General features: G+C 46.9%; 1 protein-coding gene and 1 long non-coding RNA gene across 2 annotated transcripts; one reads left to right on the top strand and one right to left on the bottom strand.

The window, feature by feature from the left end:
* Positions 1-8,268: 8,268 nt before the first annotated feature.
* Positions 8,269-11,128, bottom strand: LOC135269715 (uncharacterized). The gene is made up of 3 exons (XR_010337984.1): positions 10,879-11,128; positions 10,318-10,453; positions 8,269-8,556 (listed from the first exon to the last, which is right to left on the bottom strand). It is a non-coding gene; the product is annotated as an uncharacterized LOC135269715 (long non-coding RNA).
* A 20,844-nt stretch (positions 11,129-31,972) lies between these two features.
* On the top strand, positions 31,973-34,316 carry RHOB (ras homolog family member B). Its single transcript, XM_012453353.2, has one exon. It carries the CDS (start codon positions 32,354-32,356, stop codon positions 32,942-32,944), a length of 591 nt encoding a protein of 196 aa, XP_012308776.1. The 5' UTR covers positions 31,973-32,353; the 3' UTR covers positions 32,945-34,316.
* The last annotated feature ends 37,226 nt before the right edge of the window (positions 34,317-71,542 follow it).

Here is a 71,542-nt window from a genome sequence, read left to right on the forward strand (position 1 = left end):
CAGGGTCTCACAAACCTATTGTGGCACCCAGGTCTTGGGGTGCAGGTTTGTTTTCTGAAGCACAGTTGGATGTAGATTGCCCATGGAATCAGGATATCTGACCTTCAGGAGCTCCTTGGCAGCTCAGGTCCAGAGGGGCAAGTTATGGTTGTGATTCTACCCCTGGGAGGAAGGACATAGCACTGGCCTGACTCCAGGGAAGAAGAGTTGCTCTGGCGGTGTGGCCTTGGGGAGTATAGTAGGGATGCAATTCAGGAACCAGAGTCAGTGAGCTCAGTGACAACCCAGGTTCCAGAGGATGAAGCACCATGTAGTAGTGACTCTAGACCCTGAGGTGGTGGGGCTAGGCAGTATCCCAGACTTTGTGAGGCCAGGGGCAGTGGCAGCAAGTACTCCAGAATGGTAAAGCGCAGCTATCATTTGGGCTCTGGACGGACAGGAAACAACACACAGATGACTCCACTCCTCAGGGAGAGGACCATCTCAGTAGCTCAGATTCTAAGGAGCTAGTCTCGCTCCAGGAAAACAGAGTACTAAAGTTGTTTGACCTGTAGAACAGGGTGTCTGCTCAGCCACTGCTGTTTCCCTGGGATGTGGGCTACCACATCAGCTCGGCCCTGGGACATGCAACTGTTCCACTTGCCAAAGGCACCTATTCTCCAGAGGACTATGTGTCATTTCAGCTCAAGCCTGGGGTGATGGGTGCATAACTGTTCTGGGACGCCTAGGCACTGTTTCCCTGAGATGCAGGGCATCGCTTCAGCTTAGGTACTGGGGTGTGTGACCACTCCAGGTGGCTAGGGCACCATTTCCTGGGATACTGGGCACTGCTTTAACTTAGGTACTCGGGAGATGTGACTTCTCTAAGTAGCTCACGTACTGTTTTCCCAGGAGGAAGGTTACCACTTCAATTCTGGCCCAAGGAACTGGATGGACAGGTAGTGGAGCAGCTCCACCTTTGCTTAGCTTCTCTGGGAAGGGTATAACAGTTGCTTGCAGCTCAGCATGGGGCTGTTGGGTCAGTGGCCAGGGATAGTTCATTGATGGCTTAGCCACAGGGATAAAAGGAAGCCTTGGGTATTACCCACCCCTGCCTGCAGCATAACATTCCAGCTGTAGTCCCTGTTCCAATATGACATATTGCAGTAGCTGCATGGGCCACACGGGGGCGAGCACAGTATCGGCTCCTTCTCTGGGAGGAAGCACAGCTGTGTGAACTCCAGGCAGCTCCTTGAGCTTGTAGTGCCTGTGAGGACTGCAAGGGACTCCAGTGGTGAGGTCTGTAGGTGTCCAAGGTGGTGATGAGGGTTGCTGGGATCCTCATGCTTAACTCCTCACCATAGAAAGAAGTTCCTCCTGGTTTCCAGCTGACTCCAGGTGGGAGATGAGATGGTGGAGGTTTGGCATTTCCTTCCATTCTTTATGTGGCCATCTCAAGTTTCTGAGCTCACCAGGGTTTCTATTACTACTCTGATGTACGCCAGCACTCTCTTAGTTGTTTCCACTAACATGTAGTTGTTTATTCACTGTTCTAGCCGTCTTCATGAAGGGGACAAGTGCTGGGGGATACTAGTCGGCCATCTTGCTCTGGACTCTTCTTTTTTAGCTGGTAGGATTTCAGAATTACTAGCACTGGTATATATGATTGTAAGCCCTTGTTTAATTAAATCTTCCACAATTGGTGAGAGCCCTTGAAATGCTTTGGGTTTTAGTGACTATTGGAGTAACTTAGGCAAAGGTTTAGAATAATCTTTTGGATTTTTGTAGGTTTCACATTTTCAATCTTTCCTGCGTCAGTTGAGGAAGAGGCCCATAAACACTCCGGTGTTTTAGAAAAATCATGAGCATTACAGTCCTGATGTTTTATCTTATCAATTTCTGCCCATAAAGAGCATAACAATCTTTGTGCAGAAGAATCAGGAAACCTTAAGATTATTTCTCTTTCTGACAAGAATGTATCTGTTCTTTTAGCTTTGGAGAATGTTCCATGTGCTGATGAATAGAATGTATATTCTGCAGTTGTTGGGTAGAATGTTCTGTAAATATCTGTTAAGTCCATTTGTTGTAGGGTATAATATAAGTCCATTGTTTCTTTGTTGACTTTCTGTCTTGATGACCCGTCTAGTGCTGTCAGTGCAGTATTAAAGTCCCTCACTATTATTGTGTTGCCGTGTATATCATTTCTTAGGTCTAGTACTAATTGTTTTATAAATTTGGGAGCTTCAGTGTTTGGTGCGTGTGCATGTATGTTTAGAATTGTGACATTTTCCTTTTGGACTAGTCCTTTTATCATTATATAATATATCTCTTTGTCTTTTTAAACTGCTGTTGCTTTAAAGTTTCTTTTGTCTGATCTAAGAATAGCTACTCCTGCTCATTTTTGGTATCCATTTGCACGGAACATCTTTTTCTACCCCTTTACCTTAAGTTTATGTGAGTCCTTATGTGTTAGGTGAGTTTCTCGAAGACAGCAGAAACTTGGTTGGTGAATTCTTATCCATTCTACCATTCTGTATTTTATAAGTGGAGCATTTAGGCCATTTACATTCAATGCTAGTGTTAAGATGTGAGGTACTATCCTATTCATTATGCTATTTGTTGCCTGAATACTTTGGTTTTTTTCATTGTGTTGTTATATAGGTCTGTGAGATTTATGTTTTAAGGAGGTTCTATTGTGGTGTATTTTGAGACTGTGTTTCAAAATTTAGAGCTTCTTTTAGTAGTTCTTGTGCTGGCTTGGTAGTGGCAAATTTTCTCAGCATTTGTTTATCTGGAAAAGACTGTATCTTTCCTTCATTTATGTGCTTAGTTTCACTGTATGCCAAATTCTTGGCTGATAATTGTTTTGTTCAAGGAGGCTAAAAATAGGACCCCAATGCCTTCTAGCTTGTAGGGTTTCTGCTGAGAAATCTGCTATTTATCTGATAGATTTTCCTTTATAGGCTACCCGATACTTTTGCCTCACAGCTCTTAAGATTCTTTCCTTCATCTTGAATTTAGATAATCTGATGACTATGTACCTAGGGGATGATCTTTTTTTTTTTTGACGACAGAGTTTCGCTCTTTCACCCAGGTTGGAGTGATGTGATCTTGGCTCACTGCAATCTCTGTCCCCTGAGTTGAAGCAATTCTCCTGCCTCAGCTTCCTGAGTAGCTGGGATTATAGGTGCCTGCCACCACGTCCAGCTAATTTTTGTATTTTTAGTAGAGATGGGGTTTTGCTATGTTGGCCAGGCTGATCTCAAACTCCTGACCTCAGGTGATCCACCTGCCTTGGCCTCCCAAAGTGCTAGGATTACAGGCATAAGCCACCGTGCCCAGCCAGGTGATGATCTTTTTGTGATAAATTTTACAGGTGTTCTTTGAGCTTCTTGTATTTGGATGTCTAGATTTCTAGCAAGGTCAAGACATTATTCCCTCAAATATGTTTTCCAAACTTTTAGATTTCTCTTCTTCCTTGGGAACACCAATTATTCTTAGGTTTGGACATTTAACATAGTCCAAAACTTCTTGGAGGCTTTGTTCATTTTTTAAAATTATTTTGTGTGTGTGTGTGTGTGTGTGTGTGTTTGATGGATTGGGTTAATTTGAAAGCCTTGTCTTTGAGCTCTGAAGTTCTTTCTTCTGCTTGTTTGATTATATTGCTGAGACTTTCCAGTGTGTTTTGCATTTCTCTAAGTGTGTCAATGGTTTTTCAGAAGTTGTGATTGTTTTTTATTTATGCTATTTCATTGAAGAATCTTTCTTTCATATTCTGTATCATGTTTTTGATTTAAGTTGGATTTCACCTTTCTCTGATGCCTTCTTGATTAGCTTAATAATTGACATTCCGAATTCTTTTTCTGGCAATTCAGATATTTCACCTTGGTTTGGATCCATTGCTGATGAGCTGGTATGATCTTTTGGGGGTGCTAAAGAACCTTGTTTTGCCATATTACCAGAATTGTTTTTCTGATTCCTTCTCATTTGGGTAGACTATGTCAGAGGGCAGATCTGAGATTCAAGGGCTGCTGCTCAGATTCTTTTGTCCCACAGAGTGCGCCCTTGATGTGGCATTCTCCCTCTCTCCCTAGGAATGGGGCCTCCTGAGAGCTGAATTGCAGTGATTGCTTTTGATCTTCTGGGTTTAGCCACCCAGCAGTGCTACCAGGCTCTGAGCTGGTACTGGGGAGTGTCTGTAGAGTCCTGTGATGTGATCCTTCAGGTCTCTCAGCCATAGATACCAGCACCTGCTCCAGTGGAGGTAGCATGGGTGAAGTAGACTCTGTGAAAGTCCTTTGTTGTGTTTTTGTTTAGTGCACTGATTTTGTGTTGGTTGGCCTCCAGTCAGGAGGTGGCGCTGTCAAGAACACATCAGCTGCAGTCTTATAAAAAGGCTGCAAACTTGCCCTGGAGACGCTTGGTTAAATATTTAGGTTTCTCAGGCAGTGGGGAGGACCATAGAGTTCCCAAAGAGAATATGACCTTTGTCTTCTGCTACCAGCATGGGTAGAGAAAGACCACCAGGTGGGGGCAGGGATAGGCATGTCTGAGTTCAGACTTTTCTGGGGTGGGGCTTGCTGTGACTGCTGTGGGAGATGGGGGTGCGGTTCCCAGTCCAGTGGAGTTATATTCCCAGGGGCATTATAGCTGCCTCTGCTGAGTCATACAGGTTGCCAGGGAAGTGGGGGAAAGCCAGCAATCACAGACCTCACCCCACTGCCATGCAGCCTACAATCCTAAAGGCCAGTCTCACTTTCACTGTGGCCCTCCAACAGCATGGAGTCTATTTTTAGGCAGCTGTTGACCAGGGCTGAAAACTTGTCCTAGACCATGAGTTTCCCCATTGAGAAAGCAAGCAGACTCAAAGTTTTTTGGGAGTCTCAGGGACCCTGCAGCATGATCCAGTTCCTTCAAAGCGTCTGTGGATTCTTTGGGCTTTCATGGTATGTTCCTGCAGTAGTTCTTGGGGAAAAAGTTCAAGGTGTGAGTCTCCACACACTGCTCTGTCCGTGTGCATAGTACAAAAGTATGTTTTTTTCTGACAATGGCCCCAAAGTCAATTGAATGAGTTCAAACATAGGAACCTCTTGAACTTCATTCAAAACCCCCACCAAAAAAATAACATTTTCCTCTGAGGGATTTGTTGATTTATTAAAGTGGCTTTATGCTATATAAGGAGGCTTTGGTATCTACCAGGATTGTATAAGATTTCCTTTATTCTAACTCTTGTTTCTCTATGTTTATTTAGAGGTATTATGGGCAGCACTTTACCAAGGAAAATCCCTTAGAGCGTGGTCAATTATCACGAATTAAAAATCTGTTACGCGCCCTCTAGTGGTGACACTGCAGCCTAAAGGAAAGAGGCTTACTGGTAGACGGACAGAAAAATGGAGAATCTCTTTTCCAGTGATTCTTTTCTAGTCATTTGCAAAAAAGGCAAATACTTTGGGATAATTTCTTGTTTTAGGGCCTGTTGGTTGAAGAGGCTTCACAGGTTGCAGCTTTTTGAAGGCTGAAAGGACATAGGCTTGGCAACCTTTGGGTTTTCTCTTCCTGTAGAGTCCTTTCAAAACATTCAGCTGCAGCCACTAATTCAGTCATATCTGTCACTTCCCATCTAGGTTTGTGCTTTTTAATTAAACTGCCAAGTTCAAGACAAAGTCCATTTATAAATAGAGCGGTTAATGCTGTTTCAGTCTCTGTAGGAAATGCTTCTTGCTATATGTTGAGCCCAGAATGTTTCTGAAATAGTGTTTCTAAGTGAGTTCTATAATCTGAAACTGGTTCATCTTTTTTTTTTTTTTTTTGTCTGCAGGATCGCATTATGGATCAATCAATTTTTGATGGATGTGACTGGTTCATCATGCAAACCAGCAGACAAAAATGTGTAAAAAATCTTAGACATTGTATCTAGAAGGGGTTCAGCATTCTTTCATGCTCCTTTTGGCCCTTCCCATGAGGCGGTCTTGGAGGTGTCTTTAATATCCTTCTCACGTGTCTTCCATTCTGTGGCTGGCATCCATTTGCCAGGACCCAATATCATGTGAATAAATTGGTAAAGGTCAAGGAGTTCTGGATCCTATGCTCCTAGGAAGATTCTAAATTCCTCAGTAAATTTTTGAGGATTTCTCCTTGCATCAAGGAACTCCTTTACAATGGCTCTAAGGTCAATTTTAGATTGAATGAAAGTGGTTACAGCAGGAAGGCCTGGCTGGTCGGAGGTCTTACAAAGTAAGACATCTGTTTGCTTCTCTTTTGTCATCATCTTCAGGATGAAAGGGTAATTTAGCAAGGTTAGTGGACTCAGAATATTTAGGTAGAGATGGAGAAAGAGAATAAATAGTTGTGGTTAGTTCAGTAAAAGCATAGTCCTCCTTATTTTTTTTCAAAATATCTTACCAGTGGGAATTTAAAAAAATAATTGGATTAGAGCTGCACACCACTACAGTCGGCTAATTTTGTTTATTTTTTTTGTAGAGATGAGGTCTCATAATGTTGCCCAGGTTGGTCTTGAACTCCTGGACTCAAGTGATCTTCTCACCTTGACCTCCCAAAGTGCTGGGATTACAGGCATGTGTCACCATGCTCGGCCTTAGACCTCTTTCATGATGTCTTTAGTCTGCTGTTTAAGATTTTCACTTGCTTTTTTCAAAGAATCTTTTAGGAATGCAATTTTTGATTTGTTTAGTCTTTTAGATGCCCCCACGTACTAATTAAAGGATATATACTATTGTTTTTGTGTGGGATTCTGATTCCTTTTTTTCTCATATGACTTGCAAATAAATAATTTTAACCAAATTGAAACTTCCCCATTATGACCATCTTAATTCTAAGTTGTCTCAGTGAGGTTAACCCATTTTTCTGAAAATGTGCGTGTTCCGGGCCCATAATTTTATACATAAAAGTAGCTGGCATCCCAGAAGGTGGAGTCCCAGACTGTTTGAATTGAGATTCATTACCAAAAAGGTACCTACCTGAGGCCCTCAGCTTCTAACTGAATCCAATCCAGTTGATTATTGAATCCAATCCAGTCCTGGACCCAGTAGAGTCCAAAGATTGCTCAAACAAACTTGAAGAGCTCAGAACACAAATTCTTGGATCTTGGAGTCTGAGAGAAAATTCAGCCACGATCTCCAGTTACAAACAAGAGATCAGTGAGCACAGCTGGTTCTGCGGGTATCTGGTCTGGTCCCCTGGTGTTCCTGGGGGTTGCTGAAGTTTTACTTTGTATTCTCACTTCTGACAAATCTGTTAATAGAAAAACTTTAGACATATTAAATTTAACAGAGTTTAATTGAGAAAAAAAAAGAAAGAAAAGAAAAAGAAAAAAAAAGCAACCACAATGATTTCTGAATTTGATAGCCCCCAGAATCAGAAGAGATTCAGAGACTCCAGGGCTGCTACATGATCAGATAAGATTTATGGACAGAAAAAGGAAGGTGACATACAGAAATTGTGAGCTACAGAAACAGCTGGGTTAGTTACAGTTCAGCATTTGCCTTATTGGAAGAAGGCTGAACAGCTGACTGCCTGCGATTGGCTGAGACTCAGCTATTGTTACAGAAGCGTACAGCTGAGTTGAGTTTTGTTTGTTTAGATACTAAGTTACCTTATTGTTCATAAGTAAGAACTCAAGTGTGTGGGTACAGAGGCTTTCTCAGGCCAAATTTACTTTGTTTTAACAGAAGTGACAAGCAACCAGCCTCATCTTCACTAGGGCTGGGCATGTCCTGGGCCCTCCTGCGGCCCTAGGAATTGCCTGAGGGACAGACGAAGAGGACAAAGTCGCTGACAGACCCGAGTTACTGCCTTGGTCCTGGTGACCCTGCTCCAGGCAGTCCATCTCCCGTCTGGGATCCACTGATCCTGGAGCCACTCCTAGTGATTCATCATCTCCCAGGGGGGGCCTCTGGAGTACAAGCCTCAAACAGGGAGACAAACCGGGGGAGACTCCATGCACCTCCACAGCAGCCAGCCAGTTCTAAAGTCAGCGTCCCTGGCTTCCAGCTCCAACACCGGGCACTCCCCCATGGCTCCCCTGCCTGGGAATCTGGTGGCAGCTGACTGGGCAGCCCAGGGGTGCCTGTGGGGTGTGGGGAGGAAAGGCTGCAGGGGAAGCTTGGCTGCATCATGGAGGCTCGGTAGGCATTCAGGCTTACTCTAAAGGCGAGAGAGAGACAGCAGCCTGGAGAGGAAAGTGGTGCCTTGGAGGATGAATCTGGCTCCTTGTTCTGTAAGAAAAGGAGGGAGGAGAGCAGCTCTCTAGGTGACCTGGGGCAGTGGCAGTAGGTATGAGGGACGTGACGGGTCTGAGACAAGCAGTGAGGGCGCACTGCCCAGCCTTCCTGGTGTGGGTGATGAGCTGTCAGTGAGGACCCTAAGGGTTTGACCCTTGATGACTGGGTGAGCGTGTTATGGGTCACACGAACAGGGAAGATGGGAGAAGGAGCAGACTCACAGCAAGAAGAGGCATTTTATTTTATTCAGCTGGAAGCGCCGTGAGACTTCCCTGTGGAGATAGGTGAGTTGGCAAACCTGGAGCTCAAGAACCAAGTCAAGGCTGTAGCTGCGTACCTAGGAGTAAAGGTAGAAACTGAACTAATGGGAGGGAGTAAGAGTGTGGAAGACAAGTTTTTGATGCCAGAAATAAGCTGTTTAAGGAAATGACCAATCTCATAGACGTCTCCAAGGCCTGTGTTCAAACCATCCCTCTCCCCTGCACAGATGCTGTAAGCACACCCCTCTAGCGTTGCCTGGTTTACGTCACGTGCACCTAACCATTGCCCTAGCAGGTGGGCCTCAGTGCAAAGGGAAGTAAATATTGGTTTCTGTGGAACCTCTGTTTTTGGATGATATAACCGTTCACTTTGGCCAGGCACAGTGGCTCATGCCTGCAATCCCAGCACTTTGGGAGACTGAGGAGGGAGGATCACCTGAGGTTGGGAGTTCGAGACCAGCCTGGCCAAGATGGTGAAACCCCATCTCTACTAGAAATACAAAAAATTAGCTGGATGTGATGGCAGGCACCTGTAATCCCAGCTTCTTGGGAGACTGAGGCAGGAGAATCTCTTGAACCCGGGAGGGGGAGGTTGCAGTGAGCTGAGATGGCGCCACTGAACTCCAGCCTGGGCACAACAGAGCAAGACTCTGTCTCAAAAATAAATAAATAAATAAATAAATATTAACTTTCTAATACTTCGGGCACATCTGCTTGTAATGCCCCTGAGGTGACCATGGTAGCAGCCCATCCAGGCTTCTTGGCAATGCCGGGGCTGCCAATGTGTCACATGCCTGGAACGACCAGAGAATAAGTGCCCGATAGTCTGCTCTGTAGTCCTTGGAAGCCACCCGCATGAAGTGGTGACAGAAGAGGACGTTGGAAGGCTCTGACAGTGCATCGGAGCTGGGGCTTCTTGAGTACTTTTGTTGTAAGTTTTAATCCCTACAGTGAAAAAGACCATCTCCCTCTTGTTGGAATGGCAGGGGGTGGGCAATGCTCCCTTGCCTTTATAGCAGACGTCTCTCCCCACGAGTCCCATGAGCTGGAGGCAGTGAAAGGTCAACCCTCAAGTCCAGGGGGAATCCCTCAGCAGCTGGGCAGAAACCAGCGAGGAGGCTGATGCTTTGGAATGGCCGACGGCTCTGTGGGTCCCAGGAAGATGAGCTAACCCGCTCCCAGTGGGGCCACCGGGTCTGCTGCTTGCCTCGGTGGCTTCAGATGGTCTTTGGGCGGGCGTGGCTCCCAGAGCAGAATAGGAGTGTAGGACTGACTCCCTTGGATGGTGCTCACAGAGACTGAAGTGCAAACCAGGTGCCGCATGAGGAATTCCCACAGAAGTGGAACTGCCAGAGGGAGGGCATGTGCACTCGGCCTCATCGGCACCGGTATGCCTTGATGGGCTCCTCAGCTGTCCATTTCTGTCCGTAACCTGGACGTCAGTGTGACTCCTCTCCCCTACCTCCCTACTTCCCTTTCTTCCTCCTTCTCTCACTTAACCCCCTTTCCCATCTCTCCATCCATCCTCCCCCTCCACCACCCCCAGGCCCAGTGGAGGGTGACAGCTCACAGTCTGGTTCCTCTGTGTCCACGCTCTGCATCTTTGTGCCCCGCCCTCCATCCAGGAGCGGCACTAGGAGGAAGGTCCTCAGCCCTTTAGGGACATTCACCACCGGAGCCAGGGCCAGCACTAGCAGAGTCCACGAACCTTGGCTGAATGGTCCTGTGGGCAGCCTTGCCCTGCCGAGGCACAGAGCCAGAGGCCTTTGCTTCTGACTAGCTGCATTCCCATTGCATGTGTGGGAACTGGGAAAGGCTAGGGACCTGCTCAGGCTCACCTGGATGGCACTGCCGCAGTTCTCTGGTGGGTTTTGGGGACACAGCACTTCTGGTCCAGAGAAGTAGGGCCTGGCCCAGGACTTTCCACATCTGGGGCACGATGCTCCCATCCCACATTGGAGAATCAAGAATGCACTGCGTGGAGAAATTTTTAAAGATTTTCCTAAAATGGAAGGGGACTTTGATCCATGATGGCTCCCAGATAATCAGAGGATAGAGCCAGCCCATTGCTGTCAGCCACCAACTTCTATCCTTAGAGTTGCCCCTCTTCTAACCCCCCACGCTCAGAGTCCTGGCCCCATGTCTGGCTCCCCAGGGCTGGGAGCCATGGTGATCTCTGAAAACACCATCGGTGCTGGGGACTCAGAGGAGGTTTGGGTGCTTTGGTTTCATGCATCTGCACTGGAGCTCCCCGGGCCCAGGCCCCGCCTGCTGGGCCCCAGTCTCCCACAGCACGGGATCTTGGTTCTGAACCTGCCCTGGGACTGGCCCCTGTTCCTAGCTGCCTCTTTTTGGTACCTAGTGCTGGACATGAAAGCCATCTGCACACCCGACCTTACCTATCATCCATCGGGAAGTCTGATGCTACATGCCCACTGGTTTAAACCTTCGCTCCCCACACAGCAGGTGTCATAGCCGCCAGCTGTTTGTCAGTTGCTTCCCATGGCTTCCAGCTGCTGAGGCTGAAAAAAGCTGGAGGCTTCACTGTGTGCTTCTGAGGCAAAAAGCTTGCTGGAGAGAAGCAAGTAAACATGAAAGAGCGAGTCCCTTCTCTCCTCCTGCCCTCAGTCTCCTAGTGCCCCTTATTGGAAGAACCTGCCAGAACCAGCTGACCTAGGGGACGTGTAATTTGCATAGATCAAGCTCCAGTGGTGCCAAGCTGACAAACGGGGATCTGGAGCTGACACTCAATAGCCAATGGACAGCGCAACGCCCTGCCCTCCTTTCCTTGCTTGGCAAGCTCTTGCGCCTGCTCCAAGCCTTCGCCAGGTGTCATTTCCTCCAGACAGCTCTGTTTGGACCAGATGTTCCACTATGGCTTCCCACAGAGACATACACATGCTTCTGTCCAGCACAGGCTAATGTGAAGCAAAATGATCTCTTGATGCCTCTGTCTCCTTACTCAGCAATGAGCTTTGGGAGAAAAGGCATCTTTGCCTGTCAACTTTTACAGTTCTCAGGGCTTACTGCATAGCTCTGTACATCTTTGTTGAGCCATAGCTCCCTCAGTTGTAAGATCTCCCTGGAAGAAGGTTGAGGAGTGGGTGGAGAGGACTGGTTTTTCCCCAGCTATCTCTCATCCTGGGATTCCCAAGCACTGCCCCTTTTTTCTCTGACAATAATAATGATTCACATTTGTTGAACCTCTGACTGGTACCAGGCACAATTCTTCCTACTTCTCATGTATCAACTCATTTAATTTTCACAAACTTATAAACTGAGGTGCAGGGAAGTTAAGTGACTTGCCCAAAGTGACACAGTGAGAAAATGGCGGAACCAGGACTTGAATCCAGGCAATCTGGGTTCCAGAGCCTGTGCCCTTAGCTCCTCTGTGATTTTGCCCAAGGATGATTGAAATCAGGAAAATGTGGCAAACTTATAATGCTGATGCCAATAATAAAAATAAGAAGATTGAGCTGGGCACGGTGGCTCACGCCTGTAATCCCAGCACTTTGGGAGGCCGAGGCAGGGGGATCATGAGGTCAGGAGTTTGAGACCTGCCTGACCAACATGGTGAAACCCCATCTCTATTAAAAATACAAAAATTAGCTAGGTGTGGTGGCGTGTGCCTGTAATCCCAGCTACTCGGGAGACTGAGGCAGGAGAATCGCTTGAAACCAGGAGGCGAAGGTTGCAGTGAGCCGAGATCATGCCACTGCACTCCAGCACTCCAGCCTGGGTGACAAAGCAAGACTCCGTCTCAAAAAAAAAAAAAGATCAATAAAATTGATAAAATGTGTTACCTTTACAATGACATCTCCCTGTCACATTCCCCCTCTCTGGGGAACAATACCTCTCTCATTTTGGGAAAACCCAGCTTCTTCCCAGCTCTCCAATTGGGACTTCTAGAAGAAGCACATAAGATGGTGTCTCACAGCCATGGGTGGACGTGTGACACAATTCAGGGCCTCCCTACGGTTGTTCACATTAGAAGTCACAGAGCAGAGAAACTCCTTTAGGAGGTGAAGCTGGCCCCAGGCTTGTGGAAGAAGACTGACTCACAGAGAGATGCAGGCACGAGACGGGATGAGAGCGCCTCCCCTCCCCGTCCTGGGTCTTGGGCCTCTGAGCCGGTGAATCCCCCTTGCGCCTTGCCTTGTTTAATGTCTGGTTTCTCACATTTGTGACTAAAGAGCCCTAACCAATACCAACCTACAGTTTACAAAGTCCTGTCACAGGCCGTTGATTCTTATACCAGCATGAAGAGGCAGGCAGAATGTCATAGCCCCATTTCCAGAAGTGGAAACTGAGGCTTGGAGCAGTTAAGTGACTTTCCAAGCAGCAAGTCAATGGCGGAGCTGGCTGAGAGGCTGGTGGTTGGCCCCTCGGGCCAGGGGTCTGTCCTCTGTCCTGCCCTGTGCTCTCACGGGTGCTATGGAGAAGGGATCTCGGTGCCACCACCTGCCTCTGTGCTAGCGGCCTGGAGCTTTGACCCGGCTTGTGTTTCCTCTCATTCCTCTTGCTTTGTCTTGGAGCTGGGAAAAGGAGGCACAGGGCTGGAGATGGCCGATTCTAGTACCACACACTCCACACCCCACTTCCCATCCATGGAGCTCACAGGGAAAGAGGGGTGCCTGCGGCAGCTACGAGACCCCCTCCCCACCATACCAGCAGCCAGGAGAACCCCTGGACAAACTGTGTGCCCAAGCTGTGGAGTCCGCCACCCCACACCTCACCCACTCCAGGCGTCTCCACAGCCTGTAGGGAAGCTCCTCCCTGTCCCCCTGCCCACCAACCCAGCTTTGGGGCTCTCTCTCTAGCCTGAGCCCCAACTTTGTGGGGGAAGTGGGTGTAGGAGCCTCCTCTGGCCTGGAGCCTGAGAAACCTGAGGCACCTCTGCCTCCGCAGCTGGGGATTGCCACAGGCCGGTACCAGCTCCTCTTCTGAATCTGGACTAGAATCTTCTCCACCCTGCGGTCAGAGGGCATTTCCTGTTTACTGCTGGTGTCTGCACCGGTCTGAGGGGGCCCCCCTTCTGTGTTTAAGTGAGCCTGGTCATCCCCCACCCTCCCTTCAGGGCGACCCACATTCCTTGCCTGGTACTGGTGAGAAGGTCTGCGCTTCCTCTGGCCTGGGGGAGCAGGTTACCATCTCAGGCTTTGCTCTCCTCTGTTTGCCTGGACTGAAAGTAGTCTTTCTGATGACGGCGGCAGTGGCCTGCCCTGTTGCCCAGTTTAGCAAAAAAAGAAGAAGAAAGAAAAAGGAGAAAGAGGATGCAGGTTAAATCTGAATTTCAGAGAAATAGCAAATAATTTTTTAGTGTTAGTAGGTCTCTGTGTTTTATCTGCGGATCCTAAATGAGGCTCAAGGCCAGGGAGAGGAAGTGGCTTTTGGGACCTGATGACAAGCAACACAGGATTCCAGCCACTCAGCCGAGGACTCGGTGCCCCCTGCAGCCTGCCAGCCAGTCGAGCTTGGCCACTGTGGCTGGCTGTGTCTATGCTGCTGTGACTCCTGTCACGTGATCATAGGTGCTCCTCTGTAGGTTGTGAGACAGGGGGATGATGATTTAACCCCACCTCAAAGGGAAGCAGACACTCCCAAGCAGTGATTTTCAAAGTCTGGTCACACAACGCCAGCAGCAGCATCTGTGATAAGTAATTTTATGAGTCAACTTGACTGGGTGATAAGGTGCCCAGATACCTGGCAAATGTTATTCTAGATGTGTCTGTGAAGGTGTTTCTGGATGATGTTAAAGACAGCTCACTGCAACCTCTGCTTCCCAGGTTCAAGTGATTCTTATGCCTCAGCCTGCTGAGTAGCTGGGACTACACATACATGAATTTAGCAAAAAAAGAGTTTGGTTTGATCAGTCTATAAGTGGGCATCAAACACTTGGTCTGCACTCAGTAAAGGCTGAGTGGACTGTGCCAGTCCCACCCACCGGACGACACGAAAGGGCTCCGCTGCAGGGCGCGGCTGTGGCCGCGAGCGCCTCTGCCTTTTGGGCCATGCAATCCTCTAGACCATGGAGGGGAAGGTGTCAGTGATGGGAAATCTGCCATTTGGGATTTACAGCTAGTCTTAGTGGAGACTGCACTGTGGCAGACCCTTGAGTACCGGAGTGAGGCCATGGCCTCTGCAGTGGAGAACTAAATGCCTCTTCTGGGCCCTGCAGTAGACTGATCACCTGAGCATGGGACACCAAGTTACCATGAAGCTGAAACTGCCCGTTGTGAACTAAGTCATATCAGAGCCACCAAATCAGAGTGGAGCAGACCCAGCTGCGGGCCGTGCTGAGACGGAAGAGGCACGCCGGGAACTGGGCGGGAACCGGACTGGAGGCAACAAGCAAGTAGGATTACTGGGCAACAGCTCCCTCAGCTCATGCCCATGGCCATGTGGGGCATCGGAAACAAGCAGCTGAAGGAGGAGGAGAGAGCGCAGGCTGCTTTATGAATGGGTTCACTGGGTAGGCAGTGTGCACTGAAAATGGATGGCTGCTGCATCGCAGCCTCTAGCCGCCGATATCGTTTAGTGCATACAGGAAGGTGCTTTCCATTCATTCATTCTGTTATCTATGGGTTACTTTCTTTCATTCATTCCCTCCCTCATAAAGCACATGCAGTTTGGACCTGGTCCCTCCTATCTCCCCGGGTGAGACCTGACACTTTTATTCAAGTCTTTTTTCTAGCCACCCTTTTCAGTAGCATTTAAAATGTGTATGTGGGGCTGTGCATGGTGGCTTATGCCTGTAATCCTATCACTTTGGGAAGTTGAGGCAAGATGATGGCTTGAGGCCAGGAGTTCAAGACCAGCCTGGGCAACATGGAGAGACTCTGGCTCTACAAAAATTTTAAAAATTAGCTGGGTGTGGTGACGCGTAACAGACACCTACTCGGGAGGCTGAGGCAGAAGGATCACTGGAGCCCAGGAGTTTGAGGCTGCAGTGAGCTATAATCACACCACTGCACTTTGGTCTGGGTGACAGAGTGAGATCCTGTCTCAAAAACAAACAAATGCTTATGTGTCATTCATTTTATAAGAAAACAAAACTCTGCCCCGCTTTGCCCTCTAGCTATTGCCCATCTCTCTTCTTGCAGCCAAACTGAAGAGTATTGACATTCCTCCCCAGAACTCTTCAATCTGTCTTCTCCAATCAGGCCTCCACCCCGTTCTCCCTCTAAATGGTCTCTGCCTCCCCTCTGGGTCATGCCTCCATTCTCTCCATCCTCACTGCAGCCGGCCTGCTGCAGGCCAGCCCTGCTCCTGCACAGATATTTGCTACAGCCTCTTATCTTCCTGTGATGATTTTTGTTCCTTGGGTCCATCCCCCAAAAGACAACCAGTGTGATTTCTTCGGAACATAAATCTCGGTATTTCACAGGCTGTATTAGTCTCCTAGGGCTTCCATAACAAAGTATCTGAGACTGAGTGGCGTAAACAACAGAAATTTATTTTCTTACAACCTGGAGGCTGGAAGTCCATGAGCAAGGTGCAAGCAAGTTGGTTTATCCTATGGCTTTTTTCTTGACTTGCAGAAAGCCATTTTCCCCCTGTGGCCTCACACGGCCTTGCCTCTGTGCCACGGCTCTCCTGGTGTCTTACTCTTCTTACGAGAACACCAGTCCTATCGATTTAGGGCCCCACGCTATGACCTCATTTAACTTTAATTATCTCCTTAAAGGCTTTATCTCCAAATAGTCACACTGGGAGATCGAGCTCCAACATGTGTTTGGGGGCACACAGTTCGGTCCGTAACACACGCCTACACATTTCTGTTACTCTCAGGATGGAACAAACCCTTTATTTACTTGGTCTACAAAGCCCTGTCCCACATGGCGCTTGCCTGTTTTCTGATCTCATCTGGTCAGTTCTTCCCTTTCTTCTGTTTAATTCTCAGTTCCTCAAATGTGCAACCTTCTTGCCTCTCTAGGACTCTAGTACATCATGTTTCTTCTGCCTGAAGAATTCCCTTTTACCACCCTCCCCACTTCCTTAGCTTGCATAATGCCTGTTTATTCTTCAAAATTTAGCTCACATATCTTCCTCAGGAAGTTTCTCATGACACCAGGTCAGAGCACCCACTTACATTTTCCCTGCACATACCTCACTTATCCCATGGCACTGAACATCATAGTCATCAAATATGTAACCGTACAATTAACTGTATGTAACGTTGCATGTACAATGAATTGTTTGTAACATTGTATGTACAATTAATTGTATGTAACATTGTATGTACATTAATTGTACATACCCCAACGGGGTTTCCCCATGTTGGTCAGGCTGGTCTTGAATTCCTGACCTCATGATCCACCTACCTTAGCCTCCCAAAGTGCTGGGATTACAGGCGTGAGCCACCGCGCCCACCCACCAACTTCTAGACATTGAAGTGAGACCTTATGGGGCCTTCCTGCTCAGCCAGCCTCCAGCTGAAACTGACCACACAAAAGTGCCCAGGAGAGACCAACAGAGGAACCCACAGAATCAGGAGAATAAGAAATCTTTGCTGGGTGGTTGATTACCCAGAAAAGGCTAATGGACATTAGTCCTCCTGATTTCCCCCTGATAAACACATTTCCTCTTCTCTAAACAGTCACACCCTCTCCTCGGCTCTCTCACTTCACACTCAGTGTGACTCATCAGAACCCTCCAAATTGTCACTGTTTCCAACTGTAGATCCAAAAGGAACACAGACGAGATAAATGATTCACAGCAGAGTCTACAAGTGTGACTCTGCAGGGCCTGGATATAGGGGCACCGTCATGGACCACATTCTTGCTGAAACATGGCCACATTCATTCACTTAGGATATGGGGCTCCCAGAGTGCAAGCTGGAGGCAGTCACCATGCTCATCGCATACCCCCTTGTCTACAATTTCTAAACTTGAAATGCAACCCAGAATTTTTGTCATATGAAAAGTTCCTTCCTATGACACATGTATATATTCTAGAATCTTTTCCACATGCATACACATACCTATCCAATTACAATATTGGTCATTGCTGCACTGTTGGCATCAGAAAAAACTTGCAAATAGCCCAAATGTCCAACCACGGAACAATGGATAAGTGTTACAAAATAGACGACTATCCAGGCAAAATAAATGAACAGGAGCTACATGTATTTGCATAGCTAAATTTTAGTGTGACATACGAGTGAGTGGAAACAGCAAATTGTAGAAGTTACATATATTACTATTTACATAAAAGTTAAAAAACATGCAAAACCCAACGAGGTATTCTTTCTGATATCGTCATATGTGGTAAAGTTATAAATATATCACAGGGATATTAAATAACATGTTTAATAGGATTGGGAAGGGGTACACAGGAGTTTCATATGTACCTAAGTGATTTCCGATAAACGCAAGAAATTCAAAGACTGGCAAAGCTGGGTGGCTGATATTGTTACCTGTATTTTTCTCATACTCGAGTCATTTCAGAATAAAAAATGTAGAAGTTTCCCTTTCCCTCTTTTAACTAGCCAGGTACCTTTTCCACAGTCCAGAGTCTTCAACATTGCCTAGCTGAAGCCCTTCTGACCCTTGGTGGGTAAAGAGGTCCATGGTGAGCTTAGTTTTATTTAATAACAATAGAGCTTTTAAGTCAGAGAGGGTTTTGGAGGGGCAGCAGAGAGAGTTGCCTCCAGGAAGGGTTATTTTCTCAGTATGGGATCAGTAAACGATCTCTAAGGAAGAGCATGGTTTTGGCAAGACCTCCTATACCAACTGTGCTCTAAAATGCCCGTCATCTTCTCATCAGCCACCCCAGCTGCTGGCTTTAAGGTACAAGGGCAAACCTTGATGAAGACCTCAGGAAATGTCCACTCTTACAGACAGCACCTGTGAGAGGCCCATACAGAGGGTGTTTTAGGAAGGGAGTAGGTGGTTCATTGAGAAGGGAAAGGAGGATGTGGGGGCAATTTGGGAAACATACTTCAAGGAAGGGAGTGCATGAAATGCCATTCACAGCCCGAGTTCTAGACTTACTTCTGTGTGCAAACTGTCAGTTAGAAGACCCTCCACCCAGGCTGGGCATGGTGGTTTACACCTGTAATCCCAGCACTATGGAAGGCCAAGGAGGGAGGATCACTTGAGCCTAGGAGCTTGAGACCAGACTAGGCAACAAGCAAGATCACATCTGTACAAAAAGTCCACAAAGTATCTGGGTGTACTGGCACACACCTGTAGGCCCAGCTACTTCAGAGACTGAGGTGGGAGGATTGCTTGAGCCCAGGAGGTTGAGGCTGTAGTGAACTGTGATGGCACCACTGCACTGCAGCCTGGACAACAGAGTGAGGTCCTGTCTCACAAAGAAGAAGAGGAGGAGGAGGAGGAAGAAGACCCTCTACCTGGAGGAGTCTGAAATAGCAATGGGAATAGTAACAAGAAGTTTAACGCTCATCTGAACCGATCACGTGGCACAGGGTTGCTGTCCACCTGCACAGATTGCTTATGGGAAACTGGTTTCAACATTTGCTGGCTGTGTAACCCTAGGCAATTTATTTAAACTCTCTAACCTTTCCTTCCTTATCTCTAAATTGTGGGGCTAAGAGTGTAACAGAAATAAGGTCGGATCACTTTGGGTTCAAGCTCAGTTCCACGTTGCATTCAGAAGGCACATCATTCCAACTGAAAAAATATTTGGAAAAGAAATGTAAATATATACATAAAACTCTCCCAAGGAGGTGGCAAAGGGGAGCTACAGAGCAAAACACACACACACAGAGTCCCTGAACATTCTCGTTACCCAGCCCACTCCAGAGTTCGGTCATCAAAACCAGAGCAGCTTCTCCCCCAAATCTTCCTCCTCTCTTATCTGCATCTTCATCCTGGGCTGATTCCTTCCTCTCCCACCTCCACTTCTCTCTTGACTCCTTTGTGGTCTTCTGGACCAGGGGCTTGCTTTCAGGACAAGCTCCAGGCCCTTTAAAAATGTGCATCAATTTAGCTGTTTGTCCCCTTTCAAGTCTTCTCTCCATTAAGGACAACAAGAAAGGGTGAGGGCCGGTAGGCCAGCTCGGAATCACCTGGAAGAGGGACAAGGGGGAGGCGGCTGCTGAAGAAGGCGCTCGTTATGAACACATTCTGTCCCTGTCACTAGGAAAAGTGTTGTTATGAAGTTAGATGAGATACTGCGTGCATCAAGACCTTAATAGGAGCCAACACACGAGGTCCCCAAATTGTTAGTGATAATTCCTATTAGAATCATTATAATTAGTACTACTGGCAATATTTAAGTGTGATTTATTTATTTTATAATAGTACATTTTATTAGTATTAGTAGTATTCTATTATTACATAAATTCTAGGGACTTGATTAACTTTGAATTCCAAGAACATCAGCCAAAAGTTAAACAGGAGGCTGCAGTCTGCCTTCGTGGTATCCAGCCCTCGATTTCACCGCCACAGCCACACCATCACCAGCGCAGCAGGACAAGCAGAGGGTGGTATTTCTCATACTTTAATGTTCACATGGAGATCTTGTTAAAACCCAGATTCTGATCCTGTAGGGCCTGGGCTGGGCTGGGGCCTGGATTCTGCTTTTCTACAAAGCTTTCAAGAAATGCCAGTATTGCTGATCCAGAGACCGCGCTTCGAGTAATGAAAGCCTAATGTTCCACCAAATTCCTTCAGCTATGAAGCTTGAGGTGTGCCCTTGAGTTTCTGGAGAGCACAAGCCCTATGTGGATTGCAATGGGAGTGGGGAGGGGGACAAGGGCCTGTCCCTGTCCCTGTGGGGGCTTTAGGTCTCCAGGTGGTTGACTGACCACCACCATGGATACAGACGCAGACTTCCCCCTGCCTCCTCTCTGCTAGCCACGGCAGGCGCCTGCCTCATCTCTCACCTGGTAACCCAGGAGAGGAAAGTGAGATTCAAGATGGCCCAACACACACACACACACACACACATACACACACAAAATACACGTACCACACACACACCACATACAACACACACATAGCACATACACAGCACACACAACACACATAACATACACACAACTTTCTCTGAGGCTCCCAGGCTCCCACTGAGTGGGAGAGGAGGTGACTGCTCAGGAGGTGGGCACATTCCTACCAAGGGTCCTGTTGTTTTCTCAGCTCTATCCCCATCTTTCTACCCTTGCTCTGTCTGATAGCCAGAGAGGCCACTCATCTTTTTTTTTTCTTTTGAGGCAGGGTCTCACTTTGCCACCCAGACTAGAATGCAGTGGCTCGATCACAGTCAGCCTCGACCTCTGAGGCTCAAGTGATTCTCCCACCTCAGCCTCCCAAGTAGCTGAGATTACAGGTAGGTGCCTGGCTAATTTTTAAATTTTTTTTTTTTGGTAGAGGCAGGGTCTCCCTATATTGCCCAGGCTGGTGTCAAACTCCCGGGTTCAAGTAATCCTCCTACCTTGGTCTCCCAAAGTGCTGGGATTACAGATGTGAGGTACGGAGCCTGGCCTAGGCCTCCTAATCTCAAGCCTGCTTCCCTCCTTCGTCGCTCTGTGAGCCACCCCCAATGCCGCTGCCATCTCATGGAACAAAACACAACCATGCTACTTCCTTCTTAAAACCTTCAGTGGAGTAACATGTTTACATAAAAAAAACTCACTGGCTCCTTGTTCCCTCAATTTAAATTGTTTACCTTCCCTACAGAAAATAAGAACACAGTGGTCTCCACTGCCTGTTCTTAGGAAGGCCTGCTTCGTAAGGAGCACGTTGGTTCTTGCCTGGGGTTTGGAACAGTTCTCACCAGGAAGTGACAAGAGTGGCTCACTGTGCCTAAATTGTTTGTCTAAACAATATGGTTTATGCTGAACACCTGCCTTCCTTCTGAAAGCCTGAAATTTGGGTACATGCCAGGCAGAAGGTACCTATTTGACCACCCCTGGATTGGGTTCTCCAGAATGAGAGAGAGAGAGAGGTTTATTTTAAGGAATAGGTTCATGATTGTGGAAGCTAGCAAGTTCAGAATCTGTAGGGCAGATTGGCAGGCTGGAAATTCGCAGCTGATGCTGTGCCTTGAGCCCAAACTCTGCAGGCTGGAAGCTCAGGCAGGGCGTCTGTGTAGCAGTTTTGGGAAGAATCCCCTCTTCTTCTTAGGGAAACCTGAGTCTTTTTTTTTTTCCTTTTTCTTCATTATTTATATGGATTTTTTTTCTTTTTCTCTGATTCTTTACTCTCAAGGCCTTTAACTAATTAGATGAAGCCCACCCTCATTACACAGAACTAAATCTGCTTTACTCAAAGTATTTGAGTAATTTAAATTATAATCACATCTAAAAAACACTTTCATAGCAATATCTAGGCTGGTGTTTGATTAAACAACTGGGAACCATAGCCTAACAAAGTTGACATAAAGATTAACCAGCACTGCTGGGCACAGTGGCTCAGACCTGTAATTCCATAGCTTTGGGAGGCTGAGGCTGGTGGATCACCTGAGGTCAGGAGTTCGAGACCAGCCTGGCCAACATGACAAAACCCTGTCTTTATGAAAAATACAAAATATTAGCTGGATGTGGTGGTAGGCACCTGTAATCCCAGCTATTGGGAGGCTGAGGCATGAGAATTGCTTGAACCTGGGAAGTGGAGGTTGCAGTGTGCCGAGATAGCACCATTGTACTCCAGCCTGGGTGACAAAGCGAGACTCTGTCTCAAAAAAATAAAAAAAAATTAGCACAGCCACCCAAGAAAAATCCTAGGTATCGAATCCTCTTGGTTGGCAACATTCTACATGGGTTGTCACAAGTCATTGCTGGGTAATTAGCACGTCCTGAGTGATGCCACGGGGAGAGAACTGAGGATAGAAGAGCAGTTTCCCTTGCACTTGATTTTCCCCAGACTTCACCTGTGTACCTTTCCCTTAGCTGATTTTGCTTTGTGTCCTTTTGTTGTAATAAATCACAGCTGTGAGTACAATTACATGCTGAGTTCTATGCATTCTTTTAGCGAATCTGCAAAATGAGGGGTGGTCTTGCAGACTCCAGATTCACCTTCAGGTGAGCCTCCCCAGTGCCAGTAATGCCACCTTATACCCCACATTCCCACCGTACTGAGCTGCCTAGTGCCTGGATACGCAGGCGATCTAATGCCCCCATATCTAGAATGCCCTCTTTTTTTCTCGGCCTGGTTAACTTCCATGCAGCCATGAGGAATTCAGCTTGCTTTGGTTAACCATTGCTATGGAACAAGCAATCCCAAAACACAGCGGGTTAAGACAGCAACAATGTATTATTTCTCATGATTCTGCAGGTTGGCTTAGGCAAGTTCTTCTTCCCATGGGGTTGGCTGGGGTGTTAGGGTGGAGGGTTCAAATGGCCCCATCCACGGAGGTGGCAGTTGGTGCTGGCCATCTGCTGATGGCTTAGCTGAGGCTAATGGGTCAGGGGCTCAATGCTCCTCAATATGGGTTTCTCCACATGACTAATTGAGTTTCCTGAAACCATGGTGGGTATTCTCCAGGAAGAAGCATTTCAAAAGAGCAGCCCCAGTGTGAGTACTTACCAAGCTTCAGCATGCATATTCATACGATGAATGCTGACATCCCACTGGCTAAGCTAGTTATATGGCCAAGCTCAAGATCATCACAGTAAAGAACTATGCGAGATGAACACTGGGGGAGTAGCTCATCTGAGAGCAGGGACTCTACCTAATTCCTCCCAGTGTCCCATTCCTGGCCCATAATATGTTTGCAGAATCAGTGCTTGAATCAGAGCAGCAACTATCATCATCTGCTTCATATTTGCCAGGTTCAAGCCCTGTCTCTACCTCATTTAGGGTTAGGATGTTTGATAGCTATGAGATGTCAACTGTACACGGTCCCTGAGCTCCTTAAAGCATGGCAGCTCGGCCCCATACCTAGGTCCCTGCTATACAGAAGGCACCTAACAGGCATCAGTAGAATGAATAAATGAATGAGTGAGTGAACTTTCTAGGCATATCATTGAGATTTCCAAGCTATAAGACCATTTGATCCAGCAATCTTATTACTGAGTATCTACCCAAAGGAAAAGAAATTATTATATCAAAAAGTTACTTGCACTTTTAAGTGTATACCAGCACTGTTCACAATAGCAAAGATGTGGAATCAACCTAAGTGTCATCAATGGATGGCCAGATAAAGAAAAAGTGGTCTATATACACAATGGGATACAATTCAGCCATTAAAATTAAAAAAAAAATTGTGTCTTCTGAAGCAACATACATAGAACTAGAGGCCATTATTGTAAGTGAAACAACTCAGAAAGTCAAGTACTGCACGTTCCCACGCATAAACGGAGCTAAATAATGTGTACACATGGACATAGGTTGTGGAATTGGAGACTTGGAAGGGTGGGAGTGGGTGAGGGATAAATAATAGCTTAATGGGCACAATGTACATTATTCAGGTGATGGTTACACTCAAAACCCAGACCTCACCACTACACACACAATATGTCCATGTTAACAAAACTGCATTCGTACCCCTTACATCTATACAGATTTTAAAAAATGCATCAACTGCTTTCTTAAACAAAATTGTGATGAAGCTGAGCAGAAATCACGACTCCACAGTCCACAAATAAAGCAAGTCTATCAAAAAGCTGTCAACAAAAAAGATTTTCGGTCCTCTCCTCTCCAGCTGAGGACCCTGAGGAAGGAGAGTTGGCCTTCCCGTGCCACGTCCCGCTGAGCAGTGCGGCTGGAGCAGAAGCACAGGGTCCTCCCACGAATGCATCATCTACTCCCCTATTTCCTGGTTCTGAGCGGTGGCTCCTAATATAGGTTCTGTCTCATGCTATAAATAGCTACAAACACATCTTCAGTGGTAATGCACTGGAGTGTGGAAATCCATTGTGAATTAAACTCCTCCCTATTGCAATATTCTGACATCATAAGTACACAAGTGAATCATCCCTGTGTAAATATACTTTGATTAGATCATTTGCTTTCAAGGCTAAAGAAAGAGAAGAGAAAAAAACTGGATGTTCTGTTCCCCTCTAGATAGGCATCGGGGACAAGATTTCCCGCCCTTCTGTGCACTAAACCCCCTCAGCTGGGATAACAACTTATTCTTACTTAAGACCACATTCCTCTAGGTTGCATTCTTTGAAATATTTCATTCTTTGGACCTCAGTTTAAACAACTAAAATAAAAGAAGGCCTTGAATAACAAAACTAAATAAAATTTGTTTGCTTTATAAAAGGGTTTTCTTTTTCCACTTTATGAAAGGATTGACAGTATTCTCTTCAGCAGGTGAGATCCCCGTGATCTGTTCAAAATGAAATTCATCCAGTTCAGGAGCTATGAACTAGTTCTGTTGGCCAAATCTAGCCTGTGCTGCCTGTGTATTTTCTTTCTTTCTCTCTTTCTCCTTTCATTTTATTTTGAAGAAATAGAGACAGGGTCTGGCTATATTGCCCAGAATTGATCTCGAACTCCTGGCCTCAAGCAATCCTCTCGCCTCGGCCTCTCAAGTGCTGGGATTATAGGCATGAGCCACAGTGCCTGGGCTGCCTGTGCATTTTTTGAACAACACAGTAGCATACTTTTAAATTTTTAGCTTCCATAGCTGAATCATGGCATGTGGTCCAGTTCTCCACAATTGCTACCACTACTTGATGGCTTACACACAGTTATGCTACCTGCAGGAACGCTGAGTTTTACGTCTCATTTTACAAATGGGAAAACTGAGACCTAGAAGGGATGGTTTGCTTAAGGCCATGGAGCTAGGATATGCCAGGGCTAAAAAGCCAGTATCCAGCTCCCTGGCACCTCCTTCTGCTCACTGGGTCTCCATACCACTTTCTTGTAGCTTTCGTTAAATTAATAAATGTGCAATTTTAGCATACCCCACTAAACTGGCAAGCATTTGCAGGGGTGGATTTTGTAGTGACAGCACTTATGCAACGGGAAGTTGTTGTAAGCTTCCTCTTTCCCTTCTGCCCTCCCATTTCTCAGGGCTGGAGGAACCTCACACTTTGCTGTCATGAGGCAAAGCTCATGCATGGGCAGGGAGCATCATTTTTCTACTTCTGCCCCTGGCAGCTTCTCCTTTCTAGCAAATGGCACTAGTCAGACTCTTTCTCCATATAAAATCCACACGGCAAATGTTTCGGATGGTATAAATTTGAATTCTGTTTTTTTTGTTTTTTTTGTTTTTTGCAACAAGATGTCACTCTGTAGCTCCGACTGGAGTAGGTGGTGTGATCATGACTCACTGTAGCCTCAACCTCCAGTGCTCAAGTGATCTTTCCACTTTAACCTCCCAAGTAGCTGGGACCACAGGTGCTTGCCACCATGCCCAGCTAATTTAATTTTTTTTTTGCAGAGATGAAGTCTCCCTGTGTTGGCCAGGCTGGTCTCAAACTCCTGGGCTCCAGCAGTCCTCCTACCTTGGCCTCCCAAAGTGCTGGAATTACAGGAATGAGTCACTGTACCCAGCAGGGTTTCTCCTTCTGGAAAAATCCTACTTGTTATTCAAGGCTCTGTTCAAATGTTATGTCCAGTGGAAAGCCAACTCCTCTATTCGTTTATACATTTGTGACATCATGCAGCACAGCGTGGGGTGTGAGGTGTGTGTGCCTACTTGCCCTCACCTTTTCCTCCTTTGGCTTCCCTTGTCTACCCTCTCCCCTCCAACTGTGTTTACTGAATTGGATTGAGAAGCCTGAGGCTCATAGGAGACTTTCTAAAAACAATCTACACCCACCACTTTCCTATCACAATTGAACAAGGACTAGATTTTGATTTCCTTTTTTGGAAAGGAAAATAGGTCACCATGCAAAAAGGCCCAAACAGCCTCTCCTGTTCAAGAAAATGCTGTCTGGTGTTGGGGAAGAGTTGGAGAGCTTTGCAGCAGGAGCTGCTATAGGGGAGGAGCTGAAAAGGACAGGAGGGCAGGTATAGAAAGCAGTCAGTCAGTGCAAGAGGGCAGGCTCCAAAGTGCTCCAAACCTCAGCGTTCATCTGTGTCTGACCCTCTCTGAAACCCAGTGATGAGCTTAGGACAAATGAAAAGAAGTCTTACCAGCAGAAAGATGGAATGAATTTTAGGGGACTCATTCAGCGGTGACTCTCCCTTGGGAGGATGGTGGCTGAAGGAGGAGCCTGGGAGCCATCTGAACTTGTAGACATTTTAGCCCAGTGTTGTCCAGTAGAAATATAACGTGGCTCAAATATGTAATTCAAAGTTTTCTAGTTGTCACGTTAAAAAGCTAAAAAAGTGGCTGGGTGTGGTGGCTCATGCCTGTAATCCCAGCACAGGAGGAGGCCAAGGTGGGCAGATCACTTGAGGCCAGGAGTTCGAGACCAGCCTGGCCATGATGGCAAAATCTTGTCTCTACTAAAAATACCAAAATTAGTTGGGCATAGTGACACACATCTGTAATTCCAGCTACTTGGGAGGCTGAGGCACGAGAATCACTTGAACCTGAGTGGTGGAAATTGCAGTGAGCCGAGATCACACCACTGCCCTCCAGCCTGGGTAGCAAAGCGAGACTCTGTCTCAAGAAAAAAAAAAAAAAAACTAAAAAAGTGAAATTAATTTGAATAATATATTTTTAAAATCTCATACATTAAAAAAAACTATATCCAAAGTATTACCGTCTCAACATGTTATTAATATAAACATATAAAAATAAACTATTTTACATGTTTTTCAATCCAAGTCTTTAAATTCTAGTGTTTAGCTTGTAGTTAGAGCACATCTCAATTTGGACACTAAATTTTCATCAAAAAGAATCTGTATTTAGATTTCATAAAATTTTCGGTTGAAAAAGCAGATTTACATACCCAAGTTGTTTCAAACATACCTGAAAGTTTTCCTCAAATTGAATCAAATAACAGTTTTTAAAAGTAATTAAAATGAAATAACATTAAAAGCCTAGTTCCCCAGTAGCACTTGTAACATTTCAAGTACTTAATAGCCACATGTGGTTACTGGCTGCTGTATTGACTGTAGGTTTTTTTTTTTTTTTTTGAGATGTAGTCTTGCTTTGTCACACAGACTGGAATGCATGGCGTGGTCTCGGCTCACTGCAACCTCCACCTCCTGGGTTCAAGCAATTCTCTGCCTCAGCCTCCTGAGTAGCTGGGATTACAGTTGCCTGCCACCATGCCAGGCTAATTTTTGTATTTTTAGTAGAGATAGGGCTTCACCATGTTGGCCAGGCTGGTCTTGAACTCCTGACTTCAGGTGATCTGCCCGCCTGGGCCTCCCCAAGTGCTGGGGTTACAGGTGTGAGCTGCTGTGCCCAGCCTTGACTGCAGTTTTAGAGAGATCAGGAGTGGTCCTACTGCCCAGTGCCTGTTCCCCTTGGTCTTGCTCTGGGCTGGGCAGGTGGGGGATTTGATTAGAGTTCAATGCCCACGTGCCTAAGTTTTATCGTCTAGCTATGGTGGTTCTCTTATGAGCTCAGCCTTCTCCTTCTGAGGTCTGGGACACACTTAGGGTAAGAGAAGGATATTTTATCTGCTGTTGCTCCTAGCTGGAGACCCCACACAGAAAGCAGCTTGAGTGCCCCTCCATCATGAAACTCCCGACGGAATGGGCTCCAAATACGCCATACGGGACTGCCTCAGTTCTTCCACGTGAAATAGTATAGCTAGTGCAACTTTTCCATTTTTAAAGCTCATCGCATAGAGACAGAAGATTGACAATTTTTCTAGAGACATTACTCCTAAATTAGGAAAACTTATTAAAGTAAATGCCTGTCAGGAATGTCTATTGCATTGCTGGTTCCTAGTACATGAATTATTATTACTTCTAACTACACCAGAGTATCCAACAATGGCTTTCTTCACTGGGGCGAAAATGGAATGATTTTTGTGGCTAAAGTTGTTTTACACTTCTGTACATTATAATTAAGGAAAACTGAACTCTATTAGTCTGTAAGTCAATGAAGATCCATAGACTTTATCTTTTTCTTCAAATTTCTTTTAGAAGTGACAATTTAGGAAGGAATTTTTTTCACTGAGTGGCATTTTCATTAATATTTTTGTAAAGTTTATATGAAAAAGTAACATGTGTACAAACATACTTGTAAAAAATTATTCAGAGTTTTATATGCTCTGAAATATTTTAAAATAAAAAATATCCATAAAATGCACAATTTTTGACTAAAGGTTTTCTATACTTTTTTTAAGGAAAAATGTCCCATAAAGATTGCCACAAGGTGGCACTAAAATCTAATGAAAATTCAAACGCCGGTATGGTCTTTGAGGGATGGAGAGTGATTTACAGGAGACACTTGGCAAACAAACAAAATCAAATAAATCAGATCAAAGATTGGAGATAGATTAATATCCTCCTTTTGTCTGAAAGACAACCTCCCTGTCTCACTACATTATGTCATAAGACGAATATGTTAATAAAGTTAATTGTTAAAAAGACTTGTTCTTAGCTGGATGTGGTGTCTCATGCCTGTAATCCCAGCACTTTGAGAGGCTGAGGTGGGCGGATCACTTGAGGTCAGGAGTTTTGAGACCAGCCAGGCCAACATGGGAAAACCTGGTCTCTCCTAAAAATACAAAAATTAGCCAGGCATGGTGGTGCACACCTGTGATTCCAGCTACTCAGGAATCTGAGTCAAGAGAATTGCTTGAACCCAGGAGGCGGAGGTTACAGTGAGCTGAGATCACGCCACTGCACTCCAGCCTGGGTGATAGAGTGGGACTCCATCTCAATAAAATAAAATAAAATAAAATGACTTGTTTTCATAGAAAAATCAAATTTTATCCCTGTCTGAGGGAAATGTATTAAGAAGGGCGAGGGGCAGGAAGGGGCTTGTCTGGCATATCCCCTAGTTCAGAAAAGTTTATCCTGTGAGTGGGACAGTCTTGGAAGCAGCCAGTCCCTGCAGAGCTTGTCAAAGTATCTTGGATTAAAAAAAAAAAAAAAAGAAAGAATACCATGAAAAGAAGTTGCTGCAGAACACAGATCTATTTGTTTACTTTGGCATATTTACCAACTGCATAGTTTTAGAAATTACTGCAATATTGAGATTTGAGCTTGGAACACTTCATGTATATTCCTGGAAATCAGAACACGAACGAGTTCAACCCCTTTTCCGGATTCTTTATTTTTTTCTTTTTTAAAGAAAACAACACATGGTACAAAGCTTTGTTTCATATCTCTTAATATATGAAGTTTAAGGACGTAGTCAAGATTCCCAAGCTATATTAAGGCCAAGGAAAGCAGTATTAACAATACAGCTATAAAAGGGTTTGACTAAAAGAAGAAAAATTTGTGTGAATAAGATTTTTCTAATAGGCTAAAAAAAGCTTCCAGATTGGATCCCTAAATCAATTAGCAGAAAAACTATTTACTTGCTGACAGATCAGTTACTTAGATCTGAAAACCAACCCCCACCCCCAAAAAAAAGCTGGTTATGCGAACCCAGTCTGAGGGAAGTGCAGTTGCTAAATAAGATGTTCCCTTTAGGAAGGATTTTAGGGTTAGCAGCACTACTGCCTTATTTGATCTGATTTCATCTGTGGAGCCATATGGGGACCTAACTCTTAACATATGAATAATATGTGAAAACACCGGGTTCAATCACAGTTGGCTGCATGGTTTGCTTAAATATTTTTTTGACTTTTTTAATGTTTTAATTTTTAACTTTTTTTTTTTTTTTTTTTTTTTGAGCCAGGGTGTCACTCTGTCACCCAGGCTGGAGTGGAAATGTTGCCATCATAGCTCACTACAGCCTTGACCTTCAGGGCTCAAGCAAGTCTCCCACCTCAGCCTCCTGAGTAGCTGAGATTACAGGCACAGGCCACCCTCCTCCCCACCCCACCTCATTTTATTTTTTGCAGGGACAGAGGCGGGGTTTTGCCATGTTGCCCAGGCTGGTCCTGAACTCCTGAGCTCAAACAATCCTCCAGCCTGGGCCCCCAAAGTGTTGGGTTGGGATTACAGGCGTGAGCTACGGTGCCCGGCCTGGTTAGATGATTGTTAAAGCAGAGTGTAGAACTGAGATAAGAAACCCCCGGAAAGTTCCACCTGCGTTTCTGAGCATTCTGGTTAATTCTCCACAGTCATTTACTGAATTCTTGTAAATGTCAGGCATGGTGCTGGGTCTTGGCCCTCCGATAACTCACGGAGAGTGAGACAGAGACGGAGACCGGAGGCAACAATCTCCCGGTGATGTGGTGGGCCCCTCCTTTGCTGAAAAACCAGCCTGCATCCATTGTCCCAGCAATGGATGGATAGAGCCCAGCCCATGTAGTTAATACTTCAGCGCTCAGGAGCCCCAGCACACGCAGTTCCTAGGGTCTGCCCTACCCTTTCCCACCTTGCTGCTTGTGTTCAGGCTGCCTCTCCTTCACGGGGGCCCTCCCAGACCCAGACTCCCCTTTTCCCCTGCCCTCTTCTTCCTCTTTTGTCCGAAATCGGTTAACTTGGGTCTTTCCGGATCAGAGGTACTGTTAGCTCCTGCAGAATCTACAGGATAAATGAGATCAGTCCTGGTGTGCGTCAAGAGACTAGGGATCTGGTGCCCCACTAGAGGAGACACCCACTAATTCGCTGCACCCCACTTGCAAGCCCCTCCCCCTGCCTCTCTTCCCCAGCCCCAAGCCTTTTCGTCCCCTCAGGGGTCTTGGGGTTGTTGGATTCTATCGTACCAAAAATTTTGTACATTCTATTGTACAATATTGTATATTCTGTTTCACAATTTATCTCAGACAGTTCTCAGCTTTAAGGACTGGGATCAGAATTCATCGTGAAAGGGGGGCCGAGGGTGCTTCTCCATGCCGGGTAACTTCCTCCAAGTGTTCCAGCCTTGACCTTCCCTTTCCATTGTCAAGCTCTGCCACTCCGCACTCCTTCCCTTAATCTTCACCTGGAGATCAAGCTAGGGGGTTAGGAAGCGGGTAGCGGCGGGACTTGGAAGAGCCAGTTTGCAGCTAGCCTGTAGCCTCTCGGGTCCAAACCCGAGGCTGGCCCAGGGCGAGTACCTGGGTGGGGCCCTAGACCACAGGAGGCGAGGCCGCCAAAAGGAGAAAACCCTCTTCCTTGGAAACAAAAGTGTGTGTGTGGTGGGTGCGTGTGTGTCTGTTTACTTAAAAATAAAACCACGTTAAAAGAGCCGCCCCTCCCCCACAGGTCCGACCACCCGCCGCGAGTTTGCCAGGAAGAGGGGCAATTCTGAAGGGGAGTCGCCAACGCCCACTGAGTGCCGCCTCAGAGACAGAACCCTTCGCCCAGACCTTGTAGGCTCCAGGCAGCCGGTTTCCGGGCCCCGCGCGCACACGCTGCGGCGAAGGAGGGGACCCCGGTGCCGCCAAAGCCCCGCAGCGCCAGCGGCAGCGCAGCGCAGACTCCGAGGTTGCTGCCTCTCCCAGCCCCGCGGCCTGGGCCGTCAATCAAGCTGGCCCTGCCCCGCCTTTGGGCTGCAGCGGGGGGCCAATCAGAGCCAAGCTCCGCAGCGATGAGCTCAGCCGGCTCGTTTCCCATTGGACGGCTATATTAAGAAAGTGGCCGGACTCTTTAAATAGCGGGCGCTAGGGCCGCAGCCCTCATCTGCCGCTGCAGTCTGTCTGTGGTCTTGTTTTTACTTGTATTCTCTGCGAGGCCCAGAGACGCCCGGGAGGGAGCTAGGCCGAGTCCGCCGCCCAAGCCCGCGTAACGCACAAAGCTGCCGACCCCCGGCCCGGTGCGAGCAGAGCGACCACCGCCCGGAAGCAGCGCGGCGAGACGCACGGTGCGCCCTATGCCCCCGCGCTCCCATCGCCCCCGCCGCGGCAGCCGGAGCGCAGCGAGAGAACGCGCCACCGCAGGGCCCGGGTGCAGCTAGCGACCCTCGCCCCCTGTGTGCAGCCAGAGGTGAGCAGTGAGCGGCGAGCGGGACGGCAGCGAGGCGTTCGCGGGGCCCCTCCTGCTGCCCGGGCTCGGCCCGCTCATGGCGGCCATCCGCAAGAAGCTGGTGGTGGTGGGCGACGGCGCGTGTGGCAAGACGTGCCTGCTGATCGTGTTCAGTAAGGACGAGTTCCCCGAGGTGTACGTGCCCACCGTCTTCGAGAACTATGTGGCCGACATCGAGGTGGACGGCAAGCAGGTGGAGCTGGCGCTGTGGGACACGGCGGGCCAGGAGGACTACGACCGCCTGCGGCCGCTCTCCTACCCGGACACCGACGTCATCCTCATGTGCTTCTCGGTGGACAGCCCGGACTCGCTAGAGAACATCCCCGAGAAGTGGGTGCCCGAGGTGAAGCACTTCTGCCCCAACGTGCCCATCATCCTGGTGGCCAACAAGAAAGACCTGCGCAGCGACGAGCATGTCCGCACAGAGCTGGCCCGCATGAAGCAGGAACCCGTGCGCACGGATGACGGCCGCGCCATGGCCGTGCGCATCCAAGCCTACGACTACCTCGAGTGCTCGGCCAAGACCAAGGAAGGCGTGCGCGAAGTCTTCGAGACGGCCACGCGCGCCGCGCTGCAGAAGCGCTACGGTTCCCAGAACGGCTGCATCAACTGCTGCAAGGTGCTATGAGGGCCGCGCCCGTCGCGCCTGCCCCTGTCGGCGCGGCTCTCCCTCCTGGACCCGTCCACCACGAGCCTGGAGAAGGAGAGACCCGTGTCCCACAAGGACCCTACTGGACTGCCTGGCATCTGTCTGCTGGCGGCTCTGGCTCGCGCCAGGATTTGGCGTGGGCGTCGGGCGCCACCTTCCCAGTGTCTGTGTGCGTCCAGCTGTGTTGCACAGGCCTGGGCTCCCCGCTGAGTGCCAAGGGTCCCCTGAGCATGCTTTTCTGAAGAGCCGGGCCTCAGAGTGTGTGGCTGTGTTGTTCGACTCTCCTCGCCCCATTTTCACCCCACCCCCGTCTCTGATCCCCGGGGGCGAGATTGGCGCGGGAGTGTGGCCGCGCCCCGTCAGATGTTCGCCCTTCACCAGCGGGCGCTTGATATCCCTTGTCTGTAACATAGACCCGGGGTACTGCGGGAGGGGAGGGCTGGGGAGGATGGGGGGATGTTATATAAATACAGATATAATTTTATTTTCGGAGCTAAGATGGTGTTATTTAATGGTGGTGATGGGTGAGCTCTCCGGCCCAGGCTGGGCCAGACTCCCGTCCAAACATGAACAGGACTTCGCCATCTTTCTGACCCCTGGGGAAGACATTTGCAACTGACTTGGGGAGGACACAGCTTCCAGCGCAGCCTCTCCTGCGGGCCAGCCCCCTGCGAACCCTTTGCCAGCCACCGGCAGGAGGAGGGAGGGTGCGCTGTGGGCTTGTTTTTGCCATAAGCGAACTTTGTGCCTGTCCTTCAAGTGAAAATTGTTCAGTCCAAGAAACTGATGTTTGATTTATTTAAAGGCTAAAATTTGTTTTTTAAAAATTCTTTGCACAATTGTTTTCATTGTTTGACATTTAATGCACTTGTCATTTGCATACGACAGTAGCATTCTGACCACACTTGTACGCTGTAACCTCATCTACTTCTGATGTTTTTAAAAAATGACTTTTAACAAGGAGAGGGAAAAGAAACCCATTAAATTTTGCTTTGTTTTCTTGAAGAAAGTGGTAACACTGTTTTGTGATTTTATTTGTGCAGGTTATGCGCACAATTTTGGTAAAGGGCAGTATCAAGTATTGGGACCTATTTTTTTTTTCACAAGGCATTCTCTAAAGCTGTGTGAAGTTTTCTCTGCATCTCTGTACAGAGAATACCCCTGCCCCTATATTTCCTTTCTTCCCCTCCCCTCCCTCCCAGTGGTACTTCTACTAAATTGTCTTGTTTTTTATTTTTTAAATAAACTGACAAAATGACAAAATGGTGAGCTTATGATGTTTACATAAAAGTTCTATAAGCTGTGTATACAGTTTTTTTATGTAAAATATTAAAAGACTATGATGATGACATTTACAAAATGGCTCTTGTGGTTTAATAGCGTGTAAAAAATATCCTTGTGAATCTGGGACTAGGGAGACAGTCTCCGAGGCGAGATCCTTTCTTGCCAACTCCATTTGCCTTATAGCAAATGTGGTAAATAAGGATGAAGTCCTGTTGGGAGTGTGTGGGGGTTGGGGGTTGGGGTACTAAGGGAGACCAGGTGGTTCTGTCACATTCCTAGAGGAAGATGAGTGGATACCCCGACACCCAGTGCAAAAACCTTTGACCTATTATGTACTCAGTTGAATTAGGTGAGACCGCAGATGTTGATTTCATTCACCTGTGTGTGTTAAAAACACCTGTGTCTAAGTCTATTCAGGCTTTGCTTATTGAGTCTTGGAAAATTGTCATTTGTGCATTTTAAATTTAGATTACTTTTTTATTAATCATTGGTGTGGGATCAGGCCCTCTCTCAGGAAGCCTGTTTACTGGGTTCCTGTCAGGTCATCAAGGGGTTTACACGTAGGTTATCTGTGGGGCTGGAGCTTCTAGAAGTGGGGGATTTCAGATAAAGGTGATTTTTTAAAAAATTATCGAACTTTGATCTGAGTATGTCTTTATAAGTAATCTAGAACACTCTATTCTAAGTACAGAGAAGGGCCATATTGTGGAAAGAACATTGGATGTTTTGGTGGTTCTTAAAGTTGGAGCAGCCGCTTTTTGAGATTCAGTCATGATGAGCTCTAATTGTAGACACAGCTTTGCTGCACTGGTTCTTAGGACCAGACGGGCTGATTTATAGTTGGAGACCACGTTAAAATCCTGCTGCAGGCATGATGGCTCAAACCTGCCAGCTCTCAGCAGCTTCCAGGGAAGGTAGCTGAGGGTGCCAACTGCCTGAGAAGTGTGGTTTTCATTTTTTTTTGAATCAGCATTTTCTGGGTTTCTAGCACTTAGTTGCCACCTTCTCATCCCCCCTCCTCCCTATTGCCAGGACAAAGGCAGAGAAGGTCTTTGAAGTTGTTTGCTTCAAAGCTTGAGGCTTCTGTTTGCTGATTTTACCCCAGACTCCAAGAGCTTTTGTTGCGTGAAGAAAACCTGGTTGGTGGTGACCTTTCACCCACTTAAATGCTGGCACTAACTAGACTTCCTGCTCAGCTGGGCGGGTGGGTTGACCAACAGAGGGGGATTGTCTGGGCTCTTCCAGGAGCCGTCGGGAGAGGGGTCTGTCCAGGCTGCCTGCTTTGAGCAACTGCCTGACTCCTTCCTCAGTCCCTCGGCCCCATTCACCCCCAGCCTGCAGCCTCCTTTTTCATTTTAAAGACAAAACTTCCCATTGACAAGCAGCATGTTTATTTGCAGGTTTTACAGCTAGCAAATCCTTTGGTACCAGGGAGCGCAGGACCCTGTGAGGGAAGAGCTCAGGCTTGGGCTGAATGCCCAGGACTCGACTTTGCAACCAGCCAAGAGCCTGGAGACCCAACTCCCTGAAAGGGCCTTTTCTGGGTTGCTCTGATCTGCCTGGTACCCATAGCTGTCTGTGTTTTATATTATGGGCAGACAAACACTCGGATGACGCATGGCAGCCCGAGTTATGCTTGTTTGAAAATGCATGGCATTTCATAATCCTGCCGGAACACACTCTCCTTGCTGCATTAGGATCCAACTGGAAAACATAAAGACGAATTGCTGTAGGCTGGAAAATCAATTAGGAAAAAGAGGTAAAACATCTGGTGTTACTCTTAAAATATGAAAATTCATTTTGCACATTGAAAATAAATGTGCTGAGTTGATTTAATTGCCTGTCGAGCTGTTTCGTGGAAAATACTGGGAAGCTGCATTGATCCTGGGCATTTTATAGCAAGGGGCATTGTCTTGAGTTCTCCTTTAATCTTAAATCAATCTGGATTGTATTTCTAAGGTCTTTTTCACATGAGTTTCAGTAGACTTAGAACTTCAGTTTTCAAAGTCAAGTGTATATTAGCATCACACGGAGGGCTGGTTAAAACACAGATTACTGGGCCTAACTCCAGAGTTTCTGATCCAGTAGGTCTGGGCTAGGGCTTAAGAATTTGAATTTCTAGCAAGGTCTTAAGTGATGACGAGCTGCTGGTCGGGACCACACTTTGAAAACTACTGGCTTAGGATAAGGGAGAGCCCTTGTCAATGCGCAGAGGAGGGAGGTGGTTTCCTACAAAAACAGATCAAATTCCACAGACACGGCGCTGTACCCTGGAGCCTTGGCTTCCTTATGCAAGGGTGTACAGAGCTTCCAGAGAGCTTTCCTTCTGAGATAAGCCACATATAACTCCTGTCTTCTCTTCCCTCCACTCTGGTGCAAAAATGGGTTTAATGCCCTTCTAGAGATTCATTTCTGCCATTTCTTTTCTTCTTTTTTAAGAGATAGGGTCTTGCTCTGTCACCCAGGCTGGAGTGCAGTGGTGCCATCATAGCTCACTGAAGCCTTGACCTCCTAGGCTCAAACAATCCTCCCACCTCAGCCTCCCAAGTAGCTGGGACTATAGGTGTGCCTGGCTAATTAAAAAAATTTCTTTTGTAGAGACAAGGTCTTGCTATGTTGCCCAGAAAGGTCTCAAAGCAATCCTCTCATCTCCGCCTGGCAAAGTGTTGGGATTACGGGTATGAGCCACCAGGCCCCAGCCTATTTCTGCCATTCCTAAGTTCAGAATGCATCACACTCTTATTTAATCAGCCTTGGCACCTACCTTGTGAGTTGTGATGAGGTGGGAATACAAAAGCAATAAGGCACAGTCCTCACCCTCCAGGAGCTCATTCACAGCCTGGTGACCCCCTGGCAGTTGCAAGAAGGCATCCGCCAAGGCCACGATGATAGCATGCGGTAATGGAGGCATTAGGCAAGGGCACGACAGGAGCTCGGGCATAGGTACCTATGTCTGCCTGGGAAGATGGGGAAGGTGTCATGGAGGAGGAAACATTTGAGCTGAATCTTAAAGCAGGAGTGGGTGATGTGTAGATGGAAAAAATCTTGGGGGTGGGGTGCGGAGTGGGATAATTGGGCCATTAGCACATCGATGATACATACAGCTTCTTTATGTACTGTAGGGCCTCGCCTCTGGGAATAAAGCTGTCTTGGGTGAGAACTACTTTCTACTTTTAGTTCTTCTAGCATGTATTTCTTCAGTCAAGAAAAATGGTATTACCTAGCCAAGTAAAACACAGCCTCTCCCTTTCCCTCCCTGCTCACAACACAGGGAGCATCTATCTGGCAGGTCAGGAGAGGAGGTTGGTGATGAAGGTTTCATTGTTTCCTTTGTGCCTTCCAGGGACATGGTGCAGACACAAGGCTAGCTTTGTGATTCCTGTGCTCCTGAGAAACTCCCACCCTGGCCTCAAGGAGGCTGTGAGACCCAAAGGGATCTTCGAGGCCAGCTTGCTGTGTCCTTACTTACTTGGTTCGTCTTCTGGCTGGAAGGAGCATCTGGGCTCTCAGAGTGCCCCCAACTTTCAGCAGCTCCTTTTCTGGTCCAAGAGGTAAGAGTCTGGAGGACCCCAGCTCAGTTTCTTCTGTTTATCCTTTTATCGTTGACTATAAGATTGTGAGCCTAGCACAATGCTAAGAGCTTGAGGTACAGCAGCTAAACAGACAGGCACCATCCTTACCTTCTTGGAGTTTTTAGCCTAGTAATATGCCTAAATAAGTCATGGTCATGATGATGACGAGAGCTAATATCTATTGGCTATGCAGCAGGCGCTGTTCTAAGCTCTTCATCTGTATTATTTTATTTAATCCTTGTATTAGTTATCCATGACTCAATAATACATTATCCCCAAACTTAGTGGCTTAGAACAAAATGCAGTACCTCCCAGTTCCTGGGAATCAGGAACGCAGCCCAGCTTAGTTGGGTTCTCTGGCTAAGAGAGGGTCTCTCATGATGCTGTAAGCAAGGTGTTGGCTGGGACTGGGTTTATCTTAAGGCTTAACTGGGGAAGAATCTGCTGCAAACCCACTCATGCAGCTGCCGGCAGGATTCAGTTCCTCACCAGCTGAGGCCACTCTCAGTTCCTTGCCATGTAGGCCTCTTCACAGGGTAGCTCACAACATGGCAGCTTGCTTCATCAACACGAGCAAGTGAGAAGGGCCAGAGCGGGTAAGCAAGATAGAAGTCAGACTTCTGGCTGGGTGCGGTGGCTTGAGCCTGTAATCCCAGCACTTTGGGAGGCAGAGGCGGGTGGATCATAAGGTCAGGAGTTCGAGACCAGCCTGACTAACATGGTGAAACCCCATCTCTACTAAAAATAAATTAGCTGAGTGTGGTGGCATGTGCCTGTAATCCCAGCTACTTGGGAGGCTGAGGCAGGAGAATCACTTGAACCTGGGAGGCGAAGGTTGCAATGAGCCGAGATTACATTATTGCACTCAAGCCTGGTCAACAAGAATGAGACTCCATCTCAAAAAAAAAAAAAAAAAAAAGCCAGACTTCTATAAGCTAATCCTAGAAGCACCGTCCCATCATTTTGCTGTATTATAGTTATTAGAATCAGGTAACTGGGTCCAGCTTACACTCAGTGGGAAGGTATTACACAGGGCATGAATACCAAAAGGTGAGCTCATTGGAAGCCATTTTAGAAGCAGCTGACCACAGTCTCTCTGAGGCGGGCACCATTATCTTCACTTTACTGATGAGGGAACTGAACCACAGAGGGGTCAAGCAACTTGCTCATGGTCACGAAACTTAGGCAGGATTGAACATGGGTACTCTGACTCCAGGACAACAATCCTACATATATGGTGGGATTCCAGTCTGAGAAACATCACCCTGACTGCAGTGTGGAGGATGGATCGGAGCAGGGAATCAGTGAGGAAGACTTTGCCTTGGTTCCAGTAGAGAGGAGAAGGCCCAAACCCAGGTGCAGATATGGGGAGGAGACGGCAGGTTGGAAAGACATTTAGGAAAAAGAAGGTGTAGGAACCTGAGCAGGAGGCACCAGGGTGATGCCCAGGACTCTGGCCTGGATGACTTTGAGGATACTGATGCCATGATTTAAGATAAGAATAAGCAACAGATGAGTAGATTTGTGGGGAAGGACCACGAGGACATACTGAGTTTGGTTTTATAGATATTGAGTACAAGGTATCTCTGCAAATAGACACCGTCCTTTTCCACCTCCTTCTCTCCCCTCCCCTCCCACATCACAACCTGTGGACTTTCTCTACATAGTTAGACTACTGTGTACTGTTCAGCAGGCAGAAAGGCCACAATCTACGTGGATGAAAGCAGTCCCCCTGCAGGGAGAGGACTTTGTCAGAACAACCTTTCTAGGAAGAAGAAAATCCTGGGATGGGAACTGTGGTCTTAGAAAGCAGATCTTACACAGTGGCTCACACCTGTAAGCCCAGCGCTTAAGGAGGCTGAAGTGGGAGGATCGCTTGAGGCTAGGAGTCCAAGACTAGCTTGGGCAACATTGTGAGTTCTCATCTGCCAAAATAAAAGATCAAAAAGGTATCTGGGCATGGCAGCATGTGCCTTTAGTCCCAGCTACTAGGGAGGCTGAGGCAGGAGGATCACTTGAGCTTAGGAGTTGGGAATCTGTGGTGAGTCATGATAGCACCACTGTACTCCAGCCTGGGCAACACAGTGAGACCCTGTCTCAAAAAAAATAAAAAAAATTAAAAAAAAAGAAACAGCAGGGAAAGGGGGCTTCTCTCCCCTCTCTGTCTATTTTATTGAGAGAGAGTCTCACTCTGCCACTCAGGCTGGAGTGCAGTGGTACTATTTTGGCTCACTGCAGCCTCAACCTCCTGGGCTTAAGCTATCCTCCTGCCTTAGCCTCCTGAGCAGCTGGGACTATAGGTACATGCCACCACACCCAGCTAATTTTTTTTTTAAAGTTTTCTGTAGAGACAAGGTCTCAGTATGTTGGCCAGGCTGGTCTCAAACTCCTGGGCTTAACTGATCCTTCCACTTTGGCCTCCCAAAGTGCTGAGAATACAGGGATGAGCCGCTGCTCCCGGCCTCCCTCTCTGAGAACGTGCTCTAGGTGTGTTGAAAGTATTTCTGGGTGGTGATAAGATGGGGAGGGGAGGTGACTTCTTTTCTACATGGGTGACCAGGGTAAGTGGAGAGAGCCTCTGAGGGCCATCCAGGCCAGTGCACTCAAGGAGAAAACATATCCAATACCTAACTGTAAGTTCCACCTGGTGGATAATTAATTCTCTTCTCTAGGAACCTTCCAGAAAGTTCTGCTAGAAGCTGAAGTCTGGCTTTAGCACTGCTGTGTAGATTTAAGGGAAGACTATTATCCCTGCCTAGGCAGGTGGGAAGGGGAAATGGTTTCCTGAGGGTTTCCAGCATGGAGATTTCAGCTGGGATCACAGCAGGTGTCCCCAGGATAAAGGCACTCTGGGATGAGTCTTCGCTGGGTTGTTCAACCATCCTCTTTTTAAGGAGATTCTTTTCCTCGCTGCCAGCCAGAAGCCAGGATGCCTATGTGACACTGTCTGGCCAAGTTGGATGGATTTCTGGGTCAGCTGAGGAAGGAGGGAGTTTTCAGGGTACAGGTGGTGACTGAAGGCTTGGCGAAGGGTGGGATGACCCGAGAAGTCAGTGGAATCAGAAGGGACTGCGAGCTAGATCAGAAGTTCCACAGCAAGCATGGGGCCATGTTCGTCCATTCACTGCTGTGTCCCTAATGCCTTACACAGTGCTTGACATCTCCTAGGACCTCAAATAGTAGTAGAATGAATGAGTTAAAGAAATTACAGAAATTGAGGGAGCATCAACTTCTAAGAGACCTGAGGCAGTGACAAAAGTTTGGAACAGCAGCCATATGCAATGAGAGGAAGATGAGCTAAAGAATGGCTGTGCTGTGAGTACAGGGAAGTTCAGAAAGTTCTTGGCTGGGTGTGGTGGCTCATACTTGTAATCCCAGCACTTTGGGAGGCTGAGGTGGGCAGATCACTTGAGGTCAAGGGTTGGAGACCAGCCTGGGCAACATGGTAAAACACTGTCTCTATTAAAAATACAAAAATTAGCTGGGTGTGGTAGCTCAAGCCTGTAATCCCAGCTATTCAGAAGGCTGAGGCATGAGAATAACTTGAACCTGGAAGGCGAGAGGCAGAGGTTACAGTGAGCAGAGATTGCACCATGCATTCCAGCCTGGGCAACAGAATAAGATTGTCTTAGAAAGGAAAGGGAGAGGAGGGGAGGGAAAGGGGAGGGAAAGGGAGGGGAGGGGGAGGGGAGAGGAGGGAGGAGAGGAAGGAAAGGAAGGAAAGTTGTCTTTGAAGGCCAGGCTTTGGGCGCTTGCAGCACACATGGAGAAAAGGGCTTCTCTGTACCCTACCCCAACAATGTGCTTAGCACAGCAAGGTCCTGGGGGACGTACTTCCGGTGTTCCTGAGAGAATCAGAGAGCAGGAGTGCATTTCCAGGGCTGCAGACCACCTCCCGCAGGACCACCTGGGTGGCTGAATGTGCTCAGTGATGTCACCATGGGCTGACCTTCAAGTGTGGGAGGAAGCTGGGAAGTTTTGGATCCTGGGTTGAAAAACTGGCCTGTGTTTTTCACTTTAGGAGTCATGATCTGAAAGTGTAATTCCAAGGGCTACAAAAACAGACCATGGGCTTTTATGACTCTGGGTGACCTCTACCCTCTGGCTGTCATTTGGGGATATTTTTCTTCTCCCTTCAATCCTGAAAAGGGAAGAAACAAATGTTACAAGAAGCAAGTAACTCATCACTTTGTTAAGGATTGATTCCATGTAATTCCAGAGCTTGTTTGACCCTTGGATAAACAACTGAAACCTTCTGGAGGTATCTAAAAGGAATGCAAGAATGCATTTGCCATTTAATGGTAGAAAAGTTTTAAATGGGATTCTGACAGTATAAAAAATAGTATTTATATGAGTGCTTAAAAAATCACTTGTAAAATATACACTCTTCAATAATGGCCAAATATGGGAAACTCTGAGGTTTGGTCACATAACCAGGCTGATTTTGCAAATGGGAAGACCCATCTATCCCTCTTTACTTAGGTTGAGCAATCTTCTGGCTCTAAATTTTTTCCGAAGATGCCTAGAATTGTAGGCCAAATGGAGATCCAGACTAAATGCATAAGATAACACCAACATAAGCTAGCCAGCCTGGGCTCCCTGAGGTGGGTTTAGCTGTGCCAAGGGAGAATTGTTTAAAGTTTTAACTTTATGGGTAATGGTAGAAGTTACAGATTATACAGTTGGTTACCTGCCAAATCTGAAAGAACAAATAAAGATGAAATGCAATGAATATATAAACAACTCAAAGCATAAAAGTGCTAACCAGTCTTAGAAAGCCAAGAGTTTCCTAGCAGGCTGATGTGACCTAATCTCTTTCCATGACATACGGACCAACTGGTGAGTAATTTCACCAGTAAACTAAGAATTCAGAATGCCAAACATGACCATGAAGGGGGTACCTGGAAGCAGCAGCAGCCGAGCCCCAGATCCACCCTGGGCCTGTGCAACCCTCTCTTCCTCAGCTAGGTGATAGGAGAGATTAAAGTTCATGAACATTTGCTGGAGACCTCAAAAAAGAGGGTTAGGAGTAGAGCAAGAGAAGAATGTCTTTCTCTCTGTCATAACACCTATCCCATTGTATTCGTATTTTATTTTATTTTTAGAGACTTGTTCTATTGCCCAGGCTGGAGTATAGTGGCATGATCATAGCTCACTACAGCCTTGAACTCCTGGGCTCAAGGGGTCCCCCTGCCTCAGCCTCCTGAGTAGCTAGGACTATAGATGGCTGCCACCATGCCTGGCTAATTTTTAAATTTTCTGTGGAGACGGGAGTCTCGATATATTGCCCAGGCCGGAACCCATCATATCATTTCATCATCCGCTGCTGCAGGACAGGCAGTATGGTTCGGTTGGAAAATCAAGGATCACAGACAGAAACCTAGGCTCTGTTGCTATCTGCGCATTCTTGGGCCAATTCCTTCCACCAGCTACTGCCTCAGGTTCTTTATGTGTAAAATAATTTTAAAGATTAAACAAGATCAAACCAAATACTCGGCAGAGTGCCCAGCTTATTCTAAGTCCTCAAAAAATCTCGATTCCTTCCCTTGAGTGGATTCATCTGAGTACCTTAAGCACAAAGCAGAAGTAGAATAAATTTTATTGACTACATGAGTGTGGAACAATAACAGGTCTTGTTTATTGAGGACTTTTTCAGCTGTAAGCTCCTCAGGGCATCTTATCACACACATTTTTGCAGCCTCAGCATCTAGCTCAGGGCCTGTCACACGGTAGGTTCTTAGTAACTACTAAGTTATTGAATTTGACTTTAAAGGGCCCTTGATAATAGGCTGGGCATGACAGTTCACACCTGTAATCCTAGCACTTTGGGAGGCTGAGGTGGGTGAATCACTTGAGCCCAGGAGTTCAAGACCAGCCTGGGCAACATGGTGAAACCCAGTTTCTACAAAAATTAGGAAAAAAAAAATTAGCGGGGCTAGCAAGATGGTTGAATAGGAACAGCTCTGCTCTGCAGCTCCCAGCAAGATCAACACAGAAGGTGGTTGGTTTCTGCATTTCCAACTGAGGAACTTGGCTCATCTCATTGGGACTCGTTAGATAGTGGGTGCAGCCCATGGAGGGAGAGCAGAAGCAGGGTGGGACATCGCCTCACCTGGGAAGCATAAGGGGTTGGGGAACTCCCTCCCTTAGTCAAGGGAAGCTGTGAGGGACTGTGCCATCAGGAATGGTGCCTTCTGGCCCAGATACTATGCTATTCCCACAGTCTCTGCAACCAACAGACCAGGAGATTCCCTCAGATGCCTACACCACCAGGGCCCTGGGTTTCAAACACAAAACTGGGTGGCCGTTTGGTCAGACACTAAGCTAGCTGCAGGAGATTTTTTTTCATACCACAGTGGTGCCTGGAACACCAGCAAGACAGAACCATTCACTCCTCTCAAAAGGGGGCTGAGGCCAGGGAGCCAAGTGGTCTAGCTCAGCGGCTCCCACTCCCATGGAGCCCAGCAAGCTAAGATCCACTGGCTTAAAATTCTTGCTTCCAGCACAGCAGTCTGAAGTTGACCTGGGATACTTAGCTTGGTGCAGGGAGGGGCGTCTACCATTACTGAGGCTTGCATAGGTGGTCTTCTCCTCACAGTGAAAACAAAGCCACCAGGAAGTTTGAACTGGGCAGAGCCCACTGCAGCTTGGTAAAGCTGCTATAGCCAGACTGCTTCTCTAGATTCCTCCCCTCTGGGAAGGGCATTTCTGAAAGAAAGGTAGCAGCCCCATTCAGGGGCTTGTAGATAAATCTCCCGTCTCCCTGGGACAGTGCACCTGGGGGAAGGGGCAGCTGTGGGTGCAGCTTCAGCAGACTTATATGTTCCTGTCTGCCAGCTCTGAAGAGAGAAGCAGATCTCCCAGCACAGTGCTCAAGCTCTGCTAAGGGACAGACTGCCTCCTCAAGTGGGTCCCTGATGCCTGTGCCTCCTGAATGGGAGACACCTCCCAGCAGGGGTCAACAGATACCTCATACTGTAGAGCTCCAGTTGGCATCTGGTGGGTGCCCCTCTGGGACAAAGCTTCTGGAGGAGGAACAGGCAGCGATCTTTGCTGTTCTGCAGCCTCTGCTGGTGATACACCAGGCAAAAAGGGTCTGGAGTGGACCTGCAGCAAACTCCAGCAGACCTGCAGCAGAGGGGCCTGACTGAAGAAAAACCAGCACAAAAAACCTGAAAATTCCAAAACCCAGAATGCCTCTTCTTCTCCAAAGAATCACAACTCCTCACCAGCAAGGGAACAAAATTGGATGGAGAATGAGTTTGATGAATTGACAGAATTAGGCTTCAGAAGGTGGACAACAAATAACAAAACTCCTCTGAGCTAAAAGAGCATGTTCTAACTCAATGCAAGGAAGCTAAGAACCTTGAAAAAAGGTTAGAGGAATTGCTAACTGGAATAACAAGTTTAGAGAAAAACACAAATGACCTGATGGAGCTGAAAAACACAGCATGAGAACTTCATAAAGCATACACAAGTATCAATGGCCAAATTGATCAAGCAGAAGGAAGGATATCAGAGATTAAAGACCAACTTAATGAAATAAAGCGTGAAGACAAGATTAGAGAAAAAAGAATAAAGAGGAATGAACAAAACCTCCAAGAAATATGGGACTATGTGAAAAGACCAAACCTACATTTGATTGGTGCACCTGAAAGTGATGGGGAGAATGGAACCAAGTTGGAAAACACTCTTCAGGATGTTATCCAGGAGAATTTCCTTAACCTAACAATACAGGCCAACATTCAAATTCAGGAAACACAGAGAACATCACAAAGATACTCCTTGAGAAGAGCAATCCCAAGACACATAATTGTTAGATTCACCAAGGTTGAAATGAAGGAAAAAATGTTAAGGGCAGCCAGAGAGAAAGGTCGAGTTACCCACAAAAGGAAGCCCATCAGACTAACAGCAGATCTCTCTGCAAAAACCCTACAAGCCAGGAGAGAATGGGGGCCAATATTCAACATTCTTAAAGAAAAGAATTTTCAGCCCAGAATTTCATATCCAGCCAAACTAAGCTTCATAAGTGAAGGAGAAATAAAATCATTTACAGACAAGCAAATGCTGAGAGATTTTTGTCACCACCAGGCCTGCCTTACAAGAGCTCCTGAAGGAAGCACTAAATATGGAAAGGAAAAACTGGTACCAGCCACTGCAAAAACATACCAAATTGTAAAGACCATTGACACTATAAAGAAACCGCATCCATTAATGGGCAAAATAACCAGCTAGCATCATACTGACAGGATAAAATTCACACATAACAATATTAACCTTAAATGTAAATGGGCTAAATGCCCCAATTAAAAGACACAGACTGGCAAATTGGATAAAGAGTCAAGACCCATCAATGTACTGTATTCAGGAGACCCATCTGATGTGCAAAGACACACATAGGCTCAAAATAAAGGGATGGAGGAATATTTACCAAGCAAATGGAAAGCAAAAAAAAGCAGGGTTTGTAATCTTAGTCCCTGATAAAACAGACTTTAAACCAACAAAGATAAAAAAGGACAAAGAAGGGCATTACATAAAAGTAAAGAGATCAATGTAATAAGAAGAGCTAACTATTCTAAATATACATGCACCCAATAAAGGTGGATACCTTTATTGGGTGCATATATATTTAGCAAGTTCTTAGAGACCTGCAAAGAGACTCAGGCTCCCACACAATAATAGTGGGAGACTTTAACACCTCACTGTCAATATTGACAGGATCAAAAAAACAGAACATTAACAAGGACATACAGGACTTGAACTCAGCTCTGGACCAAGCAGACCTAATAGACATCTACAGAACTCTCCACCCCAAATCAACAGAATATACATTCTTCTCAGCACCACATCACACTTATTCTAAAATTGACCACATAATTGGAAATAAAACACTTCTCAGCAAATGCAAAAGAACGGAAATCATAACAAACAGTCTCTCAGACCACAGTGCAATCAAATTAGAACTCAGGATTAAGAAACTCACTCAAAACTGCACAACTTCCAAAAAAAAAAAAAAAAAAAACTGCACAACTACATGGAAACTGAACAACCTGCTCCTGAATGACTACTGGGTAAATAATGAAATTAAGGCAGAAATAAATAAGTTATTTGAAATAAACGAGAACAAAGGCACAATGTACCAGAATCTCTGGGACACAGTTAAAGCAGTGATTAGAGGGAAATTTAGAACATTAAATGCCCACAGGAGAAAGCAAGAAAGATCTCAAATCGACAGCCTAACATCACAACTAAAAGAACTAGAGAAGCAAGGGCAAACAAATTCAAAAGCTAGCAGAAGACAAGGAATAATGAAGACTAGAGCAGAACTGAAGGAGACAGAGACACAAAAAACCCTTCAAAAAATCAGTGAATCCAGGAGGTGGTTTTTTGAAAAGATTAACAAAATAGATAGACTGCTAGCCAGACTAAGAAAGAAAGAAAGAAGAATCAAATAGACACAATAAAAAATGATAAAGGAGATATCATCACTAATCCCACAGAAATACAAACTACCATCAGAGAATACTATAAACATAAACATCTCTATGCAAATAAACTAGAAAATCTAGGAGAAATGGATACATTCCTCGACACATATACCTTCTCAAGACTAAACCAGGAAGAAGTTGAATCCCTGAATAGATCAATAACAAGTTCTGAAATTGAGGCAGTAATTAATACCCTACCAAGCAAAAAAAGCCCAGGACCAGATGGATTCACAGCTGAATTCTACCAGAAGCACAAAGAGGAGCTGATACCATTCCTTCTGAAACGATTCCAAACAATAGAAAAAGAGGGACTCCTCCCTAACTAATTTTATGAGGCCAGAATCATCCTGATACCAAAACCTGACAGACACACAACAAGAAAAGAAAATTTCAGGCCAATATCCATGATGAGCATTGATGCAAAAATCCTCAATAAATGACTGACAAACCAAATCCAGCAGCACATCATAAAGCTTATCCACCACGATCAAGTCTGCTTCATCCCTGGGATGCAAGGCTGATTCAAGGTACACAAATTAATAAAAATAATCCATCACATAAACAGAACCAAAGACAAAAACCACATGATTATCTCAATAGATGCAGAAAAGACCTTCAATAAAATTCAACACCCCTTTATGCTAAAAACTCTCAATAAACTAGGTTTTAATGGAACATATCTCAAAATAATAAGAGCTATTTATGACAAACCCACAGGCAATCTCATACTGAATGGGTAAAAGCTGACAGCAACCCTTTGAAAACTGGCACAAGACAAGGATGCCCTCTCTCACCACTCCTATTCACCATAGTATTGGAAGTTCTGGCCAGGGCAATCAGACAAGAGAAAGAAATAAAGGGTATTCAAATAGGAGGAGAGGAAGTCAAATTGTCTCTGTTTGCAGATGATATGATTGTATATTTAGAAAACCCCATAGTCTCAGCTCAAAATCTCCTTAAGCTGATAAGCAACTTCAGCAAGGTCTCAGGATGCAAAACCAATGTTCAAAAATCATAAGCATTCTTATACACCAATAATAGACAAATAGAGAGCCAAATCATGAGTGAACTTCCATTCACAATTGCTGCAAAGTGAATAAAATACCTAGGAATACAACTTACAAGGGATGTGAAGAATCTTTTCAAGGAGAAGGAATGTGAAGGACCTCTTCAAGGAGAGCTATAAACCACTGCTCAAGGAAATAAGAGAGGACACAAACAAATGGAAAAATATTTCATGCTCATAGATAGGAAGAATCAATATTGTGAAAATGGCCATACTACCCAAAGTAATTTATAGATTCAATGCTATCCACATCAAGCTTCCATTAACTTCACTAGAAAAAACTATTTTAAATTTCACATGGAATGAAAAAAAGAGCCCATATAGCCAAGACAATCCTAAGCAAAAAGAACAAAGCTGGAGGCATCACGCTACCTGACTTCAAACTACACTACAAGGTTACAGTAACAAAAACAGCATGGTACTGGTACCAAAACAGATATATAGACCAAAGGAACAAAACAGAGCCCTCAGAAATAATGCCACATATCTACAGCAATCTGATCTTTGACAAACCTGACAAAAGTAAAGGAGAAAGGATTCCCTATTTATTAAATGGTGTTGGGAAAACTGGCTAGCCATATGCAGAAAACTGAAACTGGACTCCTTCCTTATACCTTGTACAAAAATTAACTCAAGATGGATTAAAGACTTAAATGTAAGACCTAAAACCATAAAACCCTAGGAGAAAACCTAGGTAATACCATTCAGGACATAGGCATGGGCAAAGGCTTCATGACTAAAACACCAAAAGCAATGGCAACAAAGCCAACATTGACAAATGGGATCTAATTAAACTAAAGAGCTTCTGCACAGCAAAAGAAACTGTCATCAGAGTGAACAGGCAACCTACAGAATGGGAGAAAATTTTTGCAATCTATCCATCTGACAAAGGGCTAATATTCAGAATCTACAAGGAACTTAAACAAATTTGTAAGAAAAAAACAACCCCATCAAAAAGTGGGTGAAGGATATGAACAGACACTCCTCAAAAAAAGACATTTATGCAGCCAACAAACACATGAAAAAAAATTTATCATCACTGGTCATTAGAGAAATGCAAATCAAAACCACAGTGAGATACCATCTCATGCCATTTAGAATGGCGATCATTAAAAAGTCAGGAAACAACAGATGCTGGAGAGGATGTGGAGAAATAGGAATGCTTTTACACTGTTGGTGGGAGTGTAAATTGGTTCAACCATTGTGGAAGACAGTGTGGTGATTCCTCAAGGATCTAGAACCAGAAATACCATTAGACCCAGCAATCCCATTACTGGGTATATACCCAAAGGATTATAAATCATTCTACTATAAAGACACATGCACGTGTATGTTTAGTGGAGCGCTAGTCACAATAGCAAAGACAGAACCAACCCAAATGCCCATCAGTGACAGACGGGATAAAGAAAATGTGGCACATATATACCATACAAAGCTATGCAAGCATAAAAAAAATGACTTCATGCCCTTTGCAGGGACATGGATGAAGCTGGAAACCATCATTCTCAGCAAACTAACACAGGAACAGAAAACCAAACACTGCATGTTCTCACTCATAAGTGGGAGTTGAACAATGAGAACACATGGACACAGGGAGGGAACGTCACACACCGGGGCCTGTCGGGGGGTGGGGGGGCTAGGGGAGGGAGAGCATTAGGAGAAATACCTAATGTAGATGACAGGTGGATGGGTGCAGCAAACCACCATGGAAAATGTATGTCTGTGTAACAAACCTGCACATTCTGCACGTGTATCCCAGAACTTAAAACATAATAATAATAAAAAAGGAAACCTTAAAAAAAAAGTCTGTGTGTTCTGGATTGGCTAAGAATAAACATAGTGGAAAAAAGGACAAAAAAGAAAAAGAAAAGGAAAAAAGGAAGAGCCCTGAATTGGAAGAATCAATGATTCACACACATTGGTCCAGACATCGACAGACAAATCATATCCTCTCAGCGATTTCTGCATATCTAAAATACGAATTCTCAATCCCCACCTTCCATAAATTCTAACTCAAGTTTCTGGGGACTCTGGAAATCTGTGTGTTTATTTAATCTGCTCGAATAAATCTGATGCACAGTAGAATCTGGAAAACAATCTTCTAGATAATGTCTTCTAACCTTACCAATATTGACCAGTTCAAGAATCTCTGGGCTATTTCTACATAAACAAAATGAATAACAATTTTGAGCCACTGAATTTGAGTACGGAAGATAACCAATATGTAAATTTTAATCAAACAATAAATATTCATGAAGAACTGACTATATATAACGTGCTACCTTAGGTGCAGAAATGAAGTCCTAACAGTGGATATATGTGGCTGAAATTAAATTTTCTGGTAAAATAAAATAAAAAAAATTAGCTGGGAGTGAAGAAATGGTAGCACATACCTGTAGTTCCAGCTACTCTAGAGGCAGAGGTGGGAGGATTACTTGAGCCCTGGAGATCGAGGCTGCAGTGAGCTGTGATTGTGTTACTGCATTTCAGCCTGGATAACAGAGTGAGACCTGGTCTCAAAATATAAAAATTAAACACATAAAAATAAAGGGCCATTGATAAACTGGAGACTCTGAGAATTGCATAGGATGAATTTGGCAGGTGAGTGCACCCAGGGAAACAGAGACCACCAATCAGCGCCCAGAAGAAGTGGTGGCAGAACCTGACTCCCTTCAGTGCAGAAGCGAAATCTACAAGGACCTGGGGACCAGCACGCCTTCTTTCTAGGGGTATCGTGCCCACAAGTCCTCAGCAGAGGCTGAACTGCTCTCATACCAGTCTGCTGACCCAATGTCTCGTGATGAGGAGCAGGCTGGCCTGGCCACAAAACCACAGACAGCCTGCCCAGCCTCACCTTGCTGACATAGCCACAGATGGAAGGAGAGTCAGTAACTTATCTAGGTGAAGCAAATGCCAGGAAAAATGCTGACCACCCATAAATGATCGAGAAATGCATGCTAAGATGATCCAGCATGGCCAGGCGCAGTGGCTCATGCCTGTAATCCCAGCACTTTGGGAGACTGAAGCGGGTGGATCACAAGATCAGGAGTTCAAGACTAGCCTGGCCAATACAGTGAAAGCCCACCTCTACCAAAAATACAAAAATTAGCCAGGCGTGATGGTGCATGCCTGTAGTCCCAGCTACTCGGGAGGCTGAGATGGGACAATCGCTTGAACCTGGGAGGCAGAGGTTGCAGTGAGCCGAGATCGCACCACTGCACTCCAGCCTGGGCAACAGAGAGACTCTGTCTCAAAAAAAAAAAAAAAAAAAGTCCAGCCATTAGTCTTGTGTGTGCAAGACTCACTCTTGCTAGGCTTAGGACTTGGCTGCTGCATTTGTTTTTTTGTTTTGTTTTGTTTTGTTTTTAAAGAAGGGGTTTCACCATGATGGCCAGGCTGGTCTTGAACTCCTGACCTCAGATGATCCACCCACCTCGGCCTCCCGAAGTACTAGGATTACAGGCGTGAGCCACCGCGCCCAGCCTGGCTGCTGCATTTGTAACCCAAGAAAGCAAGTCCCTGCCTCGTATGTAGCTCAGCAAAACCGTGGGACTCCACCATGATATGGGAAGACAGGCTGGGCGCGGTGGCTCATGCCTGTAATCCCAGTACTTTGAGAGGCCGAGGTGGGTGGATCACAAGGTCAGGAGTTCGATACCAGCCTGACCAACATGGTGAAACCCCGTCTCTACTAAAAGTACAAAAATTAGCCAGGCATGGTGGCATGAGCCTGTAATCCCAGCTACTCAGGAGGCTGAGGCAGGAGAATCCCAGCCTGGGTGACAGAACAAGACTCTGTCTGAAGAAAAAAAAAAAAAGAAGAAATGGAAAGGCAAAGAAGTGAGGAGACTCACTCACAGGACCACAGCACCTGGGAGAATATGAGCCCAGAGCTCTATTTCTGCAGGAGTTTACCAAACCCACTGTGAGGGAGCTGATAATCCCTTTAAGTCTGGGCAAACTGGTTCTCCTGCTACAAAGGAAGAAGCCAAGCTTAATTAGGCTGCAGGATTAGACTGGAGGAGAGGCTTTTGTTCAGGATTGGCTCCAATTTTGTTTTCTTACTTTCTTGTTAAATGAGAGCAGAAAATTATATCATCAGAAGCACAGGGCAGGGGTGCAGTGTGGAAATTCCCATTCAAGGCAAATCCCTCTATGTTCACCCTCCTCGCATCTCAGCATTTTGGGGAAGTCAACCTTGAAAGTGAGTTCCTGGTCATGCTTGACCGTAACGGGATCTTGGCTGTGTCTTGGGGAAGACCAGCTGCTGAACGGAGACTTGGCTGTTCCTGTCTTACTTTGCAGGTCTTTTCCCCAAGGGACTGAGACATAGATGCCTGAATCAGCTTGACAGTCCCAAATGCCAAGTTCTGAGGTGTCTGGGCCAGAAGTTGGGTCTGTGGCCTGCTGATCTCTCTGCCTGGGGAGGTTGCACTCTGGCAGTCCACAACAGAAGGTGAGGTCAAGTCGGTCACTTGCTCACCTTGTTTGGAAGCAGCAAGTCTGCTTTCAGAGCTCAGGCTGAAAACAAGCAACTAGAATGCATCCTTGAACCGGCTTCTGGCTCATCCTCTTCAAATTATACTAAGATCTGTCAGTCCCCTCCTTCATCTTTAGGCCAAGAGTTAAAATGCCATGTGAGTTCAAGGAGGTGGGCTCAAGCTGCCACTGGCTTTGTTTCCTGGAGGGCAGTGGACTAGCCCAGCAGATTCTGGTGATACAGAAATTGGAGAGCTTGGGGCCAGTGGAAAGGGGTTCACACCCCGATGAAAGGACATTTTTGGCTCCCTGTCAAGGACAGACAGGCACAGATCAACACACAGGATTCGATCCAGCCCCCATCTGGAGCCCTGTATCCTTGCAATTAGTCTGGTTCTTGCTACCTGTCATCAGTCCTGCAAACTGCCTGGTTGTGTGTAGCTGGTGAAGGGTGCTAGGGTTTCATGTGCACACTGGGTAGGCAGGTTTGTAGTGGAAGCAGCAGGATGGGCTCAGAGCTCAGCACTGAGGGGACCTGTGTGCTCTTCCCTGAGGAGGGGCCAAGGCTCCCTGTTGGGGAGACTTCCTGCTTCTTCTTACACACAATCTTTGTGACTTTAAGAAATAAAGTCCATCCAGGTCTAACTCATCCTCCTGGGCCTCTGTAAGCCCAGAGCTGGTGGGAGGAGGAAGGTGAGAAGATACACCCTCCCTCACCTGCTTCCTGAAATGAAGGTGTCAGGCCCACCCTGTCTTTCCCTTGTGTCTCTCTCCTTTCTTGGCTTCACCAGCCCTTTACAGCAAAGCTAGCTGGGGGCTTATGCTTGGGAAATCATTCTAGGCTGTCTGGTCAATTCCATCCACGTGGGCTGTCCACCTCTTGTGTACCAGGCTCGCCTGTGTGAGTAGGTACTGGGGCATGGCAGGACCCCAGCAAAACTCCTCCTCCCTGGGAGCTCTCTGTGGCGATGCCTCCTCCAATGTCTGGGGTTGTCAGTAAACAGGATGGGGCAGGGCTGCCATAATTAGAATCCTCCAGTATTTTCTTCTTGGGAATAAACACAGTGTTTAAAGGGCAACAGTCTCCCCCATTTCTCATAGGTAATGGCTGTTTTCAGGGCCTTTGGGGCCCAGGCAGGTGTTGCTACTTCAGGCCTTGGGGAAGCTATCACTTCCTGGGGAAGCCTTCCCTTGACATCTCAGGACTGGGGTGGGTAATCCAGCATCCTGTGTGCACTTCAGCACCTTGGTCTACACGTCCATCATATTCTGAAAGCTAAGCACTGGACTCTGAGCTCCTGAAGGCAAGGCCTGCACCCAGCATGATGGCTCTGCCTTGGAAGGATGGGCAGTGAACATCTGGTGAATGAATGAGTCGATCAGTCAAGTCTGTTGGGGCCTTGAAGGCAGAACTGACAAGGGAAGTTCAAGAGGCAGATTTTTGGCTCTAAAGAAGGAAGAGCATTATCGCAGTCAGGATATTCTGAAAGCTCATGAGTCAGAGGCCATTAGCTACCTGTCGTTGATCATGTTCATACCACAGCTGGATGTCCTGGACCCAGATGTTCTGGAGGGAATTCAAGTATCAGATAGGCAGGGTGCTCAAGGCACGACCTGCTGAAGGGCCTTCCAGGTGCTGAAGAGAAGAGGCCCTTCCACAGGGGGAGGCAGGGGGCCTGGAGCTAGCTACTGGGCACTCCTTGAAGAGGCACCTGCAAAGAGACAGGCCTGTGCTTTGTCCCCACCAAGACTTCAAAGCAGAACTCAAATGTCGTCTGCCTTTCCTGACCTCCTCTGTCTCCCTCTTCTATTCAAAACATGCTCTTCCTTCATTTCCATTCTAGCCCTCTTTAATACAGTCATTAATTAATTATACATCTCTTATCTGAGACAGGACCTCCTGGAGTATGGGGAGTGTGTCTTATAATTATTTGCATCCCCAGCATCTAGACCTGGGCCTGGCACAAGTGCTAAGTAAACATTTGTTGAACAGACTAAATAGGGAACTTTTCTATAAGACAAATAGCTTAGGGCGCCGCTGTGGAGGTGAAGCTAACATACGTGAACAAAACTCAAAGAGCAATTTAGTATTAAAGTGTCCAAGTCTCTGGAGATACAGGTTGATCCATGAAGAAGCTAACTCAGGTCTTGCCTGCAAGCTGTCTCGGAAAAGTTTTTGGGGAGGGACTGAAGCCAGATGCATCTTCCCCTACTGGCAGGTAAGTGCCAGGTGGCCACGGCCTTTGTTCACCATGGGATCCCAAGCAGCTTGAATAGTGCCTGGCATGAGATGGAAACTCGATAAATATTTGTAGGATGGAAATACTTTAGTTACTGTAGTTTTGTTTCTTTTTTTTCTTTTAAGCAGATTCAAAATGTGGTGTCCATTATTAACTTGTCCTCAAATTATTAAGGCAAACTCCAGTGGGAAGGACTTACACAGACTCAGAAAACCCCACAGACAGGGCTGGCATCATAGGCACGAGCTCAGGAGGGCCCTACACTTAGTGTAACTCATTGCTGTTTCCATCCTGAAATGCTTAATAATTCTTGAACAAGGAGCACCGCATTTTCATTTTGTACTAGGTCGGCAAGTCATGCAACCGGTTCTGCCCACAGAAGTGGATGCTGTCCACCCACAGTGTGGGCAGCAGTGAAGGCTCTTGACTCCGGTCACCCATCTGGTAAATTGAGTTGCTGCGCAGGGCTGCAGATGGCCCACTGGGGCTCCTGGGGCTCCTGGGCAGCCGCTCAGGATTTGCAGTGCTGTTGCCTCTTTCTTGCCTGGCTCTAATCTGCATCTGCTTCAGTTGCTGGGCTCCACCTGATCTGAAGTGACCTCAGGGAGTGGCCAGTGGCCACTGCCAGCTACCTGTGACCTCTTGTCTCTGTGTGCTGCTGTCTTTAGCATGGGAAGGCACATTTATGGCGTCCTTTGTAAATAGTGGCCTCAAAAGAATGGTTCTCATGGGAACCCTCCACCTGCCTTTTCTAGGAACTTGGGGCATCTCCCTGGCTTGGTTGGAGGGCATCAAGTGCCCACTCCTCCTACCCCCATAGAACCCTTTGCTGATGCCAGTTATTTTCCAACTCTTTAGTGCTAAACTCAAAAATTCTTCTACCTCAGAATGAGTTACAACTAGAGCATTCTTAGTCTGTTTTCATACTGCTATAAAGAGCTGGCCAAGGCTGGGTCATTTACAAAGGAAAGAGGCTTAATTCACTCACAGTTTAGCATGGCTTGGGAGACCTCAGGAAACTTACAATCATGGCAAAAGGGAAGCAAGGCACTTCCTTCATAAGGCAGCAGGAGGGAGAAGTGCCGAGTGAAACAGGAAAGAGCCCCTTATAAAACCATCAGATCTCGTGAGAACTCATTCACTGTCATGAGAACAGCATGGGGGAAACTGCCCCATGATTCAATTACTTCCACCTGGCCTCTCCCTTGACATGTGGGTATTATGGGGATTATTACTACAATTCAAGATGAGACTTAGGTGTCTAACCATATCAAGCACTTTCTCAGGATCAGGGGCATTTTTCTCTCTCTGGGGTTCAAGAGCTTTGTTCCTGGTGGGCTGGAACCCTCCTTCAGTACCCAAGGCCCTGTTCATTTCTTTTAAGGAGGCCACTGAGTTTTCACGCTTGCAGGGTCTCTGGTGCCAGAGACTCACAGGGGGACATCTTTGCATCTCAAGGATCTGTAGTCACCCTATGTCTGGCAGGATGCACTGGTCATTGGTAGAGTCATACTCAATCCTGAGGAAAGCCACCTCCCTCTGCCTCTGAGACACAACGGAGTGGTCGGGCTTTGGGAAGGTGTGTTAGTCCATTCCTATGTCACTATAAAGGAATACCCGAGACTGGGTAATTCATAAAGAAAGGATGCTTAACTGGCTGATGATTCTGCAGGCTGTACAGGAAGCATGTTCCCAGAATCTGTTTCTGGTGAGGGTCTAAGGAAACTTCCAATCATGATGGTGTCACATAGTGACAGTGGGAGCAAGAGAGTCAGAAGGTGGAGGTCCAAGACTCTTTTAAAACAACTGGATCCTAAGTGAACTGAGTGAGGACTCACTTATCACCAAGGGGACGATGTCAAACCATCCAAGAGGGATCTGCTCCTATAATCCAATCACCTCCCATCAGGCTCCACCTCCAATACTGGCAATCACATCTCAACGTGCAATCTGGAGGGAACCTGTGGACACTATGTAAGAAGGGGCCTTGAAAGTCATGCCCAGGCTGCTCAGCTCTCACAGTTTATTGCTGCTCTTGGGTGGAGCCCAGAGTGGAGCTCAGGATACAGCCAGTGGGGTTCAAAATCTTTTTGAAAGGCTGCATCTGTGAGTTTCCAGGAGTAATTCAGGGTGTCCGATTAAGCAGTCACACATGTGGCCCTCGACCCTTCTGGCAGAGGTCAGTTCTCACTAACAAGACAAGGACCCTTCAGATTTTTAAAGGTGACTCAGAGTCATTCTTAACCTTTGCCACTGCTTTTTGGAAAACTAAAAATGTGTATTCAATTGAATGAATAGAAAACACAGATCGGAAAGGTAGATGTTTTACAATTCCAAAGTCAATGTCATTATTAGAATAAATGGCTTTTTTTCCTGTAAGATATTATTGATTTTAACTTTCGTAAACTGCCAGAAGCAAGCGGGACATCCAAGGTTATTTGGTCCAAAGCTCTCATTGTAAAGATGGAAACTGAGGCCCATTGAGGCTGGGTGGTTGTTCAAGGTCACACAGCACATCAGGGGCAAGAGTGAGAACCCAGGTCACCCTCCTGGGTCCCTGCTATTTCTCTCCCATAAAGTTCTTAAGAGCGTTATTAGTAAACATTCATTCAGATTAAAGATGTGAGGAGTAACTGGAATGGTGCACGGCATGTTTTCAGGACACTGGGAGGATAACCTCAATAAGTTTTATGCGTTTTTGTTCTTTCATTTTTTGTTCATCCATCACCACGTCTTTGTGTAGCAACTACCTTATGCCACACCCTGTGCTTAGAACTAGGAATTCCAGGTTGAATCAGAGGTGGTTTGTGTTCTGAAAGGAATGTGTGTGTGCGCGTGTGCACGCGGGCACGCGCATGTGTGTGTCTGGGTGTGTGTCCCAGACAAGAAGCCCCCTCTGCAGTGTGCTTTACTAGAGATGGCTTAGCCTTAGCTCCAACACTTCCAGTTAGCAATCTGCTTTGAGAGCTCTGGTCCAATGGCTTGGAAAGTCAGAGCAGTCCGTAGTCCCAGCGTCCCACTGGACAGGGATGTCCTTCTTTGCTTTATTTCAAGCCAGGGCTGAGGGCTGATTCCCTGGAGCTGAGCACACAGACACCACAGAACCAGTCCCAGGAGCACAGAATGCCAGTGCTGGATTATGTAATCCTTATTTATCAGACGAGAAAATGGAGACCCAGAGCAATTTAACCAGTTGCTTAACTAACTGATCCAGATGATGAGTGGGTTCTTTAAACCATGTAAACATCTAGTTCATTTAGGAATTGAAAAATGGTAAGGGGTTTGCCTTAGAAATGACTTCATCAGAAACGCTACTGCTCCTAAGATAAGACTGCTTGGAAAGGCATCAAGGTGGCCGTGGACTCGTCATGTCTTCATAGAATCTCCTGAAGTCATGGCTATTACGGAGGTTTCCAAGTGACCGGAAGTCAAATCCAACTGTCCCAAATGCCAGTTGCTCCCTTTGCCAAAGGGCTTTGGTGCCCAGTGGGGGCTGAGCCAGGTGTTAGACCTCTGCTGCCCCCATTTCCAGCCCAGGGAGCCCCAAGGAGCCTGCAGGGTGGTAGGGAGGGTGAAGGGTGTGTTCAAAGCCTGTGGCTACTACAAGATATTTGAATTTAAGCTCCGGATTATTGTTCTCCCTTCAAAGCCCAAGATAAAAGGATAAAAGCTGCTCAGGAATGCCCTGCAGGGATACGAGGCTTTGATGCTGCTGGCAAGGCTCGGACCCTCCACTCAATGAGTAATTCAGCCCATCCACAGACTCAGAACCAAGGCCTTCTTGAGTGAGAGAGATCTCAAAGCTGACTGAGCTCAGCTTCCCACGGAAGGGTACTTTTCAGAGGAGTTCTGCCAAGGGGCTGCCCTGGCCCCGCTTCCACCCCTCCAGGAACAGGGCTTGTGTGCCCTCAGGACAGCGCCATCTCTAGCTTTGGATAGGGCTGCCTTCCTGCAGGGAGCAGCCGCCCTCCTGTTCTGTCTATCGAGGGGCCCCAGCTCTGCCACCTGGAGCCTCACCCTGCTCTCCGCTGACTGTGGACGTTTGCCTAATGTCTGCTGGGCTCCAGGCCAGCCACCCTTGGGTCAGCGCTTGGCTGTCCCTGCCAGAAGTGATTGTGAATGAAGTCCTCACCCTCCTCTACCCAAGAGGGCTCCTGAGGAAGCAAGCTCCACAGCTGGAACACCAGAACCCCAAACCCCAACTGTAGATGGACAAATGCCAGCCAAGTAGGGCTGCCGTCTCTCTGGCCTGTTTGGGATTTCCTATCTTGTGCCTTGGAAACTCCACCACAGGCAAGTCTTCTCACCCAGGGCGTAAGGAGCCACCCCAGCGCTGGTCTCTGCTCTATTCTTCTTCGAGTCCTCCCATCTCAGCATGAATTCCAGCTAGGAGCAAACATTTTCTAGGTGTTTCTTGTTTGCTTGTTTGTTTAGAGATGAAGTCTCACTCTGCCGCCCAGGCTGGAGTGCAGTGGCCTGATCTTGGCTCACTGCAACCTCTGCCTCCTGAGTTCAAGTGATTCTCCTGCCTCAGCCTCCCGAGTAGCTGGGACTACAGGTGTGCACCACCATGCCTGGCTAATTTTTTGTATTTTTAGTAAAGACGAAGTTTCACCATCTTGGCCAGGGTTGTCTCCAAATTCTGACCTCAAGTGATCTGCCCACCTTGGCCTCTCAAAGTGCTGGGATTACAGGTGTGAGGCACCACGCCCAGCCCTCTAGGTGTTTCGAAAATAGCTACAGAGTACAAACCACCAGGCTGCTTGCTGCCCTTGATCTGGGGGGTTTGATCTCGGGGATCCAGTGTTGTGGGCCCTGCATGCTCAGCCTACCCTCTCAGGGCCGTGGGTCTTAGAAGCCCGTGTTCGGGTAAGCAGTCACGGAAGCGGGCATCTGCACTGGGGCAGGAGTCCCAGCTCCACTGTCTTGGGTTTGATCATTATCTGCCAGCCCCCAGGCTTGTGTCTGGGCAACAGGCTGAGGCCTAGGCAAGGCCGGTCACAGCACAGCTCAGGGAGCACTCAGGGCAGAGCGTGACCCTGAAGTCCCAGAGGGGACCTAGGGAAGATGGGAGTGTTGCCTGGACTGTTCCTTAATTAGCTCGCCCAGGCACATGGTCCTTCCCTTCCACCCACTCACCCACATTTACATTCCGCAGAGTGATCCTGGCAAAAATGATTCTTTCATTGCCTGCCTAACCGGACAAGCAAAGCCCCCAGAGGTTATTTGGACAGGAGTATAAAAACTCTCAAGAATGTGACCTGACCCAGAGAGTACAGAGGGAATAATGGAAGCTTCTGCCAGGTCTTCGGGGATTAAGTGATGGGTATTAGGGGTGGGTGGATGACGCTGTCATGGTCCCATTTCTTATGCGCCAACAGGGACACAGTCTTAAAACTGGAAGGAGAACAAAAAGGGATGAACCTGCTCTGCAGTGGGCTGCGAGACTGGGCAGACTGCGGGCACTTTAAAAAGCACTGTTTACTCTTCCTTCACTCTACATCATGACGCTGGGAATTAATGTTTGTGCTTTGAGGTGAGTGATGTGTGTGTGTGCTTATGTGTGTATGAATTTTGTGCCTTTATGTGTGTATTTGTGTGCCTTTATATGTGTGTGTGTATTTGTGTGTGTGTGTGTGTGTGTGTGTGTTTGAGTGGATCATTATCTGTTGATGACCTGAGAGAACAAGGGCCATGGGTCTCAGAAGCTGGTGTTTGGGTAAGCAGTCATAGGAAGCGGAGATCTGCAGGCTGGGGTGGGAGTCCCAGCTCCACTGTCTTGTCGGGTTTGATCATTAACCCACAGTCCTCAGGTTTGTATCTGGGCAAGAGGCTGAGGCTGGGGCAAAGCCGGTCACGGCGCAGCTGAGGGAGCACACAGGGCAGAGCGTGACCCTGAGGTCCCAGAGGTGACCTCGGGAGGACTGCAGACTGATAAGAGACCTAGAGAAAGAACCAAATTTAGTGTCCCTAAGCCCAAGCCCAACTTGACTTATTCTGCTGATCACCCCTGCCTCCCCCCGAGGCCAACAATGGCATTGGACTAGAGCGACACAAAATGATTCAGACTTTGGGAAATAGACTACTCTGGATTCTGGTGTCTCCCAGATTGTTTAACTGGGGAAGAAAATGAAAAAGCGTGGAGCACCCTGACCATTTGCCTCTGCTCAGGGAGGTGGCTTGGAGTTTCACACTGAAGAGAGGAGAATGTGGAGCCGCTCTAAGGGAACGTCGTACAATGAGGAGGCACTCTGCTCAGTCCTAGGGCTGTGTGAAGAAGACAAGCTGACTAAAACTCAGCCTCTCCCTCAGATGCAATGAGGATGCTACCCCAGTCTGGGACCCTTCTTAGTAGCATCTATCTGGTCTTGCTCTCAGCCACTTTCAGCCCAAGGGTGCAGTCTAAGCTGCAATCTTCGTGGCAACTTCATAAGGACCTTCATCCATAAGGACACATATGGGTGAGGCCCTTTGGGCCCTGCTGGAGATTTCAATATCTGCAGCCTCAGATGGGCCGTGGATGGTCAGGGCCAGAGAAAGAGCAATTTCAGTCATGCTGCACCTGAAGAGTTGGTTTCCAGGGCTTTTTGATGAATTTATTTCCCAATTCCTAACCCATCTCCTGGAACTGAGGCTGGCACAGAGTAGAAACTGCACAAATCTTTGTTGAATGGTTTGCTAGATTGTTCTTGCACTTCTATAAAGAAATACCTGAGACTGGGCAATTTCTAAAGAAAAGAGGTTTAATTGGCTCATAGTTCTGCAGGCTGTACAGGAAGCATAGTGGCAGCTGCTTCTGGGGAGGCCTCAAGAAGCTTCCAATCATGGCGGAAGTGAAGGGCAAGCAGACACATCACAGGGTGAGAATGGGAGCAAGATGCAGGAGAGGGTGCCACACACTTTTAGATGACCAGATCTCATGAGGACTCACCATCTGAAGACAGCACAGAGTCATGAGAGATCTGCCCCCATGAGCCAGACACTTCCCACCCGGCCCCATCTCCAGCATTAGGGATTACAATTCAACATGAGATTTGGGCGGGGACAATATACAAACTATAGCCAATGGAGGGATCAAATATTACGTAAGAGTCAACTCCTCCACCTTAGTAAGCAGAGCCCGGACCTTCCAGAGGTTTTTTTGGTGACTTCTAAAACAGCAGATTCCTGGACTTAACCATCACTAGGTAACATTATAGGAGAACATTACTTATATCACCAAGAAGACTTTAGTTATAATATACGACCTTTTCATTTTGCATTAAATCTGTTTTATTTGCTAGGTAAACAAAATCACCGTATAGGAAATACTTTTTTTTATTATTGTACAGTTCTTTTTAAATGTGAACCTGTAAAGAACATTTTTGCAACAGTCTTCAGGAATCTGAAGGGAGTGCAGTTTTGTTATTCCCATTTTACATCTGAGCGTGTTGAGGCTGAATGTATTCCCAAATTCATACAGCTGAGAAGGAACTGACTTGGGATTCCGTTCCTGTGCCTTTCTGTAGCCCCACAGCTTACTTTCTATTGGAGAAGCTGAGCCTTCAAAGTGTGCGATTTTCCTTTTGTTCTATCAAGTGAGAGGTGATACTCAATTTGGCTTTCCTGGAAATGCTGTTACAAGCCAGATGCAGGCCCTGAACAACTCTGCAATTACCAGGGAGAGGGTATAATTTGGGAAAGAGCCTGGGTGGTCTTTATTCTGGAAATCTCACTGGTGATGATCTCTATTATTATCAGACAAGATGATGTGTGGGAACCAAAAGAAGTTGGTTCTGGTCCCTGCTCTGTCCCTGGCTCAGAGTGTACTCTCTGTTCCCAGGGGTGCTCTCTGGATTCTGCCTCTAAGGCCATCTCTCTGTGAGCTCAGTGTGAAAGCTGCCAAGTGAAACACAGGCATCATGGTTCCAGTGATGACCACTCCCCACCCCCCAGGTCCCGGTGTTGCCCCCGGTCACCCCACCAACCAGGCTCTGGACAGTGTTCTGACCCCACTGTGACGCCTGTGCCACACCAGCCACCCCACGTCAATTGTCGGTGGTTATTTGCTGCTGGCGCTTAAAATGGGAAACTCGGTTGCAATTTTGGCATGGATGGCTATTTCACTTCTGATTTCCATCAGAATGCACTGACCTTCTCCATCTAGTTTCCCAACCTATAAAATTGGTGTTTGAGCAGCTGCTGTATGGTGTTCTCATGGGGTTCGTGGGGGAAGAATAACTTGAAATGAGCTATTGCCCTCTGTGTCACATCATCTTATGCATTCTTCAAAACTGCCCTACAAGGTAGAGCTCTTACCCCCATTTTATTTATTTACTTATTTATTTGTTTATTTTTGAGACAGAGTTTCACTCTTGTTGCCCAGGCTGGAGTGCAATGGCACAATCTTGGCTCACTGCAACCTCTGCCTCCTGGGTTCAAGCTATTCTCATGACTCAGCCTCCCAAGTAGCTAGGATTACAGGTGCTTGCCACCACACCCAGCTAATTTTTTGTTTTTAGTAGAGGCAGGGTTTCACCATGTTGGTCAGGCTGGTCTCGAACTCTTGACCTCAGGTGATTCACTCACCTTGGCCTTCCAAAGTGTGAGCCACCGTGCCTGGCCTTCTTACCCCCATTTTATGGTGTAGAGATTTATACGTGGAGGGATTTAGTAACCTGTGAGGAAGGGAAAAAGAGCAGCTCCCAAGATTTGGAAGCTGGCCTTCCATTCACAGATAGCCTGTGTTCTTCTCCTCCAGGACATAAGCAACCTCGCAGGGTGCAGATCTCAGACAAAGCTACTCTGTAACTGTGATAAAATGAGACAAAGCAAGACCACATCATGATTTTTTTTTCTAAGCACAGACAAAAACAATGTCACTGTACCACCATGAAATACCAAACACCCTCTCTTGGCCAAAATGAGTGACCATTACTTCTTTACCTACTACAGCTGTATCTTTGTTGTCATCTCCCTTCCTTATAGATGTGATTGAGACATGAGTCACGGAATTGCCCCCAGTTTCTTATAGCTGCCAATTGAAAGTAAATGACCACTTCCTCACTGATATGGTTTGGCCGTGTCCCCACCCAAATCTCAACTTGAATTGTATCTCCCAGAATTTCCATGTGTGGGAGGGACCTGGGGGGAGGTAATTGAATCATGGGGGGCCGATCTTTCTCATGCTATTCTCATGGTAATGAATAAGTCTCATGAGATCTGATGGTTTTATCAGAGTTTCCACTTTTACTTCTTGCTCATTTTCTCTTACCGCCACCATGTAAGAAGTGCCTTTCACTTCCTGCCATGATTCTGAGACCTCCCCAGCCACGTGAAACTGTAAGTCCAATTGAACCTCTTTTTCTTCCCAGTCTCGAGTATGTCTTTATCAGCAGCGTGAAAATGTACTAATACACTTATCCTCCCCCAAATCACTCAAACCAATCCAAATTCTAGCATAGGTTCTTCCTAACAACCTCTTACTAAGACACCGTGGTGTGTGTTCTTTCTCACTGCACTAATTAATAAACCCAGTTTATTCAACTACAAGTGTATTCTTGTTGGTCTCTGCTGGAAGACGTTGGTTCTTGTCCAGGGTCTCACAGTTGAAGGATGTTCAAACTCAGGAAGCAGGCTTTTCTGATTCTAGAACCCACATGGGACCTCCTGTCTAGGAGAGTGACAAGGAGAGTGACAAGAATGAGCAATCTCATCACCATCAAATGATCCAGCTCCCAAGGAAGTTCCTAGTCAGAAGGAAGGTCAGAACTCCAGCATCCACTCTTGACCTTGATTGTGGTGTTACATTCTGCGCTTCTCGTATGCTTGGAAGGTGTCCCAGCTAGGTAGCTTCCTACTTGTTGATTGAAAGAAGAGACAGCGAAATCTAAGCACCCCTCATCTGTCATGTGGTCACACCCCATGGACAGGCCAGCAGCATAGAGATTCCAGCAGCCAGCACAGGGACTGTCCCACCTGCCCATGGCCTCACCCTCTCCATGCCTGGCACATGGAGGCTGCCATGTGTTCTGTTAGCAAGAGCAGCTGAAACCCCTTTTCCCAGTATTGTTCTTTATTCCTGATGGTGTCTCTATAGCAGTGTTCTTGATCCCAGCAGGACACTGGCCTGGGATTTAAGAAGATGAGTAGCTACTCTCTCAGACCTCCTGGGGCCCAGCAGTCCATATACCTAATGGCTTTTGACCTAGACTTTAGCATAGCTCGCCTCTGGGAGTTCTGGCACTGATACCAGGGGATCATCTTGCCTCTACAGCTACTGAGATAGCAACAATGACTATGGTCACCCATTAGCAGCACCATTTACAAAAGATTGGACTGTGCCAGAATATGTTCTATACTTTTTTGATCTTTTTAAAAACTCTATGAGGTGGATATTATTACCATTTTACAAATGAAGAAACTGAGACTCAGAAAGTTTGATACTAACTTAAACAGACAGGATTTGAATGCAGAGCTGTCTCCAAGTCTCTCTACTGTGTCCCTTTCTCCAGGCTCTGAGCATCCAGGTGTCCTACATGCACCTGAGAAGCTGCACAGGTCTTTCAAGACCTGAGCCAAGGCCCACACTTGGGATGGAAGGTCATAACCCCCAGTTGCCAAGACTGCTGCTGCTGCTGGCCTCCCTGGGGACAGCTGCCTTACCCAAGGTTATGTCTCATCTTAGGGGCAGCCCACCTGGTCGAAAGGGAAGCTATAAAGGCCTGGTGTGTGCTCTAGCTGGGGATAACTCTGACGGGCCATTCCAGTTTCAGAGTTCCTCATGGGTTCTGCGGAGGCCTGGTTGTGACTGCATCACAGCCAACCTCTCTGTCTGCCTGATCCCGCTGCCATCGTCCCCATAGGTGTTCATCCCGATGCTCTCCTTGGGAATCTTCCTGCACTCTGATCTCCGCACAGTCCTTCTGGGGAACTCCACCTGCAACAAGGGTGTTTTTCAGAATTAGTTGGGGGCTTGCAGTTGTACTTTCTGGCTTCTGTAAGCCCTGGCAATGCCTAGCTTACAATGCCTGGAAGAAGGTGGTATCCTCAGCAGGCAGGATGGGCATTCCTGCGTCCTCAGCTTCAGTCAGCATGGGCTGGAAGCAGATGAACTATTCAGTGGGTTCTGGGCTCTGACCTGTTTAAAAGAATTTCTCTGCTGCAGATGTCAAGCTGAATACTTTTTAAGCCCAGAATTAGCCTTTTCTTAAAAAAAACATTTCATTAAGAGAAATACCTAATGTAGATGACCGGGTGATGGATGCAGCAAACCACCATGGCACATGTATAACTATGTAACAACTCTGCACGCTCTGCACATGTACCCCAGAACTTCAAGTATAATAAAAAATCAATCAATCAAAAAAATTTTCAGCTGGTCCAAAGGTAGTGAGTTATCTCATTGACGGTTCACAGTCAGTTACAGATTGAACCCCTTATTCTACCATTTTTCCCCTTCTCACCGCTGCACTTGACTAGTCTTATAAAAATTTAAAAATAAAATTTCCAGATTAGAGCACCTGACAGTTCAAGTTTATTATTAAGGTAAATAAATATATAGTTTAACCTCTAAAGCAAAATAAATCATTGACAAGGCTTCCCCTAGAGCAAACAGCATGGTAATTAAGATGTTATTACCTAATTTGACCAATTTATCATCCACTTAGTTCTGATACATGCCAGTCTCTGTGCTAGGGGTTAGGGAGGTGGAGGTGAATAAAATCATTTCTGCCTGTTGAGCTCACCCTCTTGTAGGAGAGGTTGACATAAACCAGTCATAATAATGAAAATAGTTTTGAGGGTCCGGACTCTGATTGAAAATGTTGAATGAAAAAATAATAACTGCCAAGTGTGGTGACTCACGCCTGAATCCCCGCTACTTGGGAGGCCAACGTGGGAGGATTGCTTGAGGCCAAGAGTCTGAGGCTGCAGCGAGCTATGATCCAGCCTAGATGACAGAGCAAGATCCTGTCTCTAAAAACATTAAAAAGTGTTAATTTGTGTAGCAGCAAAAGAAAAACAAAAAATTAAAAGGTGGCTGGGGGCGGCCAGGCATGGTGGCTCATGCCTGTAATCCAAGCACTTTGGAGGCCAAGGCAGATGGATCACTAGAGGTTGGGAGTTTAAGACCAGCCTGACCAACATGGTGAAACCCTGTCTTAAAAAAAAAAAAAAAGTGGCTGGGGGCAGTGGCTCACGCCTGTAATCCCAGCACTTTGGGAGGCCGAGGCAGGTGAATCACCTGGGGTCGGAGGTTTGAGACCAGCCTGGTCAACATGGCGGAAACCCCATCTCTACTCAAAGTACAAAAAATTAGCCGGGTGTGGTGGCAGGGGCCTGTAATCCCAACTACTTGGGAGGTTGAGGCAGAAAAATTGCTTGGAACAGGGAGACAGATGTTGCAGTGAGTGGAGATTGTCCCATCGCACTCCAGCCTCGGCAACAAGAGCAAAACTCCGTCTCACAAAAAAAACAAAACAAAATGAGCAAATAAATAAATAGTGAATATTATATTTCCATACTTAGCTGAATAAAAATTATGAGTAGGTAAGTAAGAAACGTTGTCATCTGAAGCTCTTACAAAGAGGAGCAGGATGTGAGACTTTCTGACCTTTCTGGCCGGTGTCAGGCAGCCTTAGCTGTAACCTCATGGTGTTGACACTACCCAGACCCTTTAGAAAAGGCTTCTTGAGCATGATTTTGTGTGAAAGTGGTCAAAGGGTTTGTTCCCTTCAGGTCACTCTGCCAATGTCTTAAAAGTTACTGCTCTTTTTTTTCTCGAGATGGAGTCTTGCTCTGTCACCCAGGCTAGAGTACAGTGGCACAATCTTGGCTCACTGCAACCTCCGGGTTCAAGCAATTCTCCTGCCTCAGCCTCCTGGGCAGCTGGGATTACAGGCATACGCCACCACGCCCAGCTAAAGAGTTATTGCTCTTAACCTATTAGTTGCCTGTAGCTCTTTTCTACTTAAATGTCTGTAATGTCTCCCCTCCCACCCCATCACCTCCTGGATGAAGTTCAGCCTCTCTTCTTCCGTCACTCCCCAGAAAGCTCTTTCCTGTGGTCCCATTGGGCCACTCCTCAGACCCTGAACTCAGGAGACCTCTCAAAGAAGTCCAGGTCTCCTTGCCTTCACTCCTGCTGGCCCCCTTTCCTGGAATTTCTTTTCACAACTAGTCACTAGGCACAGCTCTCAGGCCAGCTAAAATTTCATCTCCGCTACAAACTCTTCCCTGAACACTTCAAGCTGAAGGGACCTCTCCTTTACCTTTCATGGGAAAATGAACCCCCATGGCCCTGGTGGCCCTTCCTTCTGGTCTTGACCTGACATTTTAATGTGTTCTGCCTCTTAGTCTTCTAGGAGTCTATAAGTCTCCTAACAAGACCTAGAATGAACCTGGAAGGGTCAGGTTTGGTGTCCCAGGGGGCATCCTAGAGGGTCGTTCGGGGACCAGCATTGCTCGTCCTCCATGCTGACTTACAGGGACACAGCTAAAAACCCAGAGCTGCTCCCTTCATCTCTTTAGCAAGACCTGGTAAATTGGCCTCCTCCAAATATTCAACAAAATCAATTCAGCTACTTTGGGGAAAGAGGTAGCATTTTTCACTGTTGAGAATAAATTAATCCAACTTCCTTTTCCTTTTAAGTAAAGCAATAAATCAAGAGAAAAAAAAAGAGAAATCACCTCTCTGTAACCCTTTCTCCCTGGGAACAGTGTAACCTGGCCTCGATCCCAAAAAGCAGAAGGAAAGTATTTTTCAAAATGTTAATGACCCTAAAAATTTGAGTTCCGTTCCTTTTTTTTTCTGAGACGTGATCTTGCTCTGTTGCCCAGGCTGGAGGGCAGTGGGGCGATCTTAGTTCACTGCAACCTCTGCCTTCCAGTTTCAAGCCATTCTCCTGCCTCAGCCTCCCGAGTAGCTGGAATTACAGGCATGTGCCACCACGCCCAGCTAATTTTTGTATTTTTAGTAGAGATGGGTTTTTGCCATGTTGTCCAGGTTGGTCTTGAACTCCTGACCTCAAGTGATCCACCTCAGCCTCCTAAAGTGCTGGGATTACAGGCGTGAGCTGCTGTACCCGGCTGAGTTCCATTTTTTGGAAAACTGAATTGTGATCCCTGTGTATGTTTGTATGTTTATGTGTGTGCTGTGTGTGTGCGTGTGTGTGCGTGTGTGTGCATGTGTGTGCTGTGTGTCTGCATGTGTGTGCATGTGTGAAGGTGCCGGCCTGTGCATGGTGTGTGTCCTGATGTGTGTGTGTACAAATGTCTGCTCATGTACTCTTACGCTTTTAATCGGTCTAAAGCTGACCTGGAATGGTGCAACTAGAACTGGAAGGGAACACCCAGGCCAGGCCTTCCCTGTGTGGGGGAGGAAGCCAACCCACAGTGGAACAGGATTTCTGAAGGGATACAGGAGGTCGGCTGCACCCCAACTCTTATTTTTAAAACAGAGATGCAACAACTCACAGGAGTACACCCTGTTCTCTGGCTCCGAAACTGCCAAGGGTGTACCCTGGCAAAGGGTTCGCAGACACTCTCAGCCAGGCTTAGCCACAGGAAAGGCTATGGACTAAATTGCTCCTTGGCCTTTGCTGCCTTAGCAAAAGCAGAAACCACAAGCCTTCCCCACCCAGCAGGGCCTAGAAGCCTGGCTCTGGCAACTTCTGGAAAGGCCTCCTGCCTGTCTGTCTGGGTACCAAGCTGAGACCCTTATTGAGGCCCCTTCTTTTCTGGGGCTGCTGTTTTTCTCTCCTGTTAGTTCCTTGCTTTCCCAGGACAGCCAAGAGGATACCAAAGTTCCCACTGATGTGTAGTCTCTTGGCATTCTCTAAAAAGAACACCCACCAACCTTGGGGTGAGAGGATTTTAAATCAGCAGGTTACTGATGAAGAGTCCGGGTTCCAGGGGCAGAAAGTGACTTGCCTGGGCCTTGCTCTGTTGACACCCCCAACCCCAGCTGGTCATGGAAAGTTGGACTTCATGCATGAAGGCAGGGTTCCAGAGGGCTGAGGAACCCACCATTCCTGCCTCTGCCTGCCTCAGGGCCCGGGAAGATGGTCCGTGCAGGGGGAGTCAGTCAGAAAGGGGGTGCACAGTTATTCTGGGATTTCCCCTGACTGCCCCTTGGGTTCCAGAGGTAGTAGCTGAGCACCGTCTGAGGGCCCACATGCTGTGTTTGGTGCCCACACATGTGCCATCTTATTCGACTGCCATGACAGCCGAGCCAGGTGAGGGCATGCCATCTCTTCTATGGCAGAGGGAGCCAGGCTCCCTGAGATAGATGCCCGAGGGAGGCCAGGGATGGCCCTGCTCACTGATGGCCATGTTTGGGGGCCTGTTATGAGGACCATGCTACCCTCTATGGCAGCAAAATAGAAATATAATAACAGGCTGTTTGGATCTGATTAGAGTTGGGACTGGCGAGAAGTGAATCAGGAAAAAGGCCTGCAGCAGAGTCATCCGTGTGGCAAGGGTCAGAAGAGGCGTGGCCAGGCTCTGCAGATCGCTCTGTATCCATCTTCACCCCATCTGATTCCTGCATCCCTTGGGAAGGATGGGTAGAGGGCAGGGCACTTGGGAGACGGGGCCAGGATAGAGCCGCATGTGTTTAGGTAGAGAGCCACATTCTGGTGTGGTCTGTTATGGACTGAATGCTTGTGTCCTCCCAATATTCATGTGTTGAAACCATAACCCAAAATGTGATGGTATTTGGAGGTAAGGGCTTGGGGTGGTGATTTTGTTTAGATGAAGTCATGAGGGTGAGGCCACCATGTTGAGATTGGTATTCATATAAGAAAAGGAAGAGGCCGGTACACGCTCTCTACCATGTGAGGAGGCAGTGAGAAGGTAGCCATCTCCAAATCAGGATGAGAGCCCTCACCAGAGCCCAGCCATTGTGGCACCCAGATCTGAAACCTCCAGCCTCCAGAGTGGTGAGAAATAAATGTGTGTTGCTAAGCCACTCAATCTGTGCTGTTTTCTTAAGGAAGCCCTAGTTGACTGTTTCTGGAATCTGAGCTTTGGGAGAGCTGAGACTGTGGTGGGGGCATGAGTGCCCAGCAGTGTGGAGGTGGAACACACAGAGAAGGGGGTGTGAAACAGACAGGGCTGACAGTGGAGTCAGAATGCATCCAGACCTCTGTCTGGCTGCACCAGCTTGCCATCCTCCTTCTACCTGGGCTGGGCAAGACAGGTAACGCCTTCAGACAGACTGCTTTGGAGGAAGCAGTGATTTCTGGGCCAGACACGCAGTTTAGTGCCCCAGTATGTAATTAGAGTGTGCCAAGCCGCAGCTGCTGGGCCTGTGGTGGGCCTGGCACTGGGCTCTCTGTCTGTGGTCACAGCTAGCCTGTGTCTGGCCAGGCATCTGCTCAGCTGACCTCAGGGCCCCTCCCTTCCCCTCCTAAGAAGATGTGCACTCTTGCAGCTTTATTCCGAGGAAAGCTGAATTGCCAGTGTCC

The sequence above is a fragment of the Aotus nancymaae genome, unplaced genomic scaffold (genome assembly GCF_030222135.1).
Source record: "Aotus nancymaae isolate 86718 unplaced genomic scaffold, 86718_ANA_hifiasm-v0.15.2.pri h1tg000057l, whole genome shotgun sequence".
NCBI lineage: Eukaryota > Metazoa > Chordata > Mammalia > Primates > Aotidae > Aotus > Aotus nancymaae.

Bases quoted from the DNA above. Each gene is read 5' to 3' on its own strand.
- RHOB (XM_012453353.2), top strand. From the start codon at position 32,354: ATGGCGGCCATCCGCAAGAAGCTGGTGGTGGTGGGCGACGGCGCGTGT.